This window comes from Aplidium turbinatum, chromosome 1 (assembly GCF_918807975.1).
Source record: "Aplidium turbinatum chromosome 1, kaAplTurb1.1, whole genome shotgun sequence".
NCBI classification, from domain to species: Eukaryota; Metazoa; Chordata; class Ascidiacea; order Aplousobranchia; family Polyclinidae; genus Aplidium; species Aplidium turbinatum.
Genome location: NC_137472.1, coordinates 28,909,394 through 28,981,482, shown reverse-complemented (window position 1 = coordinate 28,981,482; position 72,089 = coordinate 28,909,394). Strand labels below are relative to the sequence as shown.

At 37.5% G+C, this 72,089-nt stretch overlaps 5 protein-coding genes across 5 annotated transcripts in view; 3 read left to right on the top strand and 2 right to left on the bottom strand.

Annotated features, from left to right (window-relative positions):
* The window catches only part of LOC145772998 (lactoylglutathione lyase-like), a 7,972-nt gene extending 4,934 nt beyond the window's left edge, over positions 1-3,038 (top strand). Inside the window, exons 4-6 of the mRNA XM_082584772.1 lie at positions 244-384; positions 1,564-1,721; positions 2,351-3,038. Of these exons, the coding sequence (XP_082440898.1) occupies positions 244-384; positions 1,564-1,721; positions 2,351-2,451 (400 nt within the window). The 3' untranslated portion in view covers positions 2,452-3,038. The remainder of the gene's footprint in view (positions 1-243; positions 385-1,563; positions 1,722-2,350) is intronic.
* Positions 2,494-3,814, top strand: LOC145772982 (tRNA-specific adenosine-34 deaminase catalytic subunit ADAT2-like). The gene has a single exon (XM_082584771.1). It carries the CDS (start codon positions 3,091-3,093, stop codon positions 3,649-3,651), a length of 561 nt encoding a protein of 186 aa, XP_082440897.1. The 5' UTR covers positions 2,494-3,090; the 3' UTR covers positions 3,652-3,814.
* LOC145773014 (glutaminase-asparaginase-like) lies at positions 3,080-5,674 on the bottom strand. The gene is made up of 4 exons (XM_082584773.1): positions 5,491-5,674; positions 4,770-4,929; positions 4,354-4,468; positions 3,080-3,951 (listed from the first exon to the last, which is right to left on the bottom strand). The coding sequence occupies exons 1-4, from the start codon at positions 5,552-5,554 to the stop codon at positions 3,757-3,759; spliced, it is 534 nt and encodes a 177-aa protein (XP_082440899.1). The 5' UTR covers positions 5,555-5,674; the 3' UTR covers positions 3,080-3,756.
* A 145-nt stretch (positions 5,675-5,819) lies between these two features.
* On the bottom strand, positions 5,820-9,821 carry LOC145772966 (gastric triacylglycerol lipase-like). Its single transcript, XM_082584770.1, has one exon. It carries the CDS (start codon positions 9,818-9,820, stop codon positions 8,456-8,458), a length of 1,365 nt encoding a protein of 454 aa, XP_082440896.1. The 5' UTR covers position 9,821; the 3' UTR covers positions 5,820-8,455.
* Positions 9,822-29,255: 19,434 nt separating this feature from the next.
* On the top strand, positions 29,256-58,476 carry LOC145764498 (cation channel sperm-associated auxiliary subunit gamma 2-like). Its single transcript, XM_082576117.1, has 22 exons — positions 29,256-29,459; positions 31,199-31,273; positions 34,144-34,279; positions 34,923-35,055; positions 35,453-35,621; positions 35,867-35,953; positions 37,904-38,084; positions 39,212-39,397; positions 39,976-40,095; positions 40,515-40,946; positions 41,470-41,702; positions 42,608-42,843; positions 43,597-43,738; positions 44,258-44,372; positions 45,356-45,511; positions 45,852-46,017; positions 46,671-46,846; positions 47,733-47,863; positions 49,367-49,504; positions 56,612-56,699; positions 56,795-56,857; positions 57,184-58,476. Exons 1-22 carry the CDS (start codon positions 29,256-29,258, stop codon positions 57,378-57,380), a joined length of 3,564 nt encoding a protein of 1,187 aa, XP_082432243.1. The 3' UTR covers positions 57,381-58,476.
* The last annotated feature ends 13,613 nt before the right edge of the window (positions 58,477-72,089 follow it).

The following is a 72,089-nucleotide window of genomic DNA, read 5'->3' as shown; positions in this document are numbered from 1 at the left end:
CTTGAAAGGGGCTGCATGACTAGCCGAAAACGTTCGTTTGTTGTTTTTATAATGTTAAGTGTAGTGTTGTTGCTGAGGTATGTCTATTTATGGTTTAAAAACGTTGCCTCTCTACCCAAATTGCATTGATGATACCTTGCAGATTGCAGAAACCCTTCACAAAAAAACATTTTTAAAAATAAATGCCTGTCTTGTGTTGATTTAGACTAGAGCCTAAACTTTTCTTTGCTTGAACATTTTTAGACTTTTGACTCATTTTCATTCTGCATCCATGAAATTTTCGGTGTATTTTATGGGATTCGCTGACCCAAAAAATATTCCGAAGGACGATGAAGAACGCCATGCGTGGGCATTTCGTCAACCAGGCACTGTTGAATTAACTCAGTGAGTAAACATAAACTATTGTAAAGTTTGCGATAATTACTGGTATATAATATATTCAGTTTGAGTAGGGCCTACTAGAATTCCTTTATAACAAGTAAGTAAATAATATATTCATATTTGCGTAAAGTTGCTTCAACAAATTGAATGATGGTGGACAGTTGTACCTGCCATGTGTTTACTGTATATGTTAGTTACCAGGCAAAACTAAGGTTTGCTTATGTCAGGGGTCGGCAACCCCTGGCACGCGAGATGATTTTTCATGGCACCAAGTCAACATAGTTGAAATTGATGTGTACATGAGGGATCTAACGTCTCAATTTTGCAATAGATTTCAAGATTTTCAACATTTTGGTTCAGTATTTTCATTTCTCATCAAGCCCGAGAGCAGCGAAGACTTGAACTTATCTGCATTTGAATGGTTGGACATCGAAGACTTCCAGATGCAGCTGATCGATTTCAAAGCATCCTTATTGTGGACATCAAAATTCGTCGAATTGCGGAAATCGCTGGAAACGATTGAAAACAAACAAGAATTTTGACGTGCTGGGAAGTGGGAATCTTTGCCGGAGAAATTTAGCTGTCTCAAGATGTCAATAGCTTTGCCATCTGCATTTGGCTCCACTTATTTGTGTGAACAAATATTTTCGCACATGAATTTTATTCCCAGTCCACATCGCAGCCGACTTACGGAAGATCATTCGGAAGCATGTGTTCTACTTAAAGTGTCCAAATATAATCCCAATACTACAGAGCTAAGCAAGAAAATGCAAGGACAAGGATCTCATTAAAAAGTGACTCTTATGACTGCATTCGATGTTTTCAGATAAAGTTAATAAAACAAATTTGTTTCTTGTCTGTTAACTCAGTCAACTTTACTGTTTAATTTTAACATCAGATAGTTGCCAGCACAAAACCAAACATACAAAAATGTTTGACAAGCGAGTTGTTGATATTTTGATATTATTAATAAACTGGCACACTGCATACGAAACGTTGCCGACTCCTGGCTTATGTCTTCATTTAAAATTAAAAGCTTATTTATTATACATATACATAATAACAAGTCACTGACACAAGTAACTCATGATAGATTGATTATTTCAAATTGGAACCTTCAACGTTTATATAAAGATGTATTACTATTTTTGCTGATTGAATTGCGTTTCTAATTTAAAACAGTAACTGGGGTACAGAAAATGATGAGAACTTCAAATATCACAATGGAAACTCTGATCCACGAGGATGGGGTCACATCGGTATCAGTGTGGATAATGTCTATGAAGCTTGTAAACACTTCGATAAGCTTGGAGTGGAGTACGTTAAAACGCCTACAGGAGGCAAGTTTTTGTCGCATCTTCATTTAGAAATGCAATATATGCTTGCATTGCAGAATGTCTAAGTTTGTCGATTTTAGATATGGTTGTGGAGAATTTATGGTGCTGATGGTCAAATGCTTCAGTAAAACACAATAACCATTGAAGTGTCAGTTCCAGTTATTTTGGCACGTCGTATCCTTTCCAAACGGCACCTATACTTTGTTAGTTGTAATGAAGAATGATATCCTGCTATCAACGCCATATCAGCTTGTCTGAACCGTATCTTGATGCTTTTTTGTCAAATCACCGACAGTTAAAGATTTAGATTAAGTGGGGGGTAGACAGGAAGCCAATTATCATGTTCACTTTCAGGCATGTGTACGTGTCTTGCCAAAGACACAGCCACATGGTCTTGAGCAGTGTCGAACCGGCGCCCTTTCGAACGAGCATCGTATCAGGGCTCTCTCCACTCGGCTAAACAACTGACTATCTTAGTATGGTGCTGATGCATTAATGAAACGAAATGTTTAATAACAGTTAAATAAAGGAAAAAAAACTTAAGATGCCAAAAAGGTTTGAATGAGCTCGTTGAAACATATTGCATGGGACTGCTTTCTGGCGGAATTAAAATTTTCTTTCTGTCCTTTCAGGTAAAATGAAAGGTATTGCGTTCATAAAAGATCCCGACGGCTACTGGATAGAAATCCTGCCGAAAAATCCGAAGTTAATTACAACGGAAGTCACTGATTAAACTTTTTTTCCACAGTAGTTCCAACCATAAAGTTCTAATTGTAATTGAAAACTATTTGTCATTGAGCTTGCTTTATTAATTTAGCTTGCAATAATTGAAATAGGCTAGCTGAGCAGCTTTGATTGAAATAGAACTGTCACTTTTTTTCTTAAATTATGAGTTGAGTTCAAATTGGAGCTATTGGACGCTCAAAAGCAGAACCGCCAAGTTGTTGTGAAATGTTTTGCCTCATCATTTGACAAAAACTCTGATTTCATGATCCAATTGCAAAATGCATATCAGTCTGCCTTATTTGTGACTATTTTAAATTTTATTATATAAACATGTAATACTGTGCTAAAGTTGAGAAAAGCACTATATAAGTTGTTTTGCAATAAGTTGCTGCTGTTTATGCGAATGCATCTTGTGCTTTACATCGCTTGTTTCTCTCTACCTTGCTTTTTCTCCTTGACCTTTAAAACTTTTGTGCGTTATCGCCACGGTGGTTGCGTTGCTTATTATAGGACTGTCCATTGCACAATGTGCAATCGATTTAAAATATCATGTTCTTTCAATTTCATGTTTAATCACTTGTCTTGGTCTCATAGGTGTTTAAGGATTAAGTACTATGTGTCTTTTGTTTGAAACCTATCGTGAAAAATGACCTTTTCTAATCATGAAAAGTGGATGGAAAAGTCTTTTGAGTTCGCAGAGGAATCGTTGAAAAGAGGCGAGGTTCCGGTTGGCTGTATTCTAGTCCACAACAATGCCGAGATCATCGGAGTCGGTTATAATCAAGTGAACGAAACGAAAAACGCGACCAGGCACGCAGAAATGGTTGCTATTGACAACGCGATTCTGCATATCGAACGAAACAAAGACAAGTTCGCGGCCCTCTCATGCAACAAAGAACATTCGAATCTGCTGGCGAGCGTAATGCTGAACTGTGCATTATACGTCACTGTCGAGCCCTGCATTATGTGCGCCGGGGCCCTCAGAGTGTTGCATATATCTAAAGTGTACTTTGGGTGTAAGAACGAACGCTTCGGCGGCTGTGGATCAGTGCTTCAAATTAACAACAATTCAAAACTGGCCACTTCATTGGGTCCCGTCTTTGAATGTGTGGGCGGACAACAATCTGAAAGAGCAGTTCAGTTGCTGAAAGATTTCTACAAACAAGATAATCCAAATGCACCATCTCCTGCTTCAAGAAACTCATGATTGTGTTTTCATATTTCGATACGCAAGCGCAACACTATCGATTATTATATCTGCACTGTTTAAAGCAACGAATTAAAAAATTAAATTCAGCAATATAATCGTTTTCTAAGTCAGAGGTTCGAAATTTCCAGTGACATCATCTTTGCGGCATTCGTTTGCTTCGCACACAGCTCCATTCATGGCCACGTAGACGCCGTTCCTCCTGATCGTTTGGAGGCATCCGAGGGCGAATCCAACGTTGAATTCCGCATCAGAGTCTTTGAATGTTTCCGGTTTGAAGGAGCCAACCAGAACAATCTCCTTCACACATGAACAGTCATTATCACACAAACTATGAATCTAAATTGCGTCGCACTCAGTGTTCTGCAAACGGTGCTTAAAAATCGTGTATAGCTCGGGATGAGATGTTACTTCTATTCCCTGAAGTTGCCCATCACTAAGAAAACAATCTGCAGTATTGGCTCTCGACCGGTTGGTATAAACACTATAGTGTAAAATGTATAATGACCAAACAGATTGTTAAACAAACATTCGCTGTACCACCGCTGCTAAGTCAAACGTATATAGCCGTTTTTGACAGATTTAACGCATTACTTCAGACAGCTTATGTTAGGTAGGTTTGGTTACGGCATGTTGCTGTGCAGCAAGATTCCGATCCAATCGCTAGTTGGCCTATTTTTCAGAATACGCCGATGTTCTTACCTTTTCTAAATTGTTCTTAGCAAGATACTGAGCAGTCTCAATCAAACTATCGGTTCCGTGAGTGATCAATATCCGTTTGGCTGTAGAACTTAGACACAGCTCCACAAGTTTTTGTCTAAAAAAGCACGATATTAACCTATAAAGTAGGCTGGATTGAAGAGGTTTGTTATGCATTTGTAATACTTTTTTCCATTAGCTGACATAGGTATATATCATTAATTGCTTAATATTGCCTTCTGAAAGACCAGTCTAATGATGCATAAAAGAGCATTTGGTGTGAACATCTAAATCAACGCTATTCACCTTGAGATACTACACTCAAGCTGAGCGTAAACTTTGTGTCATATTTAGGTTTGTATCATTCGAAAATATAGGACTCATCTCAGTCATCTGCACTGATAAGGCTGGTTAGCTACCTGTGAAGCAACGTTATGTCTTGGGAATCTTCTTTACACAGCGTCACCAACTTGTAGTCGAAGCTTGGTTTGATTCTTTGAAGAATTCTGTGAGCAGCAGATTCTGTTATTTCGAATGCGTATCCCTTTGAACGACGCGGGTAATCTTTGTCAATGGTGCCTCAAGAAAATGATTGTATTTTTATCAACTGACCATTAAGGCGTAGTACCGTAGTCTAATTGCAAAGAAGGAGTAGTTTTAAATCGATTTGAAACTTCTAATCACAAGGGGGGGGGGGAACATGACGAAATTATTAGCAAAGACTACCTAAGTAGCCATGCAAAAACTAAAGATGAATCAATTTGTTGTTTCAGAACTTTTTAGCCATGGCAGTCAGCATTTAACTTTGGTTTCGAACAAAATGAAACTTTCTAAAATGCATCGGATCACGGTTTGTCTAAAATAAATTCTGAATCTAGCTAAGCTGACGTTAATATGACATCAGAATGTTAATATGATATAGGCCAACTGCACATCTCTGGTTTGAAGAGGTGAGAATAAGAACTAAAATCACTGCACATTCCAACAGTCATTTAAAGAATTCTTGTCAAACTGATGCAAATGTTCGTGCTCTGTCGTGAAACTTGTGCATGCTTGCGAGAATTTTGTTTTAATAACCCAACATTTCACTTGTAAGAGACATTTCTATGTCAAATTGAAAAAACAAACAAATAAACCTACCACCTGTCTGTACCACTAATATGTCTTGTGAATCATCATCGCACTTTGCATTTGTTTCGGACATAGTTTCCAGCAAGAAATGTTGTTATTGTCACGATCTAATGGTAAGCCTACTTAATACCTAAATGGCATGACCATGACTTGATAATGCGAAAGATCCATCATCTGTTAAAATGTGGCACTTCTGGTGGAAGATTTCAAAGAGATTGTGCACCTATTCAATAACGCAACGCATTGAGGAGATCTAACGTAAAAGAGCGCAGGAAACTCGGGTTAAAAGCACAAGAACTCCGGTTTGGATTTCGGTTTTTCTTGACTAACTCCAATAGTTGAAGCTGGACGGTTTATTGAACACTATTGCACTAGCATAAAAAAGCAACGTTAAAATACAATACTTATACCTGCGATTTTCAACCCTTTTACGCCTCAGGGCACCATTTGTTTTGAAAAGATGTTGCAGATCAAATACATGATAAATTCACACTTTGCAGATGTCATGGTATAATCAGCATAACCACCTGCTAGTTTGCACACAACTGTTCAATTTGAAACAACAAACATGTGACTTTCATTGTGTGATGCATAAAGCTTTGCAACGATGACAACGTGAAGGAAACGTGGACGCTGTCAGGCGGCGAAATTACTGCCGGTTTTAGCAACCAAAGTAAGGTTAAAGACTTTCTAACAGCTGAAGGTATATTGCGTTCCACTCATTGAAAACTACTGATCTGCACCATTGTAGGTTAGTTTGTTTGTGAACAAACATACGAACCCAGAGTTTAACATTGTTACGACCTGACACAAAAACGGTGTACGTTAGATGCCAACTACAACAAAAGTCGATGTGAGAAGTGTTTTGTTATCAGCTCAAAAGAAAATGCAAACGGTTCGTTAAATAGGCCAGCAAGCTAAAACGGCAAAAATCACATCCCGTTGTGAGAAACTGCATCACATGGGGTGTAAATAACCAGCAGAGTGGACAAAGACAGACTGATCAGAAAACAAACAAGTGGAATTGCGGACATATGCTTGCTTAGTCAGCAACGCTATTATGTTTTCCCATGCTTGGCAAATGGCAATAAAACACGACTTCCGCGAGCAACTTTAGCCCTTTTGCATTGATTCCATGTCTGCAGACGTTGAATCAATTCAAAAGAAGCGAATTTTGTTAGCTGGAAGTAGACGTCAAATGATAGCCATAAAGTAAATTAATATGTGCATATCTAACTAAGAGTAAGACTATGAGACAAACAAAGGCACCCACTCTCAAGCTTCGAGCAAAAAAGCAACCACCTAAATCCTAAGTATTGCCTTTGAAAACCAAATAATCTCGGCAAACGGGCCTAAGTACGTCGTTCCATGCCATTACAAGTCAATGCTTATTTTTGCTATGTCGAAGCTGACGATATATTGGCAGCCACATTAAAATACTGCTTCAATCAAGAACATTAACAACTTCATAGAATACGGAAAATGAAACATCATAATCAAGAAACACTGACGACGCATAAAACTATTCTTCGCCGCAATGGCTACATGTCGGCGTGAGACAACGTACGTCATCCATTGCTGCCAACTACCACAATGCAAGGTAACACAGGCAATGTCAGGTAACTTCAGTATTATATTGTACGTCATGATGTATGACGCAAAAACGTTAAACGAAAGAATTAAACTATTTTCAATGAAACAATCAAAAGAAGCGTTTCGTATTACATTTGCGAGTTCTACAGCACTTTTACCATAATTTACAGCTAAACAGAATTAAATTTTTGACCTAACTCTTTCACCACAGACCAATTTTGAACAACTCAGTAACTGCGTTTCTTAAAAAATCAACGCGTTATTATTTGAATTGCTTGATTTCACTGACTTGTACGCATAGTCACTTCATCTGCATCCTTCTGTAGAAAATCACTTATTTAAAAGCGTCAGAAAAGTATTAGCGCACCAGTAGGACAGTAGGCTACCATTTCAGTTACCAACAGAACCTAGGCTACCAACAAAAACATTTCTTATCAAAATGATCAAACAAACAAAAGAAGTATAATATATTTGTATTAAAACTTGTTAACCTCGTATATCAGACCAAGCAAGTTGTATAATGTATATGCTAAGTTTGACAGAAGATTTGGCGGGATGAAACAAAAGTCGCCACACCGTCATGCTTCTGAGATACATTCTGAATCTGAGATACTTCTGAGATACATTCTGAAGCATAAATGGCGCACAGTTGGTCATGCAACTTTCATGCGAACCTCTGATTTGATAAATGTAAAAAATACAATAATGAAAAAAGCTATCTTATAAATATATCAACGACTGCACCATCAGTGATCTTTAATCGAAAGTTTACTTTGTTTTACCAGAAACATTATTTATAAACTAACTAAGACCATAGACATACAAGATATAGCATTGTTATTTTAAATGAAAAATGTAACAAAATAAATTGAGCATTTTTTCTACGAACCTTACATCGGGAATCTAAATTAATTGGAGGAAAGCACAAGAAATGGAAACTAATTCTAAAATTGGCTAGCACAATTTGGGTATTTCCAAATATCCATTGTCAAGCATTTTACATTTGAAGAGCATTATAACTCCTTCGGTGTTAAGATTTAAATCTCTAACAAATTGCAACATCACCTGCTAACCACAATGCTTGACAATAGATATTTTAATCAAAAACAGATAGTTGCATAATTTGATATCACGAAGAACAGATGATGAAATAATAAGTATCAAAAGTGAAAAGCAATGCACAAAGAAAAAGTGCAACAAAATACGAATATATACAGTACACTTGCACATAATTTGGTTACTTGTGAACAGATTACATCAATTGTTAAACAAAACAATGATAGATTTAGAATAAATGGAGACTTAGATTCTCTGCTGAAGTTTTTTTTTTTTTTTCATGAGTGGGTGTATGTTCATTGGAAAGCAATGTGTCCAACTTTAATTATGCCAAGTTGTCCAAAATGTAACTGTAAACATCATTTGCAGCATTGACAGCCCATATGAAGTCCAGATGAGTGTATCCAGGAATCATAAACGACTTTTTAACATTAGGGAGAATGGACATCAAACTTTCACAATCACGCTGTACAACAAGAGTATCTTCAGTTCCACAAAAAGCATAGGTGGGTATTTCAAAAGTGGACAAATCATAGGAGGGGGGGTGAATGCTAGAATAATGCCAATAATTTGATATCCAATTTCCATAATCATAATAAAGCATCTTGTCCTTTTTATTCAAGTACATCTGGGCCCAATGCACCATATTTTGTGTAGAAGTGCCAGCTGGAGTATGTGACAGGTAAACAGGTACACGAGAACGATTCATGTTTGTAATATCAGTTCCACCAAGCAAAAACAAAACATTTTCACAAAGCTTTTCATCATCAGGACAAAACAGATGGGCAAATGTAGCTATCCAGCCTTTGTGTGGCAAAAATTCACCATCACCGAATAAATAATAAAGATACTGTATATCTTTTGAGACATGAGCCAAATAGTGCAGTGGTGACTTCATGTGAGGAACATGGGGAGCAGGAGCCATAGCAAAAAACTTGTTCACTTTTGATGAAATCATCTTTCCTAATCTTACACCAGCAGCAAAAAAGGCAGTTGTGCCCTGAGAATGACCGACATAGTTCAGCTTTGCATGTCCAGTCTGCTGCAAAATATAATCTATCATAGCTGGAATATCATAATTAGCCATCTCATCAAAGCTCCATTTCCAAAATTTGAGGTTATGAGGTGATAAAGTGGCATGATGCGTTGAATACGTATTTCCTCTGACATTTCCAAGCCAAACATCATAACCAGCTTTGTATAGAATGTATGCAAGGCTTTCATTTACTAAGTTGGTAAGATAGCAGTCAGAAGAAGCCAGCAAGCCATGCATTAATAAAACAGGAAGTCGTGATTTAGATGGCTGTGGAATTCGCTGCATCCCCAGAATAAAACCATCAGCTGTCCGCACAAAATGAATTTCACTAGGAAAACCCTTGGAAGTTATTAGCTGTGTAGCGTTCATTGTCTCTTCAGGATCCGGTGCATTCCACTGAAGCTTTGCTGGTCCGCTTTGGGAAAAAGCAACATGTTTAGCGATTGATGCTTGTGCTGCTACATCAAACCGATCAACTTGAACTTGATCAATAGCAACATTTTCCAAAATATATAGCTTTTTCACTGAAGCTCCAGTGGTTTCAATGGTGACTTCAGGTTGGCACATACTTCCCCAAATGATGGTAAGTGTGAATACAACAAAACACAAACATGTTGAAGTAACAAAATATTTAACACATGAAGATTGTGGCATTTTTTCTAACTATAAATATAAAACCGCAGATATAATAAGAGTTGTGTTAATAAATTGTGTGCAGTAAATGTCTGCAAAAAATGAATGTCGATTTCAGATTACAGTTCAAAATTAAGGTCAGTAAACAAGCAAAACTCCAACTTGAAATGAGATGTACATCAAGACTATTTCTGTTTGTGATCTCTTTTTGGTCAAGTTTTCTTCAATTTCAATAGACTAATCTCTTTGAAATTTACATTTGTACCTTAAGTGATTAGTTATTTTACTCAGTGGTTAGCTATATCTTAAGTTCAATAACAATGCTTCGTTCTCAGGATTAGCCCTCACTTCTTTCTATAGAAAACATCAAAGATAATTGAAACAAAAGTATTTCACTGAACTTGCCTAGCATTCATTTCATTTAGAATCCAGGACTTTAGGAAAGTTAGTTTTAATTTAAGGGAGCAAGTCTTTTAGGCGCTGACAGTTAGGCGCTGGTCTAATAGGCGCGCACACTGTGGCGTCTGGATATTTAGGTGCGGAGCACTGTGGCGCCCGGTCATTTAGGTGCTATTTCTAGTAAAGTCTGTAGATTGTATCAGCTTGGCAGCTTGCCAGAAAATTATATCATGGCTTCCGTGAGTGAAGCTGCTTAAGCCGGCAATGCTTTTCACACAAAATGTTATATTGAACAGAAAAATATATTGTTGTTTTTTGGTGCAAATGAAGTGCTCAGATCCAACATCAGCTTATGTGCAGGGCAATTAGAGCAGTAGACCACCTGATCTCCACAGGACACGTACTTCTGGAGTAGAAGTTGCCGGTTTAAAGGCGCAGCTTTGTGCAGTCTGTTACCTTTAATAATTACTTCTACTTGAGACGGATAGATCGTGTGGAGATGAGGTGCGGGAAAACGCTCTACTACTCTTGATATTAGCACATCTCTACAGGACATTTGCAATGCATCCTGAACACAAGTTGCAGCCAGATGGAACTTTACTTCTGTTATCTTTCACAATTACTTCTGTTTGGGATAGATTGGCCATGAGACGAGAACGCGTAAGACGCTCTACTACTGTTCACATGAATACATTTCTACAGGGCATATATATAGGCTACACCCTGGCTACAAGCATACTTCGCGCGTTTATTAAACCTAGTCGGGGTTTTGACAGAAAACTAAGTTACTCTTCACTCAAGCCTACCCCCGCTTGAATACAGGCTACGGTACACTTTTTACTGATGTTTACTGTAGTTATTATTTGACCTAACTAAAAGTGAACTCATATGTTTTGAAACTTGAATAATTTATTGATAAAGCTTTCGCCGACGCAAACCTGGACTAACAACAAATAAATGCTGAACAAGCGCATGAAAAAAACAACATATTTTTCTGTTCAATATAACATTTTATGTGAAAATCATTGCCGGTTTAAGCAGCTTCACTCACGGAAGCCATGACATATTTTTCTCTTCAATATAACATTTTGTGTGAAAAGCATTGCCGGTTCAAGCAGCTTCACCCATATATTTTTCTGTTTAATATAACGTTTTGTGTGAAAAAGCATTGCCGGTTTAAGCAGCTTCACTCACTGAAGCCATGACCAACAACGCACATGCATTAACAAAACAAAATATTTTCCTGTTGAATGTAATATTTTGTGTGAAAAGCATTGCCCTACGCCCCTCCCTGCCAAGCTGATACAATCTACAGACTTTACTAGAAATAGCACCTAAATGACCGGGCGCCACAGTGCTCCGCACCTAAATATCCAGACGCCACAGTGTGCGCGCCTATTAGACCAGCACCTAACTGTCAGCGCCTAAAAGACGTGGACCCTAATTTAAAGTATTAACGATCTGTTTAAGCCTGTTGCTGCGAGTTTGCTGTGGTAATAGCGATATGCACTAGTTTTCGGAACACAGTTCCAAGCCTTAAAACTCATATTTTTTTCCGGCAGCCATCGTGGCCTACCGAGAGCTCCTTATCGGCGGTCAAATCTGCGTTGCTTGGAGGCCAAAATACAAATAACGATAGCACAAGTAAATAGAATTTGCTACAATGCTAAAATGATTACTTAGCGTTGTTGAAGTCTGAGCGACGTCCTGCAATAGAATTGTTGCACCAAGCAATAACTGCTCTATCGGGATTGTAATCCGGTATTACAGGACCACCTAACGACACTAAATTGTTTCAACTGCATACCACCTTTCATAAAACCTGACCATTTATTCCGTTATGATGTCACCATTGAGGGTGTGAAGCCACTAACACACAGCGGCAACATTTCTCAACTATGAAGACATGTGTTTCTCCTCGGATGTCAACTTGAACCTAGTTCTCTTTTTTAACAACGATTTAATGTCCGACAACATTGAATCGACATAAAAACGACAATATTGCCAGCCTATGTAAACTAGCACTTCGGATTAACACTTTGTTAAAATAAACGTCGGGAAATACTAACAAGACTTATATACAGTTGGTGATCGCATCTGGATATATTCCATACAATAGCAAATGTTCCCACACAATACAACAGTGGTGATTAGATTATGACGATCAGTCTGCGTCACTGCATCTAATTCCATGATCATTCTATTGCAAACTTAAATATATAATTGGCTAGTAGAAACCGGCGAACAAACTTGGCTGACTGAGGAGGTAGCACCGGCGGTCATTCAAGCACTACTTAGTGGCAATGGCTGCCGGCTGCTTTAGGACTTTAAGTTCCCTAGTCTAGTCACAAATAGTGTTAAAATCAGTGTGTCGTTGTTTTATACGATTCTTTGATTTGAGGCTGTTGTCTTGAATGCTGTCTATTGAATTTATGTGTTGTCACGGTCCCACAAATTACCCATAAGCACCATAAGTCTCGCCAAATTACCCATAAGTCACGTCGAATTACCCATAAGCCTCATAAGACGCGTCAAATTACCCATAAGCCCCGTAAGTTGCGTTGAATTACCCATAAGCCCCATAAGTCGCGTCGAATTACCCATAAGCCCCATAAGTGGCATCAAATTACCTATAAGCAACGTGAAATCACTTACGCCTTCATGTCAGCATGTATATATGTAATCTGCAGGTCACTGCAGCAGACGAAGTGTCACATAAAATAAGGTGTTGCGACTGTGCCATATTTTAAACTGATCGTCCTGCTTTGGTACCATGCACGTTACAACGTCCGTGTTTTATCGCTGAACTACCTTTTATAGACCTCTGCTATGTTTGTCATATATTGTTTTTTTGTTGTAATGGTCAGAAATAAAAACAAACTGAAGTGATAATATTATGAGCGTTCTTGAAACATTATCGATATAAACCTGGGTTTTTTTTTCAGTCATTTATCGGTCATTGACCGATTTTTTAGCAAAATGTCTGAAAAAAATTTAGTGAATTTGGTCAAAATGTCAGAAAAAATATATTATATATGACCAAAAATGACTAAAAATGATCGAAATAAATAAGATTGACCGAATTTTTTCAAGTCATTTCGGACAAATGACCGAAACGTCTCAGCGAAAAAAAAAAACCAGAAAACTAAATTAAGCTAAGATCTCACAGGGTCTGCTACTATTCGGTGAGTCCCATTCGGTGAGTTCCTAACCTCTGACCCCAAACCCTAAAACGGCAATGATAATTAGGCTACGGTACCCAATAATTTAAAAAAAAAATTGAAAAAATCCCCCGTTGAGGGATCGAACTCACCGAAACGGGCCATTCCGATTTCACGAGCGCTGGCGTGGCGTAGTGGTTTAGATAGAGAGGTATGCACTTTGATGAAAAGGGTTCGATTCCCAACCTTGCCATTTTTTTTTTCTTTAATTATTAAGTTCAAAGAAAGAATTGAGTCTCTGGCTGAGTGCTAGAACGATTACTATGCTCAGTCACCTGGTTAATAGGGAAAATTGTCCTATGTCAAAGTGTTTTATCGGCCAAAACACTTCATCTGCTGCAGCGACCTGCAGATTACACATAAGCAAACGGGAAGGCAAGGAAGCCAATCTTCGTGTCCACCTTCAGGCAATCAGGCATGCCTTCAAGTGTCCTGCCAAAGACACAGGCTCTTGAGTGGTGTCGAACTATATTTTCGAACGCAGAGCCAGTGCTCTTCACCACTGGGCTATGCAGCCAACTACTAGGCTACTAGACGGCTATACAGACTTATGGGTAATTCGACGTTACTTATATATGAGTAATTCGACGCCACTTATGGTGCTTATGGGTAATTCGAGGCCACTTATGTTGCTTATGGGTAATTCGACGCGACTTATGGGTAATTCGTGTGACCCTGTAATCAGGCGTTATTGCAGCAAAATTTTGTTAAGTCAGTTTGTTTGATCTTTATCCTGCATTGCGGGAAAGCGGACTTGAGCGCTATGCATCGATGTACGCCTTCCGACGTATACCTGACCCACGCTGCAGCCGACGGCAATGTCTGTTTCCGGTTGTCTACTCTACTTATGACTTAAATTTGGTACTACCCATTACTCGAAATCAATCACTGGGTAGAGGCAATTATCGTAAAGTTTCTTGCCCAGAGAAACAACAGCAAGTGCGGGTGGCTGGAGTCGAACATGCAGGGTCTCGAATGCGAGCCCAACGCGCTAACCACTCGGCCACTGCTGCCGATAGATTAGTTGACGTAGTTCTTCCCTTTCAGCACGGTTGTGATTTTTGGACTCAGTCTACATATAAAAATGATCTCTTTGAAGCACAATGCACTGCGTTGTTCTCTCTAGCAATAACTGCAAATTCAAAGTCGACGAGGCTCAGTTGATGATTAAAGACAGAACTTATCCATCTGAGCTAAGGTGTTCTTTCAGGCCAGAGTGGAGAGGATTAAAACTACGACACACTGACTTCAACACCATGAGTCATAGCACATGACTAGGAAACTTTGCTCTGAAAGCTAGTGCATATCACTATTACCACAGCAAACTCAAAGCAGAAGGCTAAAACAGGTCGTTAATATCAACATTGGGAAGTATAAGCAACGATTATGCTGCTAAAAGCGAAACTCAATCTATTAATTTAAAATAACATTTTTTTAAAAAACATGGCTCAAACCCAACCATCATTCAGGCCTCCAAGCTCTGGATGGAGCAAAAGTTGTCAAATGCATTTCAAAACCCTGGCAACAATGGATACAACCTACCGGTAGTTTGTAACCTGAACAGTTCTTTCCCTCAGTTCGTAGACCCTGAAAAGATTGAGAGAAAAAATTTAAAAAAACCGAAGTTGCTGATTGCAGTTTCCGCAAACAAACAAAAACTCTTAGAAATCATTATCGGAAATTTTAAAATGTTTGCGGAAACTCTGATTAACCATGACCCTTTTAAAATGTTTGCGCGGAAACTGCAATCAGCAACTTCGGCAAACTTTTAGGATCATTACTGGAAATTTTTAAATGTTTGCGGAAACTGAGGAAAAACAATTCTATTTTTTCTCTCGATCCTTTCAGTTTGTTTGTTTCCAGAAACTCTGATCAGCGACTTCGACTTTTTTTTATTTTTTTTTCTTGATTATTTTCTAACCCTAATCCCTTTTAAAATGTTTGTGGAAACTGCGATCAGCGACTTCGGCAAACTCTTAGCATCATTACCAGAAATTTTTAAATGTTTGCAAAAAATGCGGAAAAACGAAAACTGCGATCAACGACTTCGGCTTTGTTCTATTTTTTTCTCTCGATTTTTTCAGTTTGTTTGCGGAAACTGCGATCAGCCACTTACCCTATTTTTAATTTTTTCTTCTCGATCTTTTCCTAACCCTAACCCTTTTAAAATGTTTGCTGAAACTGCAATCAGCAACTTCAGCAAACTCTTAGGATCATTACCGGAAACTTTAAAATGTTGCAAAAAAAACGGAAACTCCGATCAGCGGCTTCGGCTTTGTTGTATTTTTTTTTCTCGATCTTTTCAGGTGGAAAATTTTAAAACGTTTGCGGAAACTGCGATCAGCGACTTCAGCTTTTTTTAATTTTTTCTCTCGATCTTTTCAGTCTTCAAAATCATTTACCGGAAATTTGAATCAAATTGCATCCATCCAAAAGCCCAAAATATGAAATGAAGGCAAAAAAGCTGTGCAAAACTGTGGTAATAGGTTATCAGCAAAACAATGGTCTTGTTATAAAGTTTTCAACCATGTCTAATTGTTTGTATTTTGCAAAATGCAATCATTGCAATGTTATCATTATGTCATTGCTAAATTCCAGTGTTGCCACATGTTTATCAAATTTCATGTTTCTTGCAGAAGTGTACAGGAGCCGAAGCAGTTTTAGTTTTTTTTTCATTTTAGACCATCACAACGAAAATCGTCCGCTAAATCAAACATAACAGAGGTATAGAAAAAGGTAGGTGACAAACTCAAACGTTATGTGCTTAATACCGAAACAAGAGAGCCATTTTGAGACAAAAATAAAGAAAAAAAAGCGAGTAAAAATTTCAAAATTCATAAGAGTAAAAAATAAAATAAAAAGTAGACAGTTGCTATGATGCAATGGTTGATTATTCTTGATGTGTTAAAGTGCTGATGGTCTGGAGGGGAACACTCTTGATGCCTAGCTCATCATGTACAAGAGGAATGTAGGCAAAAACACAGAAAGAAATCCTACCACAGGCAAAGCCATTTGAAAACGCAACGCTCTAGGATTAGACTTGTAAGACTAATAAAACTAGAATATTTGGAGCCAGAGTGTCGGGTTGCCGTCGGAGTAGAACCGGGAGTCTGAAATTTTTTTCAAAATAATTTTTTGCTAGTTCATGCTTTTGGCACACAAATAGTAATGCTACATTTGGCGCAGTTGTTACTTTTGTGTATGCCTACTTAAGCCTATAAGAGAGACCAGGAAGCAATAGGACAAAAATAGCTTGTTCTGTAATAACTCAAATAATTTACGTACAACGTGTACCAAACCACAATTTTTGTAAAGATTCAACTTTTGTTCTCATCTTCAAAACATTTCAACAACAATTTTAATGTTTTCATGTTTATTGTTTAGTTTTAACTGCTGCACTTAAGTGCCCCACTGATGCCTAACCTGAAAGAGCGATTGGACCAAATAAAGCCGTTAAGAAGATAATTTGGGTCTGATACCAATGAAATCCTCGACAAGCTCCCGAATCAAAACCCTTCTCAGAATGGTCTGCTTGACCTGGCGTCTTACGTCATGGAATATTTCTAAAAATAAACACAGATTTCACCATCTTTCGAAACACCTGTGAAATATTTTATCATTTTAAGTCTTGAATTGCGAAATCTTGCGTTAGCCAAATTTACCTGGTACTGGAACTTGGAAGTGCTTCATAATGTTTATCACTGTTACGTCACAGAAGCTGGTTAAGTGCATTTGAAATATCGCAATCAATTCGTCATTTTTTAGAATTGCAGTTGGAAAAATTGGTCGCGTATTAAAACTGTTTTGGCCTGTGCTTACTAACTAGACGAAATTTCCGTCTTTATCTCAGTAATTTGTATTGTGGTGACAAGTTTTAGTGGCGTACCGTGTCGCGTCCCAATTTCGACAGCCAGTGGCTATTTTTTGCTAAAATACAATTCTTGAAAAGGGACGTTTTCAGAAGAGTATTTTTTTCGTTTCGGTGTCATTGCATACAAACGAACGGATCCGGGAAATTTATGTTACAACTTTCCCACGAAGATACTATGGTTCACCGCTGTGACCACTCCTCTGTCAACGTTATTAAGTGGGACACCTTAGAATTTAGAAATGCATTTGTTGCAACAAGAAACTAGCTTCAAAAAAAAAAAAAGACTTTGCATTGCTTTAATGCATGTATTTACGTATTAGCCTAGCTTACATGGCAGAAACATTAAAATAAATATTTTTAATGAATATATTCAAAAAAGTTACAAATCGTAGCCTACTAATAAAACAAAATTCACAATGGAGTTGTAATGTCCCATGACATTTGAAGAGATCGATTTGTCAGCACCATCATATTGTGTTATATGTTGCATAATGTAGGCTATAGGCTACGTTTGCAGGGCTTCTATATTTTTTATTTTTTTAACCCCTGATGACAGCAGAACCGCTGCTGACATAACTACAACTCCGATGACACTGAGGTAACGAAATGAGTTTTAAAGAATTTCTTTACTTGTGAACTCAAATTGCAGAATTTAGAACACCAATTTTTGAATTGGCGTTTTTTAGAATGACTAGATTTAGAATTTGGAAATAAAATGATGTGCGTAAAACTTGTTTGTGTGGAGGTAGGCTATATATAAAGCACTTTTAGATTAAAAGAAACGCAAATTTTAACAATATGTTTAAGGGTTAACTCATGGCAAGATTTCGTTACAGAAGTGAACTGCGGAGATGTTGTGTAGGTTACAGCAACTTGAAACTGACGCCATTTCTTGAAAAATTATTGTTGATGAAATCACCGATTTCACGTCATAATGTAACGTTTTGCTAAAATGGATAAAATTGAAAGCCATCAATCAGGGCCGGATTTAGCTGATGGGGGGCCCGGGGCATTTTTAGATCGGGGGCCCTCTTGCAAAAAAATTTTTTGCGCCTACGGCGCGAAAAACCACCTCTGCGTCTACAATAGCATCAATCCAGCACTACACAGCATTTTGCAGAAACTTCAAAAGCTGAAAGGAAGAAAAAATAACACAAAATCCCAGGGGGGCCCTTCAAAAGTCGGGGGGCCCGGGGCACCTGCCCCCTCTGCCCCCCCCCCTAAATCCGGGCCTGCCATCAATTGCTATTGAACAGAATCACTGGTGAAAGCTGCGGTGGGTTATTGGATGAAAAACGATTTATCAATTATTTTTGTTGACAATACGTGAGTTTTTTGAGAAACGCAAGTATTATAGGACAAAAACATTTTGCATGAAGTTGAAAACAATGGATATTCCTTGCGGGTCCAACAAGCCCGCAACCAGGGGGGGCATTGGGGGCATTTGCCCCCCCGAAATTTTTTGAAAATTTTTTAAACGTTCTGTGCAGTATGAAATGTACTTGTAGAGTGTAGACTATCGAAACCGAAAGTAGGCTACGTTGGTTGGAAGCCATGCTAACGATTTTGCTCGATAAATTAGGCTGGCATCCTCACTATCCGTTTCGTTAGCGTAGCCTATACATAATGTCAGCATCCATCATCACCATAAAAAGCGTTTAAAAACAACTAAATGATTCGAGATCAAAAGCAGCTGCGATAGCGTGGTGAATAATGCTACTCAGTTGGGCTCAGGCATTTGTAAATACGTCACATAGAAACATTTGTATCACAATTTCACAAAAAATTGCCTTGTTCTATGATTCAGCAGTTCGAAGGCTGAAGCGCATTTTGAAGTTAAACTGTTACAGTAACAAGCGGCATGGCAAATAAACAGAATTCTATATTGAGTTTTTTTTCCAAAACGAAGAAAAATTGATAACTCAGTCGAAAAATCGATAACTCAGATAGTCTCTAGATGCAATAACAATACCTAGGAAAGCTGGTCGCCAATCAATGAGAGCAAACTACGAGACAAATGATCCGGAAGATTTCTATCGTCAATCTGTATACATACGTATGTAGATGGCCTTCTACACTCTACAGGAATTGCAAGGAAGATTTCATGAGCATTTTAAAACAGCTGCCCAAATTCAACTCATTGTGCCTAGAAATGTCGCTTCAACAAGGTATAGTGACATTGACAATACAGTAGGCTACCATTTTACAAAGGAGACATTAACTGCGAAGCCATGATAGATGAGCTTACCAGGTGGAAAATTAAGTGGGAACGAATTCTTGAAAGTAAAAGGCCAGCAAGTGCGGTTGATGCGGTGTCAGCAATAAAATCCCAAAAAGAGTTTTATCCAAACATTTACAAACTCTTGATAATTTTGGCTACACTTCCAGTCACAACTGCTTCTGCAGAAAGAACATTTAGCTGTCTACGATGCTTGAAAAGTTACCTTAGAAAGCACTATGGGGCAGGACAGGCTTTCTGGACTAGCTCTCATGCAAATCCATCGTACTCAAATTCCAAGCGCGGAATTGGTGTTAAACGAACTTGCCAAATCAAGTAGAAAGTTAGACATTATGCTCTAAATTAAAATGTCATTTTGCATTTGCAAAGTCAACTTCTTTGGGCCTACAAACATAAAAACTTGTTGAGCCAACAAAATGTTTCAGGATTGTAATTTGTAATTACCGTGTTGAGTTTATTCATATGTATCTGTTTGTTTATGTAAATATATGTTATTGATTAATTTATGACTCCAGTCGTGCCAATGCAGTTCGTAGCCTACAGATGTTGTATTTTATTTGTAATCGACTGAACACGTTACTGTATTATCGTAATTTTCTTCCTTGGGCAGTCATAGCTAAATGAAAAAAGGATACAAAGGCTAGAACGTGATTGACATAAGTTATGACCACTGAACCGTAACATGGTAGTGCCACACACTCTGTCAATGGGCGTGGACATTAACATAAAAATGTCACAATGCATCATTTTAATGTTTGTTCTTTGATAAAAATTAAATGCCCCCCCCCGAAAATACTTGCTGGTTGCGGGCCTGGGTCCACATGTTAATTTATAGGCTACTGTTAATTTATAATTTGCAGGTAATTTGTTAATTTGCGGGTCCACACACGTTAATTTATACTGTCTCACAGGTCCTTGAACAAAATACTCCACTGGTGCTTGCTGTAGCCTACTCCATTTTACAATGTTTTTGCCTCTTAGACCAAAAGTGGAAAAAAACCTTTGCTGTTATTGCTTTATGGTAGTAGGCTATAGATGTTATAAGGATTAACTCAACCTAAAAACTACTTTCTACAAAGTTAATGATAAATCAAAACACAAAGGAAATCTGACCACTCTTGTTAACTTTTACAAGTGAAAAAAAAATCTTGTTGATATCATGCTCCTACTACAAAAAAATTGCCACCAAACTACGCTAAACGACATTGACCAGTAGCTTTTTTTAGATTCCACACACAAAATTGCAGTCATTTACATTCACCACTGTTTAAGAAAATGAGAGCTTAGTGACAGTGTCTCAATGGTAAAGCGGCTTTACCATTACTAAAGCGTTCCTTTGGTCACCGATCTCCTATTTCAAAGCAGTCATTTTGGTTTTCTTCATGATTTTCAAGCACCGAACACGAGAAAAATTATCTGATGTGTTTCCACCTTCCCCATAATGATATTTTCTAACATTAATTCACTAATCTTTGGCTGTTTGTTTTTGCTTATGAGACAGCGATGCAAGCAATATTTCCCAAATGCCACAACCAGTGCAATGTCTTTATATCAGGGTCAATGCAGCAGCGTTGACAAGCGATCCAGGGGAATTTAGGGCCCCGGAATCTTTCCAAGAAGCTTGAGATTGAAGGAATCACATCATATTTGTTGGATATAGTGAGTTCGTTTTAGAAGTGTCTCCATTTGGAGCCCGAAGATCCTTCGGTATCGGGAAGAAATTATTCTCTCAACTGCTTTGGGTCTATAAAATCGACATGCTCTGCATGTCCAAACACTGGAAAATGATTTATGATCCTGATTTTATGATCTCTGATTTTTTGCAGACACTCCTTCTTACAACAACATGATATCAAAATCAAATGCACAATGTTACATAGCCTAATGGGAATTTTTAATTACAATCGATGGTACGGTAATAGTAATAATAATAATAGCCTAATTGTCGAATAAAATGTGCTTGAATGAGCGAAAAAATTCTGGAATGCAAGATTAATTTTTATTGCATTTTGCAGATTTTCTTCCAGATGAAATTTGCACAAATTGCCACCTCACATTTTGATTAATTTTATTGCATTTGGATGATCTTTTTGTGAAACTTTGTGGTCGACTTTCCGCGTCGAGAAGTTGAAGGAAGCAATGAAAAAAAATCATATATAAGGCGGTTAAAATCTTATGCGTGTGACCCAACTGCTTAATTCCAAACCGATGACAATTTTCAGACGTAACTGCAAAGAATTGAACTCTTTGCAGAAAAATGCCACGTCTTAAATTTCGCGGCCAAACTTTTATCTGTTTAAAATTCGCTTAAATCTATTCTAAAATTTGGCAACATCTTTTTTGTGATTTTTCTTCTGGCGTCTGCGATTCAGGGCATGCTTACAGTGTTGTCAGATTGGGCGATTTATCTGCAATTGGGCTACTTTTAGTTGGGCTTGGCGCTAAAAAATGTTGGTTTGCGACTTTCGCTTTTTTGGGCTACTTTCAGACTTTAATTTGGCGCGAGACCGCGCTTTTTGGCTTTCTATTTGCATTTATTCGTCGGTATCGGTGTGAAATGTGGAAGGATAAATTATAACAAATCGTAACAATTGATGCATTGTTACGCTATCATTGCTGTAACGTGCTGACCAAAAGTAACCTTACGCCTGCTGCTTTTCTTGAGTGTCCTTGCGTCATATTGCCGTTGTGAAATCTGCGTTTGTTAGTAATTTGAAACACTAACAGTAATTGTGCGTTCTCTTGCAATCGGTAGTTTGATCCACATCTACGTAGTTTTACATTTTTTTAGCGCTGTAGCCTACATCTGCCGCATGCTGCATTGTTTGAAGCATTCTAATCACACTGAGTTTCCTTTGTTTAAATCAACTGTCTAGCACAGGGGTCACCAAGCTACGGCCCGCGGGCCAGAACCGGCCGCGAACTCATTTCATCTGGCCCGCCACGTGCTGCGGAAATTACAGCTGCACTACAACTGTTAAGGAAAAAAGTTACCAATCTTTTTGTAAAGGAGTGACGTGTTCTGTTTTTATCATTAGGCCACCACAAATGGGAACAGCCTAGGCCAAATTTGGAAAAATGTAATGTTTTTTCAAGAGAACGATGCCCTCTAGTGTATCACAGCAAGGGATAACTTTTCCAGCAACCTTTCTATTTTCATCACAACTTTTCTATTCCACCGCTGACTTTGTTATTTATTGTGCTCAACTCAAGTCAATGGAGATTTTAAATAGGCCTAGTCGTATATCTTTTCGCAATTTACATCCGGCCTGCAGATGTTAATTTCGCAGCAATCCGGCCCTCAGAGAAAAAAGTTTGGTGACAGCATTAAACTAAAATCAGTCTGGCTTTTGCTCAGTCATAGGGTGGTGTGTTAATTTCAGTCTTTTCTTGAAAGTCACAGTGTCAGTTCAGTTATGGTTGTAGTTTAATGATTTCGATTCAGTTCATTGGTATTCTGTTTGTTATCAAAGCATTATTTGGCTGCAAAGTTTTCGATCAGGAAGTTTGTTTTTACTTTGCAATAAACTCATACCAGCAGAAAACTAAGGTATCATTTTCACATCATCCCCACTAGCCTACTATGCTTGTACTCGGGATGTTGCTTTAAGGCAGTGGCTATTTGACCGGCGCCGGTCTTTGAATCTGAAACACTATTTGACCGTCATTACGTCATTGTCCAGTCACTTTTTTCTTTTTCTCTTTCAAAGCAAAAGATGAGAAGCGCGCATATAAGTTCTGAATCCAACCATTTTGTTCAACTCGTTATGTGGCGCGTGTGGTACGTCGCCGCTTCCTATTCTAGAGGGACTGAGTTCGATACTACCCAGAAGCGTTCTTTTTTTTTAACTAAATTTTGACCCAAAGTGCATTTTGTTGAGAGCAAAAATGTATTGCTTCGTTCGGCAAACACGGTCACATCAATCAATCATTTTATTTTTCGTCATTAACGCGTCCGGGACGAAAAAGATACTAACTACAAAAATCGATATAGACCTCCCAGCACGTTAATGAACGGGAAGACGTGGCAAAACCTTGAAAAGTTTAAAACGTGCCTGAATTGAAAAATTATGTAGGCTATATACCGTATCAGTAGTTAGCACGGCCACAATCGGAAAATTACCCAGAGAAAATTCTCAAATTCCAGCAAATTAAAAAAACTCTAACTTTATTACTCACATTTGAAAAGACATAAAAAATAATTAAAAACTGACTACAAAAATGCGCTTCGTGTCAAAATTTAGTTAAAAAAAAATAAATAAACAAGAAGAACGCTTCCGGGTAGTATCGAACTCAGTCCCTCTAGAGTCGGAGGCGGCGACGTATCGCATGCGCCACGTTACGAGTTGAGTGAGATGATTGGATTTAGAACTTATATGCGCTTCTCGTCTTTTGCTTTGAAAGAGAAAAAGAAAAAAGTGACTTGTATAGTGACGTCATGATCGGTCAAATAGTGTTTCAGATTCAAAGACCGGCGCCGGTCAAATAGCCACTGCCTTGCTTTAACAGTTCCAGCTAGATACTTCAAAAGAAGTTCAGATAATTCGACGTTCGCTACAGTGAACAAAGATGTTCCTTTTGCCATGCCCCTTAGGGGGCATGCCCGCAGAAGCCCCTAGAAAACTCGCGCCTTCGGCTGTCGACGTCGCGACGTCAAATTGGGCTACTTTCAGATTGCTTTGGCACATTTTTGGGATCTTTTTTTGAAAATTTTCTGGCAACACTGCATGCTTATGCATTGTTTTTTTGTTTAACTTCTCTTTTGTTAAATTTGCTTCAGCTTCTTGTTTTTTTTCCCTAAAAATTAGATGAAGAATCGTAGAAATCTTCGCTCTGAGAATTCTTGTTCAGCAGGTTGATCTTGGCATCCTTCCATAGGTTACCAAGAAGGCTTTTAACCACTGACACAAACTAGGCCAACTTTACCTTGTGAAGTTTCCTTTATGGCAGAGGCTATGTTTACCATATATTGTGAATATTGCCTCAGGCTATATTTCCCTGTTTACTCAATAGAAACGATGACTTTAATTATGTCCTCAGGAGTGTGTTGTATGCTCCACATCTTTTTGCGCAAACATAGCATCAAGTGCCAACCATTAAGTTGTCATTCTTCAACAAACATAATTATGAAGGTGGCAGCTTGAAGAAAGTGGCAAAACAAAAACCCCTATAATTCATGAAATAATTTGGCAAACCAGGGCGTGTTGTCATAGCATGATTTCCATGTGATAATCCAATAGTATATACATATACATACCGTATCCACCCGTTTTCAGTAAAAGGCATACGGTAATTCATACCAAACAGATAAGATATGTATATAAGTACAGTTATTCACATGATTGTTGAAACCACATGATATCATACCCTGGGGCTTGTTGTCACAGCTGTGACCACACACCTGGTATATATATATTTTTACTATAAAGAAACATAAAAATTTATTTATGCTTGTACAAAGAGGTGACATGCATATTTTTAAAAATATAACGCTTTTTTAAGACCTAAAAATAAGTGTTAAATAGTGATAGACAGAGACACATATATTTGAAAGTGACTCATATGATACTTAACATATTTTTATTGTTTTTGACAATGAGCATAAACTTTTTTCCAATGAGTTCTAAATAAATTTTTTTTGCAATTTGCATAGATTTGTATTGCATATAGCTTACAGTATGATATTAAAACTATTTTTTGTTGATTTCTGTCATATTTTAATCTTAAAACATGTACAGACAATTTGTGACAACACTCCGCCACAGATCATCCACCTGCAAAGCATGCGTTTATGAAAAACTGAAATAACCTGGAAAATCTTATGTATCATATTAGGCGTAGGTAGGCCGTAGGGGTGTTCGATTTCGATTAAAGTGATATTCGATATTCGTTTTTCGTATCGAACATATTCAAAAGTATAGCCGCCCTTTCGGCTGAACGCGGTTGAAAGTAACGCAAGTGGCGCGAAATCTGTCTTGTCGCATTTTGCAAGCAAAAAAAGACTTCGACGCATGCACATCGTCGATCACGTGACTATCACACGCTCTCGTGGGTCCAACGGCCAGTCCCGCACCAGGGATGCCAGGTTGGCATTTTTAACCCATTTATGCTTAGCGTCCTATATGTAGGACACCTACTCAAATTAAAATTTTTCTTCGCACATTTAGTTTTTAGATTTAGATGAAGTCAAAATACGTTTATGAGTGTTTTTGCAGCATATATCACAACTTTTTTCAAAAATTGCTTGTTTTATTGAGACTTGACATAATTTTCAATTTTCCCGATTTTGCTGATTCTGAAATTTTAAAGATGCATGTCGAATTATATCAATAAATCCGCATATGCAAATCAGGGTTGAGAAAAACCCGGGTTTTTTTAAAAAAGCCCAACCCGCCCGGGTTTTTTTAAAAAAACCTGAGTTTTTTTGGGGTTTATTGGTTTTTTTTAAAAAAGATGCAAAAAAAGGTAGATTCATGCTTATTTCACCTCAAAACTACTTTTTACGAATAAAGTGCCTTTCACTCACAGTAGCCTACATGCTTGCATAACTCAATAAAATAATACACTAGGGCTGTTGTTGCTTGAATGTTGCATCATCCATTAATTTCAAGATCAAGTTGGATGTTGCATCATCCACTGATTTCTATACCAAGTTGATGCTACCGTAGTAGAAATCACTTTATTGCATCATTTGCTTTAGATTTGAAGGCAAGGAGCATTTATGCCATCATGTTTAAATATTTTTTATCATTTATATATATATTATATATAAAAACAATAAAAACTGTTAATACTACAAAAAGTGCTCAATGCTAAGCAAAAAAGCAAAGCAGAGCGAATTAAATCAAATATAGTTATTACTATCTGAATCCTTAACAGCCTGTTTCACCTTTAACGGATCATCAGAAGTTCTTATTCAAATAGAATCTTCTATTTATATTTGAATAGAATCTTCTATTATAGAATCTTATATTCTATTTGAATAAGAACTTCTGATGATCCATTAAAGGTGAAACAGGCTGTTAGGGATTCAGATAGTAATAACTATATTCGATTAAATTATACAGTATTATATATAGTAATGGATGAGCAATTGAGCGATTGCATGGCCAATGGCCAGTTAGGCAAATGCTCTGAAACAGCCATGCGTTAGAATCCAGAATCTGTAATTGGTAAATAGCCTCCTAAATTGCATTTCACATCATATATACAGACTACAGTAGAGTAGTACTTTCACCAACTGGTTTAACTATAAGGCCTTCTTGCATAAATGAGTTTTAGTGTAGTATACACAAAGTGGCATTACTTGATTTTTGTGTACTGTACAATATCCACTGCGTTTTCAGTTTATTGTTGGAAATTTACTTCACAATCACATCCTTAAGTCCTAATTTAAAGTTTGTTTTAAGTGCCTTGTAGTGTTTTTCTTCATTTTTTTAATTTTCTAATAAAACCTGGACAAATATGATGCTCTGGGTTTTTTTATGGGTTTTTTGGGTTTTTTTAAGTGGGTTTTTTTAAAAAAACCCACCCGGGTTTTTTTGGGTCGGGTAAAATACTGACAACCCTGATGCAAATAAGCTTCCAAAAATATTTGTCATTGTCTTTATTCGTTGTGTATCAACATATTTTACAGCAAATGTTTAAATTTAATTGGCAGCAAATTTTCGAGAAAATTGATTCAAAAGATTGGTGTCTTATATATATAGGTCGCCAGGCACACGTGTTAGCAAAATGAAGCAAAAGCGACAATTAATTCTCATGCATCAAGTGGTATCAAACAGCGACTCCCTATGATTTCTACGCTGTATAACAAAGTAGTTGTGTTTGTTTTTAGAACAATAACATATATAATTATCATAATTTACTGAAGTTTTTGATAATTTTTTAGTTTTCTCTTGGCCTTTTTACATGGAGGGCATCTTGACGTAGGCGAATTCGGCCTCGAAGCGATTTCGATCCGCTAAATGACTTATTTCAGTGATGTGTTGCTTTGGTACTTTTCATCTTCATATTTTGTTAACTTTCATTTCAATAAAATGCTCGATGACAAGAGATTTCCCATTTATCACTTTGAGCGATAACGATTAGGCCTACGCATTACGCACAAGAAACTTGCAAAATTTGATAGCTGATTTGCCCAGCGTCCTATATGTAGGACGGTCTTTTTCTCGACCAGTACTAACATAATTAAGAAAAAATTAATTGTGAAATGTTTTTTAGGTCACGATTATGCAATACTTAAATTAAAAAAAAATTTTAAGTACTTTCACTTTCGGAACTAATGGGTTAATGCCAAATTTCTCTCAAGAAGGAAGATAGCTAGGTTGTGCAATAGCAGAAAGTGTAGGCTGAGCTTTCTCGCAGTTTTATCCATTTTTTACCGAATCCATAGGTGCCTAAGCCATGGGGGCAGGGCCGTAGCCAGACCACAGAGTAAGGGAGAGGCAACTTTTTTTAGGGGGGGGCGAAAAAATTTAAATTGGCAAAATCATTATAATTGTAGCTGTTGCTCAAGAATGTTGAGATTTTGTCATGGGAGGCGAATTTTTTTTCAGAGGGGGCATGGCCCCCCCTGGCTCCCGGCTGGCTACGGGCCTGCGTGGGGGCCAGGCCCCCACTCATATTTCTGTGTGGTGACAACTTTTTATGCTGTATTGATACATAAAACAATAGATGAACTAGCGATCGGCAGCAGGAAAACACTTTTTGAATGCAAACCGCAACAGCTTCGCGATAAATAATCACTAGAACGAGTTGTGATGCTACAATCCAACACCAGACAACAAAATCTGTCATTTTTACATTGATTTAATGTCTGCAGACGTTGAATCAATGTAAAAATGACTGATTTTGCTGCCTGGGACATAGCAAAAATTTACCATTTTGCGTCGATTCAATGTCATCAGATGTTGAATGCACCCAAAAACAACATAATTTGCTACGTAGACGGAGCATGCATTTAGCTTTATGCGCTTGCAAACATACTCGATGTCGCTTTCGAGTCGAAACCTCTGCGCTCTGCAGTGAAAATGAACTTGAAGTGTTTGGGATCCCGGCGACCTCGGCTCCAGCGGAGCGATCGTTTTCAAAAGCTGGCCTAACCGTCACGAAGCTGAGATCCCGACTGACGGGTGACCATGTCGATCAGCTTTTCATAAACACCAACGACCAACGTGGGCCTGGAACTGTAGACGTTATTTTGTGTTCCTTTTTTGCAAATTTTTATGACTTTTTTTTGCGTTTTCTAGCGAATTTTCATGTCGTTTCTTTCAATAAAATCACATTTTGCAGTGTGGTGAATAGTTGTGAAATTCGAAATTCGGAAATCGAAAATAAATTGAATTTCGAAAATAAATTGAATTTCGAATATTCAAATAATCGAAATTGAACACCCCTAATTAGGCGCATTGCAAAAGAGGCATATAAGCCTAGAATTTGAATTTTGAAACCTTAGCATTTCCATGTACAGTACTAACAATTTAGTTTACTTTTTTGAAAGTTCAGCTTATTTGCATCAGTTTATCTTGTTACCAACAAAAACGTTGTGTGTAAGCACAATTAGTTTTGGTGGCCATGCCTAATTATATTCATGCCTCAATTCTCTTTATGTATATATGTATGAATATAATTTCAGAAGACAATAAGTGATGTAACTTGCTAGATGTGACAACTTTGATAATATCAAACACAGGAACATTGGGAATTTACAGCTGTGTGTTTAACATGGACTATTTAGCTGCCATCATTGTTTTGATCAGTGCTTCACTAGGCAGCCATGGTAACAACTATCAATGGAAGATTACATTAATGGAACAAACGTCTGCTGAGGTTTTTAAAGAATCAGTTTTATTGAAACCTCTTCCACTTGTAAATACCTCCTTAATTTTGAATGGATCATCTGTTTTGCCATTTCATGGTTTTAAAGAGGTAGGCTATGCTGATAATAGCTACTGATCAAACTGTCAATGAAGCTTTCTATTTATAAGTATAATACAGTTGAAATTAATCACATTCTAAAATGCATAAACCATTTTATCACATCATCATAATCCATCGTCGGTTTGTTCCCCACTAGTGGGGGTGGCCGATTGTTTCCGCGCAGCAATTGTTTTAATCCCTTTTCTCCATTTCACCCTGTCCCTTGCATCTTCCTCCTTCAGTCCGACTTTTTTAAATTCATCTTTCACTTGTTGTTTCCACGTTCTTCTTGGACGACCGCGTTTCCTCTTCCCATCCACCTTTAGATCTAATGCCTTTCTAAGAAAACTTCCTTCCTCCCTCCTTATCACATGTCCATACCATCTTACTCCATTTTCCCTTGCCAGTTGGTCTATGGTCTCTCTCATCTCTAGCATATCCAACAATTCTTCAGTCCTTTTTTCCCTTCTCGTTTTCACCCCACACTTCTCGTTTTCACCCCACATAAAGTTGTAAATACTAAACTATAGCATAATTTGCTTTGGATAATCGCATATTTTAGTTAAACGCATAAAAAGCTTAGCAAATTGTCTGCGGTTATCCGGTTTTGTCTGTAGCTGTCTGTAGCTTAGAGAAAAATCTTGTTTTGTAAAGTAGGCTACATTAGAAAATTTTGGTATGAGATGAGGTCAAATGAATTACGTCCCTTAAGTTACTTTAAATGTGAAACTTGCCATATGAACTTCATAGTTTGTTATTTTCCTCCTGAGACAGTGGTTTTTAAACTGGGGGGCGCAACCGCGCAAACTGCAAAGGTGATAGGTTGTTGTACTAGTATGCTACTGTTTTATAGAAGTTGTGAACAGAAATGCTGGTAACACTTCACCAATCACCATGTGTCACGATTATTGACTAATGATGTTTTTTAGTTTTGGCTTTTGTTTCCTGCGCTTATTCTTAGGGTTGTTTTATTAATCCATTGTTCACTAGCAATTGTTGTTTGTGACGTTATCTTTGTGTAAAATTGGACTTTCTACACTTGCAAGATGTGATCCACTGAATCTTTTGATTTGCGTATGATAGAAAATAAACTTCGTTTGTTTTAAAATCCAAAACATGTAAAATGTATGTATCTTGATTTTATAACTTAAATGAGAAAAGGGTCTATAAAGGTTTACAAGTGATGTCAAGGGAGGCTCGGCCCAAAATGTTTAAGAACCCCTACCCTTAAGGAAAAGATGCAAATATAAAGCAATTCAAGAATAGAATTTACTTTATCGGTCAATCATGATTGAGTAATATTTTGCAGTTGTTTTTTTGTTTAATTTTTTTGCATGGGGTTAGGCATTTGATCCCCAGCAATCAAGGATTTTTTACTGACGTGAACATTTGTTCAGTTAATATTTTAAAAACTGTATTTTTTCGTTCATATGTTTTAGTGTTAAAATTGCTGGTGAACTTGTTAAATTTGCATTGAAATATAATTATGGAAATTTACACAACAAAATTGTGTAGACTAATATTGCAAGTAGCATGAATCATTAATTGGCATTCAAACTTAAATATTGGTAAAAAAATATGCCAGATATATAGCCTATATATATATTATATTTATAAAATGGATCAGATTTAGCCTTAGTTTGTTGGTTACGGTTAAAGCTGAACTTGTAAACTATTAATTTCTAGAATTCCATGATCAATTATTTATTACCTCAAAACTTATATAACAACAATATGTCATTTTTCAGAAAATTAAAGCCGGTGTGAAATATGAAGCGAGTTTGTATATATTTGAGGGAATAATTATTGACGAAAATGGCCAGGTGAGATTGAATTATTATCAGTGGGATAAAAATATGTTGTAGTTTATTTTTACTGAGCACATTTATGCTCACACCAGGTTCTCTTGACTACTTTGTAGATTGTCACAAAATACTCATACTTTCGAAATTACAAGTTTAAGTTTTTTTAAAACAAATGGCAAACAAAAATTTCCAGCATGTCTGTATCGATATGCAAGAGAAACTTAACAAAGACTAACTTCCTAATACGGTGTACATATTGAAAACTTCTGAAGTTGTTAATAAAGTCCACATACGTTTGGACTTCTTGTTTAGATGCATAAAGCATGTTCATGTTTTTTTCTTATTAATGTGTCTTGATTATACCAGAACGGAAATTCCTGACCAAGTAAACTGCAATACATTGCATCCTAACCAGCAGAGGTGGGCAGTAGCGCGCTACTTTTTAGTTGGAGTAGCGGCTGCAATAGCGGCGCTATTTTTTTCCAAAGTAGCGGGAGAGGCGCTACTTTTTTCAGTCGCACTCCCGCTACCCGCTACTTTTTAATTTAAAGTGAAAAAATACTCGTTTTTTCGGCAAGACTGGCGTGGTCAAGCAGCTATATAATCGGTTTGGTTGCAAAGTTTCGGTCTTTTCTAGCTGACGTCAACTTGTGATGAAGCCTATCTGCCAGGCTTTAGACATTCTCCAGGGCGAGTCCAAGGCGTATTACAGAATCTTGCTTCCAACCATTACAATTTGTGTGAAGAAGTTGTCCGAGATCAGTGATCTTGTGACCAGTGAGGAGTTGAGAGTGAAAGTCCTTGAAGGGTGGAGAAACGATTCAACAAGTGCTTCAACGACATGAAATGCGTTATTGCATCATGTCTTCATCCCTCCTTCAAGACGTCGTGGCTACAATTTCTGCACTACGCTTCCACTGATGATGCTGACGCACTGCGAGAAAAAGTCAAGACAGACGTAATTCGACTGTTGCGGGAAACATCAAGCCAGGTTGATACTGAGAAGAGTGACATCAACACCATCAGTCACGACTCCCAGGATGAATTTTTTGGTGTGTTGGCGCCATCTCGTGAACCGTAGGTGCAGAAGGAAACAGCAATTGTGGACGCTTTTTTCGGACAGGAGCAAGTCCTTAAGCTTTTCGAATACCGAATTGAAACATCTGTTAATTAAATACAACACCCCCATTCCTACCAGTGCTGCGGTGGAGAGACTTTTCTCTGTTGGAAAAGATGTGCTTAAGCGAAAGCCGGCAGGACTTAGTGACTCTCATTTTGAAATGCTCGTGTTTTTGAAAGATACGTAACAATAAATTTCCTTTAAAATGTGTTTTATATAACGACGTTAAAATGACAGTGTAAACGAAGGATAACATTCGTTTTCAAGGTCATTTTTGCGTCACTAGGGACTTGACTGTTTCCTAGATTCATTTTAGACAAAAGTAGCGGAAGAAGTAGCGGTAGCGCGCGCTACTTTGGTCCGAGTAGCGGTAGCGGGTAGCGCGCTACTTTTGTAACTTTGTAGCGGGTAGCGGTAGCGCTCGCTATTTTGGCCCAAGTAGCGGTAGCGGGTAGCGCGCTACTTTAAAAGTAGCGAGTGGCCACCTCTGCTAACCAGCACACCAATATACGAGGAAGGGTGGTAATAGCTTGTAGATTTACTTTTGTCTTAACTTAAACACACAGGAAACACTTTGTGACGTCAAAATGACCTTGAAAAGGAATGATATTATTCGTCAACACTGCCATTTCAAATTCGTTTTAGAAAACACGTTCTTGGTGAAATTTATTGTTACGTACGCATCTTTCAATAGCACGAACATTTCAACATGCGAGTTGTTGAGCCCTGCCCGCTTTGGCTTCAGCTCGTCTTTTCCAACGGAGAAAAATCTCTCCACCGCAGCACTGAAAGGAATGGAGGTGTTGTAATTAATAAAGCAACCTTTTAAATTACCACTAGGAGAGCTCAAAGACTTGCTTATGTCTGACAAAAAGGTCTGCACAATTAACTTGTCTTTTCGTACCAACGTTTTATGCGATGTCACCAGCACACCAAAAAAATCATCCTCAGAGTAGTGACTGGTAAATGAATCTCTCTTGTCGGTAATGGTATCAACGTGGCTTGATGTTGCCTGCAATGATCCATGATTTCTGCTTTAATTCTTTCACGCATTGTTTCCACAAAAAATCTCCAAAAACGAGTCATTTTTTTCACTAAATTGGAAAGTAGAGTGAGTGCGACTGAAAGAAACGTAGCGTCTCTTTGTTACATTGAAAACAGTAGCACCGTTACTGCAGTCGCTACTCCAACAACAGTGTAGCGGCGCTACGACTACCAAAAAAGTAGCACGCTACTGCCAGTGCCCACCTCTAGTGGTGAAGTATATGAATAGTTAGCGGTGGCATATCTCAAGTTACGGAGTGGTGAAGCTCGCTTCTTACAGTTTATGTTATCTATCACTTTCATTTAACCTTTTTTATGCGGTCGTCGGACTTTTCTGCTCAACCCTGCACCAACCTGAAGTGGCGTCTTTGTTCCTGCAAGAATGGCGTACAGACCACATTTAGTTTATCGACGATTGTACTGTCATCCGTTCACCAAACAGCGCAAAGGTCTGCTTGTTTTTGGCGATCAGACCAAAGACTGGTTGTTTTTGTCCTGGTAAAGATCTTAATATACAAAATAATAAAAGTTTATATATACCCTCTGCCCCAAAGACTCGTATGAAGATGATTATTCTTACAAAAAATAATTGTCTGTAAAAGTAGTACAATTGAAGAACCCAATAACCTTATTTTCAGACTTGGTGAAGTTTTTCAAGACTGAACTACTCCTCTCGGAATTTTCCTTTTGCTTCTATGACATTTTGAAGCAACAATATTTTTAGATTGCCAACGCGGTTATGAGGTCCGTTTTGCTTAGTGGCTTCCATCCATTGTTACACGTGAATTACCCTGGGGACCAGCATTTAATAGACAGCGGAAGCACTTTGTTAGACATACAAGGAGCTGTGAAGCGGAAAGGTACCATGCATAGCAACTTTATTCAATGTGATGTGATTTGAAAACTAGTACACACAGATTCATGTATTAATTTTCGCTTTGTTTTCCTTTAAAATTATTTATTTATGTCCGATCTTCCAGTGTATGCATTACTGGGTAGACCCTAATTAGGCTACAGGGAATTGCACCAGTGGTGGCCCGTAGCTTGTTTTAATGGATACCCTGCAATAGGCTGCAAAAAGTGTTTTACATTCACCAACTTCACGAGGGTAGGCTGCAACCTATTAAAACGAGTCGCCACTGAATTTCACTATGTTATTTTTATGCCCCATTTGTCATATACAGTACAGAAAAAGCACGTGGCGATTGCAATGACACGAATCGATTACGAGTCCATTGCACATGTTTTCATGAATGTAATCGACTACAATTTTGATTACGCACTTTGACAATGAATTAAATTACAACAACATGCACATTTTTCTGTATGCCTATGTATGTATTTAACTACGGTTTCAACTACGTGAAAACGTCTATTCGACCTCATGTGTTATGCGGAGTTGTAACCTCAATACTGAGTTTCAATGATCTTTAACGACTGGATCACTAAATGTATGGATATTGCATCTGTGCAGATGTTGTATTAAATAATTGAATGCTTCAGATACGAATCAGTCAGGCATTGAAGTTCCAGACATATCATGGATCTTTCCATTTCCAATCAATAGTGTCTCTGAGAAAGTTTATGTCGAAATGGATGAAATTAACACCGGAAGTATAACAGTTGCTTTCTTAAAGTATGTGCTTACTTTATCTGTAACTGGTAGTACTTTTGTAAGTTAATTGATTTAGAGTAAGTCCTGCAAGTAGAGAAAAAATTATAATGCGTGCACAACAATTTGCCTTCAGAATTTGCTTTATTTGTTCATTTTACGAATTTTTCAGTCTTTATGTTGGATTTTAAAAAATGTTTCCGTTTCTACTTGTGCGAGCTAAAGATACTATAATTATAGCGAAATCGATTATTTGATAAGTTACAAATTTACTGTTTTTAAATTAGATTCTACTTATTCAAACAAATTTAAACAAAGTAGCTGTTAAACAAGGTAGCCTAAACAACATATCTTGCACATTAAAAAAAAACAATGTTGTGAAAAGTCATTTTAGTTTTGAACGTTTGTCCACTTTTTGCAGAAAAGCGTACCTTGTTGTTGAATCGGCCTACTTGAACGATGGAACGCTCACTCTTTTCCCTGTCGGAGATCCCTTCATTGTATCTCTACACACAGATGACGACCTTGTTTTGATCAAAGATTTTCTCGTTCTTTCCCATGACGAGTTTGAAAGTGCTGCTGTAAAGCAGGTTGTTATATTTGCACTGCCAGGAGGTCTATTGTCGAAATCAGAGTTAAGGTCAAAAATATCTTGCGAAGTCTGTAAACTTTGTAAAGCAACAGTTTGCTCCACTTCAATGTGGCATAGCAAACCGGCCGATCGTCCATAGTCACTTAGATGATGAAACACAAAGAAAACGTGACACTCCAACTTTCAGGGTTTGTTAAACCAACTTAAACATCCAAAACGTTTGGGTCTTTATTTGTTTTTCAGCTCCCACCAGTCACGTCCACACTAACGTGTTCGCAAGTTGTTCGAACTGCCATTCAGCTCTCTGGCAAACTTCTGAGGCTAACCGAGGTAGGTAACAAACGCTTGATGCTCTGCTGTGTATTAGTCGCTATTATTATTGTAAGTTGCTTCAATGTGTTGCAGAATACTTTGTGCGATGTTTTAATATTATAGGCTACTAAGCCTATACAATTTTGTATTTTGATATACAATTTTATTACAATTATATACAATATACAATTCAATATACAATTTTGATAGAAAAGTTGCTTTTTTAAACCATAAGCAAACAAAACCAAGCAACAAAGCGGCGTTTTGCATTATGTTAAAGAAGACAAAAATTGCGAACGTTTTCAGTTATACAACTAGCCCTCGTCATGTCTTAATAAAAAATTGACTTACATTGATCGTTAGAGATTAGATCACAATTACGAATAGATTTGAAAAAAACAACTCATTTTTATTGATCGAGAAAGAAATGCCAGAAGACAGATTATGCATCAAGATAGATAAAAGCGCTGCAGGGGTAATTCAATTAAAGACTGTAAACAAGTCTGGAGCTTTGTCCTTTCTGGATTTACAAATTGCTATAAGAGTTATAAATTTGATATTTAGGTCTGACAAAAGGCAACCAACACTAATCTCTTTAAAGAACTTACGTTGTACTGGTGCAAACTAAACTGAAGTATTACAAGATTTGTAAGGTGATAAGAGAGAGAGAGAGATGTTTTTTATTTGTCTTTCCAGTACGAAAAAAAATTGCATAATTAGTTAATCACACAAATACAACACGTATACTGCATATTAAAAAAAGGACTCTTAGGACTGGCAGCACCGAATAGCCTTGTGGTTTCCTAGTCTAGGTGCTGCCTATCATCCAGTACGGTAACATACAACCGTTATAAAAGTACAATCGAGTAAAGTCACAAAAGTAATTGCTAATTTTAATCTGAAGCTACTTTAATCTTAGGAAATTAAACAGTTCGCGACATTGTGTGCTTTAGACTAGAGCAGGGGTCACCAAACTACGGCCCGCGGGCCGGAACCGGCCCGCGAACTGATTTCATCCGGCCCGCCACGTGCTGCGGAAATAACAGCTGCACTAGTATAGCTGTAAAGGAAAAAAGTTACCAAACTTTTTGTAAAGGACTCACGTTGCTGTTGAGCTACACGCAACCTGCTAATGATTTTTCCACATTGTTTCTTCTTCTGACATCACAAACTTTGTTGTTTAAAACACCAATGTTTCATCAGTGCGATATCTCTGTTTAGGCAAATCATACCAGCCAGACTAGACATCACAGCAGGGGATAACTTTTCCAGCAACCTTTCGATTTTCATCACAACTTTGCTATTCCACCGCTGACTTTGTTATTTATTGTGCTCAAGTCAGTGGAGATTCTAAATAGTTGTATATCTTTTCGCAATTTGCATCCGGCCCGTAGCTGTTAGTCTCGCAGCAATTCGGCCCTCAGAGAAAAAAGTTTGGTGACCCCTGGACTAGAGTAAACAGCATATTGAATTGTTATGGCTTTACACAGCCTACTCCTTTTTTTGGATGTAGGGGTGAAACAAATGTTACACACATATTAACCACAAAACAAATGTTACAGATTCTGATTGGAAACAAGAGGTCTATTCATAAGGGTCCAGTGAAAATTTTTTGTAGTGTCGTTTAGAAGAGTTTATATGCTAGTTCTTTATTGTTTGGTTAATTTGAGAATAAGGAAAATAACTGAAACGTAATTTGCCGATGCTTGACATTTGTCACATGAGAACAGGGAAGCAGCTGAGTCGATGACTGATGTAGTCTTTCGCTGCTTCGTGTCTGTTGTGGTATCTAGATTGTTGTAGTGCTATTTTATTCGCATTGTTTATTGTACTGTGCTATTCTGGCAACAGATGAAATGAAAGCTTTCTCTCTCTCATTTTACATGATCTACTTGAGATAGTACGAACACACAAACAGTACTGAACGCACATGAATGCAAAGCAACTTCAACTCATCTTTGTTATCAGAAAGGAATTTTTGAAATATCTCCCAGCGGTTCTGGTGGTGTCATCTCACGAACAGTCACCCACAAAGGAACCTCCCTGTGCCCTGTTTACGTCAGTTCCTTGCGCATCATGCATCGTACCGTGGTTTTGATCTCAGACGAGAAGGAACTGTTCGTGGTGAAAGATCGTATCCCTGATTCCGGTTCGTTAAACCTAATTTATTTTTTCAATAATAAATTTATTTTTTGACTTGTAGGAACAAATTAAATGTTATCCAAACTTTTTTCATGGACCAGCAACAACTAATAATCGATTTTCGCTTTTCACACTAATTCAAAGATTGCTGCTTTTTGAATCAGCATAAAAAAGAACTAATTGTTTTGTTGCATAAAAGTAGCAACGTTAAATAAACAATAATATGCATTTTTTTATGAAAAATAAGATCATCAGAAATAGACAGATAGTTGGCTTTCTGGCACTTTTGCATCATCAAATCTGGCCCTCTTGGAAAGAGTTTGGACAACCTTGAACGAAATCTTTGAAAATAATTTTAAAGCACCGTAAAACAACTCAAGTTTGCCGGGGTGGACAACTTTGCCTTAAATTTGTGAGGTAAAATCTTACCACAATATTATGGTCTTCAAGTTTTACTGAATTTGTCTAACTCTACTGGATAATACTGTGAATTATATTATTATCCATTAGACAAATCCAATGACGCATGAAGACAAAGACCTTAATTATTGTGGTCAGACTTTATCCCACAAATTTATGGCAAAGTTGTGCTGTTTTACAAGTACGGTAATTTTAAAGTTTCAAACTGTTTTACTTTGAATTTATTATGCTTATTACATATTTTTATTACTTTCATGGAATACCTTTTTAGAAAGTATCATACCAGCTTGCATTCAATAGAATATAGGACATAGGCTATATTTTATTTGAAGTTTGCCTAACGATCATGTAGTAAACTTAGTCTTTCTAATCAAAATTCTATCATTAAAACTTGTTTTTGCATGCTAATTTGCATTTATTGAATGCTGGCATTTGATTGATTGATTGATTGCACGTAATCTCAACAATCTTATCGCATAATAAATTTATTAAAGAATGGATTTCGCTATAATAAAAGCATCTTCAGCTGGTACATGTAAAAGGAAAAAATTATTTTTAGAATCCAAAAAAAAACGTGCAAAAAGCCTACGTAAAAACGATTAAATGAAACACATTCTGATGGCAAATTGTTGTATTTGTATAAAATTTTATTCTTAACGTACGTTACTTTTTACATGCAATGAAATCAACTTGCTGAGCAGTTTTTGTCTTCAGCTTCCGATGCTTCACTAGAGTTGGTCATCCTTCAGGATCTTCAAAACATAACAGTGTGTCAGTTCCTGTCCCTTCCACCTCATCATTGTAGAGTTGTGTGCCATATTTTTGCAAGCCAGTGCTGCAGTGTGTATGCCATTGTTGAAGATCTTAATTCCTTCACATATTTCATCATGGAGTATTCAGGTCATTGCACAGTAGAATTTACCTATGCAAGTGTTACTTTAACATTGATAGATTAGGGTATTAGTTGCGGTACGCATTGGCTTTGCTGAGGATTTTGTGCCTGGTTAAATGCTCAAGATGGTAAACATACATTATAGAAGTGTAGGTGCGCTATTTATCTCTTAGCTGGTGTTAAACGTGCCCACCTAGACGAGTACTCACTTATTATGTCAGTGTGGCGCCAACTGATAGACCTCGGACCACATATCACCTGACCACCCTTTATCCAACAAACGAAGCAGTAGCTCAGCGTATCTTTGGGCTACAACACCATAAGCCAGCTTCGTTTCATTGGCCAATCAATGTTTCTGGTTAATACCTATTCTGAAACATGACGAAACGGTAATCCCTTGATTCCAGAGTCTTCCTGAGATCCCGGTTCATTTGAAATCACAAATGAACTCGAAGTAGGAGCAGAGATTGAGAGCGAATGTATATTTTATACAAGAAACTCTCGTCTCCAGGCATTGTTGAGAGTTCGTGAAATACACAATATTTTTTGTCATTGACTCCCTCAAGTTTTGTTTGTGCGCTTTCAGATTTTCGAACAGCTGGAAACTGGAGTTTGTTAGCAAGGTTTCCTACAAGGACTTCAAATGGCTCCTTCCTTATTATAGGCGAAAATTATGCACTAATTGAACAAGGCGGAGGAAATCCAAGTAGGCCTACGTTATATTTTTCATCGATTTGGTGATAGATTTTGTTTTGACTGCTCAAAACGATAAGCCACGATATTGTAGCGCATTTACATGAAGCATGACCATGACTAATAGGTTGAAAGTTTTTGCTAATCTTTGCATTATTAGTTTCTGTAAACTTATCAATTAATTTTTATAGCGCATTGTTATATAATTGTTTCATCACCGTCATGTTTGTGAGCATTTGTCTTTTGTAAATAATTTTAATCCTTTTTTGTTGAGAAATCATTGAAAATATTTGCATCATGCAACCGGGTTTGGGAATCTCATAGTTTGAATTTTGTCTTGAAGCAGGATAGGTTGCTATGTTTATTTTATGCTTACTGCTGTATTGCAGGTTGATTTTGTTGCGATTTTGTAGAGCTCGTGTTTTTTTTCAGCCAATCCCATTCCCATCATTCTATCGGGAATGAGTGGAATGCAGATTTCTAATGGTCACCTCTACATATGGGGAAATATGTTGTTGACCTTTGACAAGCGAAGCGCAACTGTGTTCGCTTGTCTCACACAGCGACCTCCGAACGCGAGTATAACATTCGATGGACACGTGATTAAGCAGTTTGCTTTCGAAAGAGGAAGGCACGAGTTTTCTCTTCTTTTGTCGAACGGAGATATATGGCATGGTGTATCCAAGAGCACTTTTGACATTACTCGAATTGTTAAAAACAACAGAAGCATTCAAAATGTCACCGGCAACTCGTTGTCTAATGTGTTTGGGTTATATTACGACTCACACAAGTCTCTGTACGGTTTGGCGATCTTGGGAGCATCGCTGAACAGATTCTTGGTTGATGTTAATCTCAAGCAGTCTGGTGAGTGAAGTTTTAAAATACACAGTTTGATCATTTGCACTTAGCGCATGCTGTTAAAGGCGGTTACTTGCTTACTTTTGCATAGTCCGATATTAAAATTGTGTAATTAAAAAAGAAGAAAAAGATTTCATTCTGTATGTTCACTTCAGAATGTTTTTAAAGTCCGGACACAATGACGATATCAAATCTAAGTGATAAAAAAATAATACAACATATTAGAATTCTTAATTTGTGATTTGACAGATATCATTCGTGTTGGTATATTTTTATCATTGTTTATTGCAGAGGTTGGTGCGGCATAAGAAAAAATTAATATGGACCCAGTGATCATTGCAATATATTCAGACTCTAGGTCTAGGAGATAAACTATGTGCAGTTTTTCTGAACTAAAAAGTGATTTAGAGCTAGTGGTGTAGAGCGTCAGTGTCTGTTGCTCTTTTGCTATTGAATCCGGGACTATTAAAACAGAAAAAAATGAAACAATAAAATAATCTTCATTACTACTAATGCCTAATCGTTCCAGACCGCCCTGCCATATGGATGACTGTGACGTGTGGACGTGCATATGCATATGCTTCGAGGAGAATATATGTGTTCAAACCTCCTAGAATTTGGCCAGGCAATAACAGGTTCCTTAATGGGACTATCCGCGATTACCGCAACTTCACCCATTTTGACTACCTGTCCATTCCAACATACGACGAAGAGCAAATGGTCACTTACAGATCAGCGGCTTGCATGGTGTTTATCAATGAGGTAACCCTGAAGTACAAGCACTCATTTTTTGAAGCATTTGTTCTCTATTACAGTGGTAACATTTCATTTTTGCTTATGTCCACTTTTTCTGCTATGATTTTGTCCCACTTGTTGAAGTGAGTAATAATAAAAAATTTTCAGATTTTTTCTGCTTTTAACTGTAGCCTGAGCTATTTTTTATAATTTTCATTGATTCGTTGCGTAGAAGCTCATCTAATGACTGTTTTAACTTGCATCTTGATATAGACACAATTCAGGTTAGCATACCATAAATGAGTGTTGTAAAACTTATACGGAAGTGCACAAAATCACACATACATCATGTGTCAGCCTAAACCAACCACGGAAAGTGCGAGTTATCTCATGTCTTTGCTTTGAACTTGAAGAAATATTTCATACAAACTTCACTTCTACATCCGGGTACTTTGTTAGTTCAACTACATCACGTGTTCGTTGCTCTACTTGACCATTCAACAACTCAACAGTCCCGTGAGAGAAACAACGTCATCACCAGCTCAAGTATAGACTGGATGGTGCTCACGTCACTGCCAGTGGTTGACCTCGGTTCGATACTAGCCTGGATCATACTAAAAATATAACCACGGCAGCGTGTGGGTTTCTTTTTACATCGAGCAGTGATAATGAGTTAGACTTGACTACATCGCAGATATATTTAAAAAAATCTTTTAACATAAATCGACAGTCACGAAACAAAACAATTTTTTCATTTTAACAATGACAATAACAAATAAATTGGTATTTCCAGACAGCAAAATTCGTCATTTTTACATTGTTTCAACGTCTGGAGACGTTGAATCCCTGTGAAAATGACAGGTTTTTCTGCTTGGGTTGTTATCGCCAATGTCTAAGATCAAGTCACAACAACGAGCTCGTGTTCTTTGCAGAAAATTGGTAACTCGCTCTGGTGGTTAAACCACGCGGAAATGAAAGGAACATCGTGGTACTTTGAAAACGACGATCTTGAAGAATATTTGGAATATCTTTCCGTGAATAATTTGCACTTGAAAAGCAATTGGACGTCATATATATCTCAGCGTGATTATGCTCTCCAAAGAAATTACAATCCTCTGAATTGTGAGATTCCTTCAATTGTATATTTAGATAAAGATGAAACCATCAGGTGAGAGGAAAGGACTCGACTTTAAAGTTCCCCGTTGAAGGTTGTTTACATCGCTCCACTTCACATGTGTATACTGTTCACGTATTTGGCTAAAAAGCTCTGGAGCTTAGAAGCCAAGCAGTTTTAATACTAATTAAATATAAGATATTTTTATATGTAATTATATTGAATATAATCGCATGATCTGAAAAAGAACACTCGTAGGCTATTTCTGCATCCAGCTAAGAAGAAGGCTTGTCTATTGCTTCCCAGCTGCAAAATCGATCATGCACTTGTGAGGCATTTTGTAAGATCCAAGTCATGAAAGTTAATCTATTGAAAACATGGTTTGGAAACATGACGATGTGTTTACCTGCCAATGTCTATCTTGTTCGATTTTAAAGTGGTTCGATATCGGTGATTCAATTGCTAAAATATTGCAGCTTATTTGCGTTTCACTGCTAGAGGTATGGAGATTTTAACAATACACAACTGGGTTGAGCAGAGCGAACTTGAATTTTCAACGTTCATGCTCCCTTGTTCAGTGCTCTTGTTGGGAGGTGTATTTTACCTTATATTTGATAAACTTTGTTATCTTGTTTCATGCATTCAAATAGTTGGAAAATATTTTCACGCTGGCCTGATTTCAAACCGTTGTCACTTGCAATTAGTCCTCCAAATATTTCTACAGCAACTTTTTAGGCTGCTATCAAAATGCCGCTTAACTTCATTGAGATTGCAAACAAATTAACTTCTTTCATGTCCATGTTTCAGCTTCAACATCAGCCTTTCTCCTAGTCGCTGGAGCCCATTACTTGCAATCCCACAACTGACTATATTTGTCAGCGTATCTGCAAACAACTTTATCGATCACAAAGTTACACAGCACATCCATCCGTTGCAAGCCTTGTTTGAAGTAATACAATTTGGGTAGAAAGGTTACTTTTTTCACAATAAACACTTAAACAGGCATCACTGAGCAACAACACAACGTTTAACATTATAAAAACACAACCAAAGTAGCAAACGTTTTCGGCCTTGTATCTAGCCCTTATCAAACCTTTATCATGTAAATGCTTGATAAGGGCTATATGCATAGCCGAAAAAGTTATTTATTATTATTCGAAGTGATTAACCTTATTTAAGTTAGTTTTTTCTACCATATGGTTGAGAAACAAATGATCACCTCGAAAAGTTTGTTTAAACAAGATAAAAAACCGCGAGTATTCCCGATGTCTAATGTGTACGATGTGGCTCTCTAACCAGCTGTCAGCACCTAGCTAGCTGCGTGCCCACTGTGGCCTCAGTGAGTATTGTGTGTTGCTCTCTATAACAAGAGGTTCGACGCTAGCCTTGAAGACAACATATACAGTACACAAGCGTATGCCACAGGGAGTAGATAACTTGCTTCAAAAACGTTGGTCTATAAAAACAGGTCAAATTCACTGGACTGGCGTTGGAGCAGCATCCTCCCGGCATGATGTTACAGACTGTATCAGCTACTATCTGGCCATGGCGGCCTCAAGAGGACGAATACACTGTTCCTGAAGGTATGAAAAGTGTGGAACTGTTTTCTATAGATTGTGATTCTTGGACGCTTAATCACATTTTTTTACTAAAGTCAAAGAAGCACATTTGTACCAGAAGAATCCAGTTTTGCACCTGATGATTGTGCGGTGCGTTGGACTACCTCAGGTTTATAAATAATGATATTGTGTGTTTTTATATAGCGCTGTATCCATCGCAGATATACGTTGTTCCTCAGCGTTATACCAAGCAGACAGTGTCAGTGCAGCCGTATAAAGGCGCAACTGAGTACATTATTACTCGAATCTCTTCTACTGATGAGTGCCAAACAGAAATAACATTGAGTACCACTGTGCTGTTTTTTTCTTTTTGATAAATTAAACCTTCCACTACCGTATTTTGTTCATCAGTTGTACATAAAATTATAAACATAAATGTGTTAAATATGACACGTGACTCGACTTTGTGTGCTTATGGTGCAACAAGACAAGCTCTCTTCGAACAGATATATTTGAAGAATTGGATTTCACGTACGAAGAGTCTTGAGAAATTGATTATACAATTAAACGTAGCCGCTTGGCATCTTTTTTCTCAGTGGCCTTGTGGTTAGAGTGTACGCGTCTGAATTAGTAGGCATAGGTTCGACACTCTGTCGAGTCACACCCAAGATGTTTTGAAAAAGGCATTGAAAATTTTTTCTGCTTAGCGCTCTGCAAACGAATGGGTTCACCGTAATCATATACTTGGTTCCACTGACAGTGATACTGTCTGCTTTGTCAAGCGTTGGGAAACCAGTAACGCACATCTGCGATGCGTTAGGCCTATATAAAAATGCATTAGTGTTAACTGAATTTACTCAGTTTACGCCTTATCCACTAGGCCATCTCAGTGATCAAAAGGAATTTGGAAAAAGTCGTGCGATAAATCATGTATGCTCTCTTTACCACTGTAATGTAATTACAACCACAAGTATTAATGGTCTTGTGACCTCGTTTATTTTTTTTAGCCATCGACGTTTTGTTTAAAGTCGGATGCCCTCCTGCGATGTCGCTGCAGTTTGATGAGGCGAAGTCCGCTGAGATGCTTGCTTCTCGGGGACGAGTAGAAAACTTTGACTGCCTCCCAATCACCGATGATGATATTCCGTGTTTTACCTTGTCAGGTAGAGACGTTTAAATATTAAACGGTTGTTACTCATCTTTCCTTGCATTATCTTAGTGTGAAACTGTAGTCCTTGGACATCTTGAAAAGCGGATAGTGCAGCAGCTCAAAACGTTTTAAACGTCTTCTCACTATGTTGTTACTTTTTTGAAGGCTGTTTCTTTCGAACTGCTTTCTTTCAAAATTCACATTTTTGCATCCGATAATAATAAAGAGAAGACATGTGAAAGAGTTGGTGCATCCAAACGTACCAACGCATCGTTATGGCAAAATTACAATGTTAACTGCGGCGTTAAACGTGATAAAACTTTTTTCTCACAAGACACGATTCTACTTTTTAGAACTCGCAACAACATTTTTCATCCGGGATCACGTGACTGGGACTAAGACCCCATTTACAGGCAATTTCACTCTTAAAGTTGTTGGCGGGGGTGTTGGACATGCAGGAAATATTGCCAATTTTACAAATGAAGAAGTAGCTATGTACAACTACCGCCCTGGCGAGAGGTACCCGAGATCATGTGCTCTTATATGATGCAACATTGATCTCACCCAGCTAGCGAAATTAGTTCTTGTTTACATCGATTTAACGTCTCCAGACGTCGAAGCGATCAACAGAACCAATTTTTCTAACTGGAAAATGCAGCTGGCTAGAAGCTGGAAATGTAGGATACCCGGAGCTTGTATGAATTGCTCACATTTTCTTGGCTGAAGTAAATAGAGCATCGTGTTGTGCAAATCTGAGCTTACATCCTTGCAGAAGTTTTATATTTACCATCACCCCTGGCCTGATGTTCTCAAGCTGAGATGTACCAAGACAGCCATCTAGCCAAGTTATTGTAGTGGGTCTGTTTAGAAGTTTACAGAAAGTAACAACTGCATACGAGCGGTTCAGTTGGTTATATTTCAAAACTTGAACAGAAAAAATAAAAAATGAATAGAAAGTAAAGTATATACATACATGCACAATTGCACATGTTGAGGGTATTTTTTCTAGTTAAGCATTCTTTAAAGTCTAGAACAGTCTAGAAAATTCCAATTTACGTTACGACAATTATCAGCGCAAGATTGCCGGTCTAAGATCAGATCAATAGGCAGATTATGAAGCAACGGTAACACAAAGTGAGTCATCGCTTCAAGGAAAAACACTATTTCGACAGCGATGGCCTCCAAAGCTTGATTTGGACTGCGGTCTCTGAGTCCGATGCCTTGAATATGAAAGATGAAGCTACAGGAGAGCTGGTATTCGACAGCAGGAATCCGGCCAGCATCATGCTGCAATGCAGGATAGAGTCTCCTTGTGGTAGCATACCCATAGGCACACCCAATCCTTCAGGTATTAAAGTGTTGGGCAAATGGCAGATGTGTATTTTGCCGGAATGGCCCGTTTCGGTGAGTCCGATCCCTGTTTGGTGATTTTTTCATTTTTTTTTTAATTATCGGGTACCGTAACCTCATTATCATTGCCGTTAGGGTTAGGGGTTAGGCTTAGAGGTTAGGAACTCACCGAATCGGACTCACCGAATAGTAGCAGACCCGTATTTTGCAGTATGTGTTTGAATATATTTTATTAATTATAAGATTGAATTTCAGTGACAGAAATGCGTTAGTACGAAAGTTAAGCAGCTTCTCTTCAAGTCAATTATACTAGTGTTGCTAAATAGCCTTTATTTTTGCAGATATATTGTCCGTTGTGTTATTTCGCTTTGCAAAATAGAAACATAGCTTGATTCTGGTTAGAACGAGTGTTTGATTGGAGGTTTCTGTTGAAAATGAAAATATGGGATAGTGAAATGGTTACGATACTAATACCAAAGAAAACGTGTCACAGGAAAAATCGCCATATTCTATCTTTACAACACTGTTCCCATCCCAAACATTTTTTATGGTGCTACTGGTCAGCTAAATGCGAAAACTTCTGACCCAAATCTTCATCTACGCATCCAGCTCATATCAATAGATCATGCCACGAACAGACATAGCCTACTGAGTAAAAACTATTCAGTTGTTTTCAGCAAATTGATTAAAATTTTATTTTTTTGGAAGCAAATAGACATTAGTTGTTTGTTTAAATTTTAAGGTGTTTCCACAGCACGTTTCATTTTTTAAAGAATCCTATTTATTTTATTTTGTAAGACAGTCGCTGAAACGAAAAGCATATTTTTGATTGCATGTGCACGTGTCTCGGTGTGCAGGTCACACATTCAAGCTTTGAATTCCAGAATATTTTCTATTGATTGAGATTTCAAACAAAGGAGTGGATAGCTCAACCAACTGCGACTTCACGATGAGATTCGTAATCCACCTGATTGGTCTCGAACTTAACCCGTACTCCCACTTTTTCATCATGCTGGTATGTGCCCAACATTGTGTTTGCTCTTGTCCATGGGGTTCTTGTTTGACAGTTTGTTTTCAGTGCAATGTTTGCATACTTTATAAAGAACCCAGAACTTATCTTATAAATCTCCCTGCTTTATATCAAAGTAATAAACTTGGCATATATTTTAATGAAATCACTCAGACTGTAACGCTTCTTTTTTGTAATATACTTGTCACAAATGTATCTGGATTGTTAAGACAACGTCCTACATGTCAGAGGCATATTTTATTAGTCAATATATCAAATCATATATTAACTGCATAGCTCAAAATAAAATTCCATGCAGAAAAGGGTAGGCAATCAGCAATGGCTTGGAATTAGATTTTATTTGTACAAGTAGCAACTTAATAAGGCCTGTCTTTTCAATGCAAAGCTGCATTTATAACCACACGATTATCAAGTTATTTTTTTTTGATAATTGTGGTAACACAAGGAAAAATAACTTGAAAATCATGTTGTTATAAATGCTGCTTTGCCTCAGAATCGTGGTAGCACAATCTTTTTCATTGAGCATTTACGTCCTTCTTTCATTCCTCACAGTTCATTTTGTCTCTGGCTTGCGTTTTGAACTTTTTACAGCAACAACCCATTGAGTAAGACAAATGCAATTATGACATCGCAGTGATAAACAATGCTAAAAATGAGTGGTTTTACCAATAGAAAAGCTTTTGGGTAACGATTTCAAAAATTCTTTGTCGAATATCTCAAAAACTAGAGCCAATTCGAAAAAATTAAGTGCCTTTTCGAATCAGGGGCTTTGAAATACTCTAAAATGACTTTCACACGTTGCACCAATTTTTTCTTTTGTTAGCCTGTAAAGGCTTATGGGCTGCGGACAATTCAAAGGAACAAACACAGTGTATCCCCCGAGTAGCGGTTGAGCATCGTAAAAAAAACTGCCTCAAATGACTAATGCTGTGCTTGATGAGAATCATAAGGTCAGAGTATTGTGAACACGTGAAAAGAAATATTCATCATACTGTAATTCTAGAACATTTGATAACCGCTAACATTTTGTGATACCTTCATGTTATAATATTAATTGGACCCAGTCAAGTCAAGTTTTGTTTGCATTAAGCATACCTTAATTGTCGTTTAAAACAAAATAGTCATATAGGAAGTGTTTTTACATCAAGTGGAACCAATGTAAGTGGCGCGGTGCAATTTCCTCCAACTTAAATTTTTAGCTGTATATAAGGACGATTTTATACGAATGGCAAATAACAGAGAAGTTTGGAAGACCATGATCGCCAACGTCTGTATCAGATCAGGCACAATCATCATAAGGACCACCCTCATGTCGCCGTTTGTCTAGCCTACCGCCCTACCTCCAGTAAAAAAGTGGAGCAAAACAGATTGCGCCACTGCGTTTGTTTCAAATGTGAACAGCGCAGTAGCTGATATAAACCTGTTTAAAAACGTCGTTGTATAGCTCCAGAGAGTCTTGAATGCTCAAATGTCTTGTCCAACTTTCAGATCACGTTGTCCATACTTGTCTTGTGCGTGTTCATCTACTACCACATGACCGATGGTGATGGAAGGGATGTCTTGAAAAAGTTATTTCCCTCCAACCAACTCATTGATAAGAAATTTGGCAAGGATAACTCGGCCCAGGTCAGTACTTTTAGAGATGCTTGAAACTACACGTGGTGTCTAAGTTAGAGGTTTCCAAGCCCCAATTTTTTGTGGCTGTTGCTGTTTCGTATGGCGCTATTATGTTTACAAGTGCAAGTCTTTAGCCAATCCATGAGGACGTTGTTGCGTTGCTGGGCTGTGAAGTATCCTCGTTGAAGCTGAGCTGCTAGACACTCCTTTATAAGATTGGTCTGTGGACCGATTTGGGGCGTTGCATTTTTTGTGGTTGTAGACCGCTGTACGAAAGCATCAAACCCTCACCTGAATTCCTTCTGGCGATCATTGAATGTAAATTTCAGGCTGACTTTATCACTGCTAGTGATGGAATAAATTCATGCTGTTCAACTCCCTCACCTCGAGGTGATAGCGGCTCCGGCTCGACTCGGAGCCGGAGGTGTGTGTGGCTGTACTCAAGTTCATGATCTTAAACATTGATAAATTAAGAATGGACCCTTTCAAAGGACTCTAGACATTGTCAAAAAGCACCTTCAAGAGCACTTGTCGTGGTTACCGCTTCACTGCGTGGTGAGAGTGGTGTACCAACAACCGCTCTGATGGAAGATTGACTATATGAAGTAAATATTACCAAGACAGAAGCTTCAGTTAAAATGTTGCCTCTCGTGCATCACTGATCACTTAACTACCTTACTGCATGTTGAGGATAATTATAATCGAATAGAGATTCGAATTTGGCCAAGCAAAGTCGTGAAGTCGTGTCAATTTTAAAACGCAAGAAGTATTAGCGATCGTTGCATTTGAAAAATCCATCTTTTATTGCGTAATTTGCTGACTAAAACAGTGCTTCCCAACCGGTGGGTCGCGAAGCATCTCTAAATGTTACTGAATGTTAAAATCTTCTAAAAAATGCCGACATTACTATGGATCTCACAAGCCGCAGTTTGGTCTTGGCAGTAGCCTACTGCGCCTTCGCCATCACTACTCTTATCTTCACTTCATTTGTTGACTTTCCATTTTCATGAATTGTGCACCCTGTTTTCTATTAAATCGGGAAATTATTGCATTATAATTACGTAACAATTATCCAACAATGCAGCAAATATGTTACAATTAGATGTGTTGTGTCGCATTGACTATTTCAGTACTTACGCCAGTAGTAAAGATGCATGTACTTCTAGACTACCTGTACTGGACACAGGTTTTTATTGAATACGCTAGTGGCCCCATGCGACGAAAACCGTAATTACCGAACAAACAACACCGCAGTACTGTTTTAGGTGTGAGTTATGTGGAATATAGCAAAGAGTTAGCTGCAAATGTTTGTTTATTAATTCTAGTACATTAAGCAGCACAGAAAGTTGTAATGCAACGTGAATTTAAGGAGAGGTGTGACATTGATGCAACACAAACAACAAGGTAGGCTACGCGGAACAATGTCCAAGAAAGTTATCACTGAATTATTTTCATCGCATTCTTGGCTGAAACTTTGTGCTGGTAGGCTATAGCTTTAATTAATTTCTCAATGTTTGAGGTACGATTCCACTGACGACGACGCCAAAATATCGGTTGTCCATTAATTATTATTATTTATTTGCGTCAGACAAAGCTGTCCATATCCAAAATAACGAGATAATACACACACTGCAAAGGTCACAGAGAGCCACTTTGGATGTCGTCAGTTTAAGAGTTCACTAAATATCTACTATTACAAATTTACATAGGCTACAATGAGCGTTGGAAGAGTTGAAAGTATTCAGAACGATAAAAACAATCAGATGACATCAGGTCTGATATAAAGCGATTTGAGGAGTGTATGCAACGGTTGATAAACGAAAACATGTTTTTCCTCAATAAAGCATCAAACGTTGTTATATTATTCATTACTTGATATTCACGGGCACTGACATAACGAGGCAAATTGTGCAATATTCTGAAAGAATCATTGTAAGCAACACGTAATCGTTTTATTCTAGAAGATCTAAACTTGTTCCACAACTGGGATGCGTAAAACGACATGCAGTAAGAGCGAAATAAATTGTTTTTTAGGTGGGTGAGCATTTAGCAAAATAAAATTTTGCATTGTTTGCAGCACAGTCCTGAGAGCGTACTTGCCTTGAAATATCATTTTCATCTGAGAGAGAACTCTCAATAAATACACCCAGATATTTTACAGAGTCTGTGAACACAATTTCAGATTTACCTAGATATAGCAGAGGAGCACGTGAAAGATAATAGACATAGACTACCAATATTGAACCATTTCAATAGCACATTTGTAAGCAGTTAAGCGAAAATATAAAGTCACATCTCCGGTTGTTAGTATCCACCACGCAACTTCGTAATTTTACGGCACGACGTTGATCTACCGCTTTGTGATAGATCACGAACATAATTGGACATAAAACAATTAGAAAACTTGCAGATCATATTGTTGATGATATCATGGCCCATGGTGCACTTTGAAATATCTTGATAATTTTGCCAAAGATCAGTCAATGAAACTGTGACAAGTCCCACAAAAAAATGTTTTTTTTTCTTCAATTGCTAAGAATTTTTGCTCCAGGAAAGGTTCAGAGCGAATTGAATTGAAGATACAGCAGCAATGTTGACACAAAGAAAACGATATATCATTAGGTGGAATAAATCCACCTCGATTAATTTTATTCGTATCATCAAGAACATCATCAAAGCTAGTTGTGTGACAAGACAGTAATTGACATTTTAGGTCAGCAAGCAGGTTTGTAACTTCACTAAAACGAGTTATTGTGCGATTTGCAATATTAACATTGTTCTTTCTTTTTTTACTGCTCAAAAAGGACTCGTATGACAAATCAACAAAAATCTGCAACCCCATGCTTAAAGATGGAATTTCAGCAGTCATGTCAACAATACAAAGAAATAAAATGTCATCTTTCAACAACGCAGTAATTTCAGATGGCATGGCTTGTTCTGTCTGTATTCGCTCATATATGTCTTCAATTGATCTCACCTGGTCTTTTTCTAAAAATAATTTGCTCATTTTCTCTACATTTTCAGTATCTTGTTTGTGTCTGGCACTGGCAAAAGTAGTTTTGGATCGTTTGGGTGGTGGCTTACTGGACATGTAAGTTGGGCAGTTGGGAAATAGTGTTGGCAATGCATCATTCCTTAGTTTTCTGTAAAAGTGACAATACAAAAGCTATGCATCTCTTTTAAGATTAGAGTTTCATGATAAACAACACATACCGCCGCATAGGCGCCGACTTTTATTTTTGCACGGGGTGGCGGATAGCACAATATGGCAACCTAAAAACTTTCAAACTGCATGTTTTTGTTTGATTTTTACTAAGCGTGTTTCGTAGATGAAATTGTCTTTTCACACCTGATTTGTAGCTCGATAATTTACAAAGCAACTTTAAAACAAAGCACAGAAGGTATGTCGTGAATTTTATTGTTACGTTGCTGCTCTGACACTTAACATTTGGACAGAACTGACAGAATCTATCGTATGCATCTATCGTATTCTAGCCACGGGAATTCGTTCTCCCATGATTTTTGATAGCTTCTCCCTTCAACAGCGATTATCCTGCTCGTGCTGCCTTTTGGCACGGGCACACTTTCGTTTCGTTCAGGCGTTTGGTCACTTTCATGCTGGCTGAAATCCTGACTAGACGCAACAAAAAATTACTCAATGGAGGGCTGCAACTTTGAACGCTTTTTCGGTGGCATCTTTAAGCTGAATAAAACTGGAATGTCGGCAAAAACTTTTACTGGACGACTTTTCGTAATTTTTTCTGTGATGTAACAAGCAACTCCTATGTCAGACCAATAAATTCCCGCCTCAGACTTTTATAGGACGACTTTTCGTAATATTTTCTATGATGTAACAAGCAACTCCTATGTCAGACCAATAAATTCCCGCCTCACAGTTTGTCACGCATTGACACGTAATATTACTGCATGAAGTATATCACAGTACAGTACACTCCAACTGAAATCGGAAAATAATTCAAAATGCAAAATCTTGAGTAATTGAAAAAGGTTGCTTTTATTATTGGGAATTGGCAGGGGGTGTAGCTTTCCCCGAATAGAATCATGTAAACGTGTAAATTTGCAGAACGTTAAAACTGCTACTTTACTAAGTGCACTTTTTAAATAAAACTCAAAAAGTTTCAAAAATTGCGTTTTTTTAATGAAACTTGGAAATAGATATTCATTTAGGGGGTGGAGCTATCAATCATCGAGATAATTTTATTTCCAAGTATTTTATAGCTGGCATAATTTATAGCGATATTATGAGCAGTTTAAAAATTTTCAAAAAAGATTTTTGAGGGAGGCAAGGGAAAGATCGTATTTTATTGATTAATAAATCCCATTGTAAACCTAACAAATGTAACATGACTTATGACAAGTAACAAATAAAACGATCGCAACAACAACAAGGAAAAAACTCGTAGTCACGTGTTGCGTAATCTTCACGTAGCTTGCTTGATGTTACGCGAGTATCATGCTTGTGACAAAAACAATCATTTTCTTCGCAATACTGTATTGGTTCACCTCTTGCTTTACGTTGACTTGAAGTGAAAACTAATGACCAAAAAAAGATTTAAACGTCCGTTCAAATTACATTTATTTGCAGTAAGTAATGTAACCTAAACGGGGTGGCTGCCACCCCGCCACAGCCGTTACGGGGTGGCGTGGCCACCCCGTAACCCCGTAAGTCGGCGCCAGTGCATACCGGTACTCTACGAGTCAAAACATTCAATGGAAGGTCTCAATTTCATAATCAATAAGCGTAGGGCTGCATATAATTGGTAGGCCCAACATGATTAACACTACTTTTAACAGCCTACTAGGCCTATATGGAGAAAATAAGATATGAAGTAGCACAGCAACATAAATCTTAAAAGACAATTAACTAGAATTTATTTATTTGTTCGAATTTATTTGTGTTTTGAATAATTATGTTTTGTTTTTTTCCTCTCTCTTATCAACAAAACCAATAAGGGAACGTTCAAATATTACGTAACGCTTTTTTTCCGAATTTTTGACCCCCCCCCTCCCCCATGTAACGCCAACGTAACGCTTTTTTCAATCCCCCCCTCCCCCATGTAACGCTTTTTCACTACGAATTTAGCACAAAAAACTACCATTCCGTACTGTAAAGCGTTACGTAACGTTTTGCTTGAACCCCCTCCCCCCCGATGTGACGCTAACGTAACGCTTTGCATAAACCCCCCCCTCCCCCTCGAAGGCGTTACGTAATATTTGAACGTTCCCTAAACAGAACTGAACTAAGCTTTGGGTCTTGTGTACTTTAAGCCGTCCATGTTCAATACAGACATCTTAAAGTACAAAAAGACCATTAGCTTTTTTCTGTATCCATACAATCTGAGGCTCACTTTCTTTTGAGATCCGAAGTTCCTTTCTTCTTAATTCGACTTGCATTAGAATCTTCCGATAAACTTACAAAGCAATCATCAGTAAAATGCAAAGAACACACCTTAGAACTTTTGCTTGAAACAAAATCTTTTCGAGAAAGTTTGCAGATCCATTTTTCTAACAGTTCATCATTTTGAAAAGGAAAACTGTGCATTGACACACCTTTTGGTGTTTTATGCCTGGCTATCATAGCCACTTTTACAGCCATAAGCAGAGCAACGTCCCATACTTCGAAATTTTTACCAAGCTACACAACCTGCAACAATTCATCAGGTGTCTTTATTTGTAAATTGAATGACTAAATTAGTCTAACATGTAACTGCTGTGATAAGAGAGATGAATTGGAAACATCACTTTCTAACTGATTTCAACTCTGTATGCTTTAGTTTTACGGAAATTACAAAATACCATAGCTAACTGTTTACAGCAGCCCACTACTATTATGTAGCCTAGGCTATTTCCAAAACTTGACTTCTTGCATACCTTAGTGCTGTGCTGTTAGGCTATCAATGTTACTCAATGCAAGCCTTCTTGTATTCACTGTCAACAATCAAAAACGTGGTATTTCTTGATAATGTTTTATGCTTTGTAAAGTTGTACTTAGGCTACTTTTGTACTGAGCAGTAGCCAACCATAGGTTCCATTCTCACTGTAAGCTTTCCCATATCTACTGCTGTGCTAACATCACATTCAGGCACACCAAACATTAAAAAAATTAGCCTACCTTTCTGCAAAGCACACAATTTCCTTCAAAGTTTAAAACTGAACTATATATTTTTTTCATAAGAAATCTTAAACGAACTAAATTCTCTGTCTTCGTTCTGTCTGGCTTTTGAAAAACTGATTTGAAAAAGCGCAATTCCTTTGGGTCCACTGTGGTATGGTCACGTGATGAATACGTCACCTGTGTCCAGTACAGGTAGTATAGAAGTACATGTAAAGATGCCATAATAAAGATGTCATATCTCATTGTGGGTCGCACGATAAAACTTGCATTAAAAGTGGGTCGCGAACTGAAAAAGGTTGGGAAGCACTGTACTAGAAGATTTTGTGTTTTTGTGATTCTCGAAACGTCTTTGACTTATTAACTAAAAGAATGAGTTCTTGTGATGTAATATTACCATTGTTTCTGGAAGCAACTGGTTAAAGCAAAGCTGTTATAAATAGCCGCGTGATTTGAGTATGATAGGTATAGTTGTGTATTATGGGGATTAGAAGTTGAGAAGCCGTAATGAAAAGTATATTGAAGACGATTGTAAAGTTCTAGACGATATTGAATAGATTGTAAAAGGGGAAGTTATTGCCGATTGTAAAGTCACTTTTGCAAGTGGCGTATTATATCCATTTTGAAGTCGACGAAGAAGCTTGCTGTATTTCTGGAAGTAATCTACAATCTCAAAAGTAGAACCATTCGACAATCAATTGACTGTTTAACGTTTGGTATCTCAATAAACCAAGTTATCAATTTTTCCAAAGTCTCTTTACGTCTACTAAGAGATAGGAAGAATTGTGAAAGTGAAAAACAATTCTTCAAAGCAGGATTCTGAAAGCGACAGCTTTTCTGTGCTTCAACTTTTCCTTCAGTCGACGACCGACAGTGTGCTGATAAATCACCAGAGCTGTCTGCTCTGGTTAATTACTATGAACTACTGTTTCGGCCTTAACATTGTACAGTATTACGTTGTTGAGTAGTTTCTCTCGTTATAGATTTACCAAATGATGAGATCGAAGCGAAACAGTGGCAGTTTTGGAGCCGCGAAAATGCCTTCTCATCTGCAAGCCGGGTCAAAACGAGGTTAGGCATCTGCTGTTATTTTATCAAAGTGAGCATTGGCGTTGAAATACGGGTTCGTTGTCTCATGCAACAATTATTCAATATTTTTCTTTCAGCTTTCGCGTTATCACAAAGTATTCATTTGGATTCAAGTGGAAAAAGTCGCTCGTGGCTCGGTGGTGAGTCTCAATGTGGCTACAAACGTTATAATGGAGTAGTATTATGAAAAAGACCGTCATAACTGCGTAATTTAACAAAAAATTGTTGTCTAGTTTTCTTGTAGATTTTGACCATTTCTATTTTGTTAACTATGGTTTTATCTTTTTGGTATTAGCCTACCTGTTACAATGAAATTCCTGTGCATTTACCGTATTACGTGGTTCAGTGATAGAACAGGCTGTTTAAAAAAGGTCTGCAGACGTTAAATCAATGAAAAAATGACAGGATTTGATGTCTGGGTTCGTCCATTCAGACGATGACGTCTCATCGAACGCTTATTTTTCAGATGCAGCTCCTCGCTATTCTTTTGACGGCAATTTATCTTCTGCTTTTCTCTCTGGCAACACGAGCGAGTCTCACGAACGGCTGGTGTCGAGAAACACGCTCAAAGTTGACACTGCCAGCCCCATTGCAAAGGCGCTCGCGGGGAGAAGTGAAGTTGGCGATTCGGTTAAAGGCGAAAAGGAAAAACAAAATCTATAGACTGAAAAGTGATACCACAAGATCAAGCACAGGTTATTCTCAACTTTTACTTCTGGCTTTGTTCCCGCTTCAAATGGGTCAACATGGCTTGGTTCTCATCAACTGTCGAACCAAGATATTTGAATTCTGAAACTTGTTTAACCGTTTTTCTTTGCAATTGTATTTCTGTCTCATTTTCTTCGTTATTATCTTCTGTTGACTTCTGGAGTTTAAAATATTCTGTCTTTTGATTGCTTATTTTCATGCCTCTATCTTCCATCGCTACTCTCGAAGTCTCCAGCCTCTCTTCCGCTTCCTCTCTCGTTTTTCGCACGTCTTCCGCACACAACACAACGTCATCTGCAAACACAATATCCCCCACTGCTTCTCTCTGGATGTTTCCTTTTAAGCAATCCATAGTAACAGAAATGAGGGACGGGTTCAGTGCAGATCCTTGATGCAACCGTTACTTCAAATTTCTACGTGACTCCTGTGTTTCAATTTTATGAGATATGTAGTTAGTCGCTCGTTTACTGTAGTTGCAACCAAGGCTACTAAAATAATATTTTATTTGACTTTTCATAATCAGTGTTCACTGTTCTATTGTTAGTGACATGATGTAGTAAAGTAAGGTTACGATACCATACGACCTCTTTTAAAGCACAGAACCTTTTTAATGAAACGTTTTTTGTCCTTTGAGGACGTTTAAAAGAGTCCAAAATGTTAACCTTTTTGCGTTTTCAACAAATCAAATGAGATACACGTGCAGGACTGCAGGTTGAAGAAATGTCTATCGATTGTAAAAGTAGAACCTGTTGACGAAACTTTAAAATGTTAAAATCAGTTTCTCACACTGTAGTTTTGCTCTTTCATCCAATGTCTGCTTAAGATTAGCCTAGGTCGCCAAATCAAAACACATTTTTTATGCTCAGCTCCTATTTACCATAGTTAAGCCATCCTGTAAACTTTACAATAACATTTCACCGAATGCCACATGTTGTTTGAAACTTTTTTGTTCAAATTTTGGTTGGAATTGTCTTGGAGATTTTAACACCTACATGAAGCAAAGGGTAAATTTTCCTGTTGCCAAAGTTGATTTTACGAAGCTGATTTTGCAGCTGCACAATAATAAAATTAAAATAAAAAACAATAACAAAGTCTGAGTTTTTTTATTGGCAGTCGAGTGTAGCCAGAAATAACAGCGATAGACACGAATTTCGCCCACCAGGCTGGGCACTTTTCTCTTTTTTTTCGCAAAATAAAAAAAAACATTGATTTCACCAGTATCGCACCACTAATTCATGCCAGGGAGTTCTCTACCGCTGGCTGCTTTTGCCAGTCAATTGAATTTTGCCTTTTGGAAAGAAAACAACCAAATCAGATTCTGAGTTGGTGTAGTAGGCCCCTAGATCATATGATAAAGTAAATCTGGGAGTAAACGTGTTTCATAAACGTTTTAAGCTGTTAAATTCAGATAATGTAGAAATTGACATTGTCCGATTTCTATGGATATTTTTTGCTTGGAGCTTTAGTGACCAGTGATAGAAATACTGAGTTTAAAGTTTTTAAAATTATTGTCAAACCTCATAGACTAGCCCAGATCCGAGTCGTGTTGAAGTTGAGAGCCCCACTCCTGGCTAAGCTATAATGGCGGGCCTTAAGAATAGGGTGCGATTGTTCTACTTCGTTCAAAGATAGAGTTAATTTAATTTGTTTTTAGATAATTTACTTTTTCTATTGCTTTTAGATAACTACAACTAGGTACGATACCGGTTGTTCGTGTCAACGATTCAACGTCTACACACGTTAAATCCATGTGAAAATGACCGATTTTGCTGTCTGGTTTATGACATAGTGATCAATTGAAAAAAAAATATCCTCTTTGCGGCGCAAAAGGTCTACAATTAGAAAACAAGTGCAGTGTTATCAGAAATTGTGAAACCATTTGATTTTTTTTAGTAAGTTATACTTTAGTTTCACCAACACTTTTTTTACTAGGTGTTTGCGACCCTACACGGTAGCCTACTCTATATATCAATGAATGCAGCGTGTTTACTGTTTAGAGGAATCTGTTAATGTACTTTCTGCAAAACTTTAAATCATGTTTGAAAATGATAGGGTTCATACCGCAAGACATAAATAACTTACAACAATTTTTTAATCGCTGAACTGTAGAAACTGCTTTAACTTCAACTTTTTACAACTTTGGTGGCCTTAATAAGGGCTGTTTGCTTATTTGACTAATGCTTTGTGAGGTATCCTTTATTCTAAATAGCTGCTCTGCAACGTCGTAGGATGCTGTGCACAAGCTTGCAAAGCCCTTTTAGGTTACAAGATGGTGCCAAGCACTGATGACTTTTTCTATGGTGACGCTGATGCTTAGTCAATTTCATGCCATGAATTTTGGTTGGGGTTGATGTCAGTAGACTGTGTTGGCCAATCCATGTAGCGTATTCCATGGTCTTGCATCCACTATTTAAGCCAATTCTAGCTTGATGACAGTGAGCATTATCACCTTGAAATATCTATCCTTGTTTCCAAATAACTCCGAGAGCTTGAGAGCAATTTGGTTTCCAGCACGACTTCATATTTCATGGCATTCATCATATACCCTCACAGACATGCTATGTGATGTCATACGGATACAGCCACGCACATACCATCACACTAGTTAGATGTTTATTAGTGAGCAAAATGCATCGAGGGTTGAGTTTTTATGAGGTCTTATTTGTAGCGTGCAAGATTGTTTCCAGCGTGATCTTGCATTGTAAAGGTACTTTCATCACTTAACATTCTGTACCAACCTTTAGGACACCAATCTAAATGTTTTTTGCTTCAGCAATACTGGCCCTTTTTTGCTTTTTAGTCAGCTTTAGGTTTCTAGCTTTATAGACCTCAATCTATTTTCTAATGATCTTGTTCGATTGTTTCTCCGATTAGAGAAAAGCGCTAGTTCTACACTGGTACTTTGATGCCATTTTCTGTAGGCCTGTAGACCGGAGCTTAAAATTCCACCATTAGTCAAACGAAAGTCTTACCAAGCATCAATCTTGCGTTGGGGGACTGCCTTTTTCTTTCTCCGGCATCTACTGAAACCAAACTTTTTACTAGAAAAGAACTGCCAGATTTTGCAAAAACGGGTGGGCTATCAGCCTATCACAAATCACCATCATCATTAAGTTCCTTCTTCTCTTCGAGGGTTGGAGGCAATGAAACGCCAAGTTTTTCTGTTGTGAGGTTTTTCTATTGCAGTTTCGTAATCAAGTCTTGACCAGTTATTGATATCATTAATCCCAATTCTTTTTGGTGTGTTTCTATTTTGTTTCCATTCATTTTCTCTTTTAGTACGGTAGTTGTTTTTGAATGGAATTATTGCCAGTGAACGTCAGTAATAACCACACAGACACCCTTGTAGGCCTATTATAAAACTTTTTTAATTGAAAATTTGAACTTAATGTAGTAGCTCCTTATTACATAGTGAAAACAAAGGTGCTCACTTTTGGACGTTCTCAGTTCACAGACATCACAACGAAACTGGATAAAAAGTAAATTAATATTCTGCTAAATGCACTGCTCAAATAGCCTATACACTAAAAAAATTTAAGCTGTTTCATAATTTCTGACAGCATGGTAGGTAGCTACAAAACATGCATTGAATAATCCATGCCAATGGTTCTTATCCTTTTTAATATCGTTACTCTGAGAAGAACATAATAGATTTCAATTACCGTACCAACTTTTAAAAAAATAACAAATTACAGCTTGCAATCAATAAAAAAACACACACAAATGATGTCATAATTTTTATTCAAATGCCCATTGAAAGTTTAATTAATGGGAAGGATGATACCGCTTTTTTGCTATCAAGCTGTCAAATCTGGGCAGAGTGGAGGATAGACAGGCTCTCATGTCATTGTCAATCGCAAGCTTGTTTTGATATTTCGTTTTCATAGATGCCATTTCTGAAAATCTTACTTCATAGCAATATGTTGCAGGAAATTGGGTAAAAAAACTTACCGCTTTGTCGGAAAGGATTAGACATTCATTTTCAAGGCCAAACCAAAAGTTTCCAATGTCTTTCTTTGCAAATTCTGTTTTTTAGATTTGTATCTTCACGCAGTCAAAGAAACTCTATTTTCGCAGCCATATCGTCATCACGGATACAGCTTTCTTCAATGGTTTGCTTATCCACAAGTCCTTGTGTCGTCTTTCAATTCTGGGAAAGTATTTTTCGATATCGGTAACTATCCAATTCAAGTGGCTAATACGCTGAGTAAAGCTGCATTTCATGTTTGGATCAGATTGCAAAAGCGTTGTCAAATTTCAAAACATGCATGAGCAGTTTTTGTACCATCCTTTCATACAGTTGCATCTTGCTTTTGATTTTTTCCACTTTGTCGTGAGCTGTGCAACCACTAACGACCATCTTCGCATCAAATTTTGGGAGTTTATTTCGTTTTATGCGTTTTAATTGCGTTTTAATCTATAGGGTTGAAAATACTGCATTTTATTGGAATGCAATCAAAAAACGATAATCTAAATTACCCCCAAAAAATGTCAAATTACCCCTTTGGGGGTAATTACCCATATGTTATTAACCACTGGTAGCCTATATGCGTTGGGGAAGTAGGTCTAGATTTTGTCACGCTTTTTTACAGGAATGTGGTTTGATGTTAACCTTCCACGTCTTTTTGCAAAAAAAGCGTAAATTTTTAAGAATGTGTTATTTGTTTTTGATTGATCCAAACATGTTTTAAGCTGCAGTGAGAGTTTTAACTGTTATTAATATAAACTGATATACTCGCTTGCCACAAGGTTAATAAATTGAAATCAGCTGCATAGTCGAGTGGTGAAAGTTTAATAGAGCAGTTGGTTAGGGCGCCGGTTTGACACCACTCAAGAGTATGTGGCTTTGCCATGACATTGAAAGGCATGCGAGTGCGCAGTAGCGCCCTTCAACTAGGCCGTAGCCCTTAATTTCAGCGGTGTACGGTGACCATGTGTTTTGAGTGTTCGCTTTTTTTCAGCAAGCTATTAACACGCACACTATAGGTTTGCTCTACAGAGAAATTCCTACCTCCCTTCTTTGGGCGATGGCCTGCTGAACTTTAAATATATGTAATCACAGCGGCTCTATACAAACATTTTCAATTGTCCTAATATCTTCCGATCTCTATTGGTTTTTAATGAAGTTTACAGTTGCATAATTCATGTCTCGACATAAAGCGTTATAAATAAATATTTTTTCATTTAAATATTACACAAGCAAATATGCAAAAGAACAATTTAATTAACCAAAAACTGCCAGATATCCCTAAATATGAAGCAGCACACCGAAAAGCCATAGCCTTCTGCTAGTCAAATGTAACTTGCTCAAAATTAGGCTACGAAGAGGTAAAAGAAAATACCGGGAACAAATGTTCAATAAACAGAACATTTATTCTTACCAGTGAAGTGCGAATAGTGTGCAATAATACGGTGGTAGACTTAGCTATTGCATAAGTAGGTCTACACTTCCTAAAACAATTTCGGTTACCCACGCTACTTGTATTGTTTTGTGGCAGGACAAACCCAACCAAAGGTAGGCTACATTTATCGACGAACGATGTAGCCTACCTTATGAACATTGAACAAGTCATGGAAACTAGTTTTTATCGAAGTTGAAGTCACACAACCGAGCGTATTACAAGTTAACAAATCAGATAAATGTTCTTTGGGGGGGTAGGTTTCTCATACATAAGGTCTAGGCTAGGACTATAGTGATATAACCTCAGTAGGCCTACCATCATACCACGTGACCTTCCATCAAAAGTATTTTTTCTATAAACCGTTGCAGTAGCCTACGGTTGAAAAGATTGCAAACCTACCAAACATATGGGCTGAAAGTCTGCTATTATGCCGAGCAGGACAAAACAATGGCTTATATTCTTCTCTGGTCATGGCACATGCATTAGGCTAGGGCCTAACACATTCGCGTAAAATGCTCACAGAGGATCGATTGTCAAAAACAACGCTTAGTTTTTGCTTAGGTAAAAAATCAAATATTCAAACTCTCACTGCATTCGGCAGTTATAAATTATAGAAAGCTACTGTACAATCCAATTGAAGTAAATTGATTCTTTTAAAATTTTATCTAACTCGTTTAAAATCATCAAAGCAATTTACTGTTGTTTTCAGTAGACACACATCGACTGTTGCTGCTATGAGCAATCAAGCATTGTGTTGTCTCCACGTTTATTCAAAGTTGGCATCAGATTTATCTCTACTCTACGCCTGGCTTTCATTTGTTTTGGTGCAATTTAAAATCAATCAATGAAATTTTCATGTAAATTAAAGTAGGCATACCGCGCATAAAATTACTGAATGGTTTATTTTGGGATGCAAAGCATTTCTGTCTATTGTCTCTTGGAGAAAACATTGGAAAATGTTCCAAGAGTGAATCAAACGTTGTACCTTTTGTGTCGTTCGTTTAAGTAGAGCAGCTCATGCGGTGAGAAGTGGCTACCAAGCGATCGACATGAAAAGAGCTTGGGAGACTTTGACCTGTTAGCAAAGCTTCCAAGGTGATATAGGTCATATTATTTGTCTTATTTTTTTAGTTTTGTCATATAAATTGTTAATGTCAAATTTTCCACCAAAAATGTGTTAGCCCATTCTTGACTTGGTTCACAATTTTCTGCAATGCAGCAATTAAAGATTCAAACTCTATCCAACCACACATTATTTTGCACTCCTAACATGGCTTAACTTAGTAAAGTGTTAGGAGCATGCAGACTTTGTCATTATTTTTAAAGTAAATTTTTGCTGCAGTCTCTTCAGTAGCATACGGCAGGTTTCTAAACGTTTGTAAAAAAAAAAACAAATAAACGTTTGTAGCGTCTTTAACAGAATACAAAATAGGCTAAGTAGTAAACACAACAAAAATATTTATTTTTGTTAATGCTAATAGGCCTAATCAAACGCTGATGTGATGTGTGGACCTTCAGCTTGGAACACAGTTGTGATACGGTATCACAACTGTGATACCGTATCCAGGGGGGCACCCTCCTGGATACGGTATCCGCAACCAGGGGGGGCATTTGCCCCCCGAAATTTTTTGAAAATTTTTTAAGCGTTCTATGCAGTATGAAATGTACTATACGTTGTACACGTACAGCCATAGGCTACTGGTAGAGTGTAGACTATCGAAACCGAAAGTAGGTTACACTGGTTGGAAGCTATATGCTAACGATTTTGTTCGATAAATTAGGCTGGCATCCTCATTATCTGTTTCGTTAGCGTGTACATAATGTCAGCATCCATCATCACCATAAAAAGCGTTTAAAAACAACTAAATAATTCGAGATCAAAAGCAGCTGCAATAGCGTGGTGAATAAGCTACTCAGTTGGGCTTAGGTATTTGTAAATCTGATTTTAAATGAATTCTTGAAAGTGAAATGCCAGCAAGTGCGATTGATGCGGTGTCGGCAATAAAATCCCAAAAAGAGTTTTATCCAAACATTTACAAGCTCTTGATAATTTTGGCTACACTTCCAGTCACAACTGCTTCTGCAGAAAGAACATTTAGCTGTCTACGACGCTTGAAAAGCTACCTTAGAAGCACTATGGGGCAGGACAGGCTTTCTGGACTAGCTCTCATGCAAATCCATCGTACTCAAATTCCAAGCGCGGAATTGGTGTTAAACGAACTTGCCAAATCAAGTAGAAAGTTAGACATTATGCTCTAAATTAAAATGTCGTTTTGCATTTGCAAAGTCAACTTCTTTGGGCCTACAAACATAAAAACTTGTTGAGCCAACAAAATGTTTCAGGATTGTAATTACCGTGTTGAGTTTATTCATATGTATCTGTTTGTTTATGTTGATGTAAATATATGTTATTGATTAATTTATGACTCCAGTCGTGCCAATGCAGTTCGTAGTCTACAGATGTTGTATTTTAGGCTATTTGTAATCGACTGAACACATTACTGTAATATCGTAATTTTCTTCCTTGGGTAGTCATAGCTAAATGAGAAAAGGTTACAAAAGCTAGTTTCCTTTAATGCTGTACTAAACAAAAACGTGATTGACATAAGTTATGACCGCTGAACCGTAACATGGTAGTGCCACACACTCTATCAATGGGCGTGAACATTAACATAAAAATGTCACTCACAATGCATCATTTTAATGTTTGTTCTTTGATAAAAACTAAATGCCCCTCCCAAAAATATATGCTGGTTGCGGGCCTGGTGATACCAAACAACGATTGAAACAGCAATGAATAAGTTAAACAATGAAGAGTTTCACCAAGTTACGTTATCTGGTGAAAAAATAAACTCTGCAATATAGGTAATAAAATGATTTGATACATGTAGCCTTCCAAAATCCCTTCATTTTCTTTTGACATGCAAGTTATTAGGCTACTAAAGTAATGGGCTACTTTCTGTCGGCTTTATTTCTTTTTATTAAGAGCTAAAGCAAAATAAAGTTTTGGCTGCTCTCGATAAAGGAAGATCACCATTAAAATCGTGAATTAATATCCACCACAAGATTAAGTGTTTCCTGTCTAAACAGACTTGTTGTTATGAATGATGCTACATAAGCTTAATAAAATCCCGTTTGGCAGGCGACCCACTTGCGTTGTGGTGCAGGCCAAACTTAAAGTTTTGTATTAGCCTAAATACGCAAAAAACCAGACAGTCGGAAACTGCCAAGTTAAAACGAAATATGCAGAATGAATTACTCAACCAATGTCAGGCTATATTTACGAGTAATTTTTTGGATCCAACAAAGATAAAGAGCAAAGTCTAATTACTAATAAAAGCAACGAAAACGTCCACAAACCATTGAGCTTAGGATTTAATATTGAATAATATAATGGAGTATTTAACCATCTTAATCTGAATTAATATTTAGCTTAGAGTTGCCATACGTGAGGATTTTCCCTGACATGTCAGGGAATTAAGTGTTCAAATTTTCGGCAGGGTGAAATGTTAAAACGAGCTTAAATGTCCGGAATTTTGACATTCGAACTCCCAAGCTCGTTCATTGACGCATTTCAAGTATTTCTTTTCCTTTATCACCTTTTTTACTGAAACCTCTTGACAATTGGTTTCTTCTTTCAACGTTTGATTGCAGGGGAGAATACATATTTCAGCTCATCCATTCCACCACCTACCAGGACAATAAACAATAACTTAAACTGGATCTCGAACCTCAATCGTCGTAGGCTACTGTGCAGTCTGACCATAGAAAGAGCTCAAGACCTTGCTCTCCTGGGCCACATTAAAACGGGCTTTTGCCTGAGGATTGGTTTCTTTTATGTCTGGTTTTCTTTCTCCATCTTATTATTATTATGATGGCTGCTCATCCACATCAATATTGGAACTAGCAAATTCAATCCACAACACTTTTCATTAGGCTGTCATTCATTACTACATGTGTGCTTCTCTTTGTTTTATTTTATTTTTTGATTTTGTGGCCGCGCTAACTACAGACATATAGCCTAACCTACCACATGATTTACTTTTCAGGCACATTTTAAACCTTTCAAGATTTTACCACCTTTTCCCGTTCATTAACGTAAAACAAGTTTAAAAGTCAAAATTTGCAGTGGAGCTACCACATCGAGTGGCGATTTCAATAATGCGCAAGTTATCGTTACTTCGAGGAAACGTTTATAAAATCCTATATTTCTATTGTGCCTTACATAGATTTAATTAAGTACCCTCAGGTGTTTATACAATGACGACATGTTCAAATTGCTTTCAATAGCCTATGAATGATGCCATTTTCTTACTTAGGTTCATACACCTTTTTCATACAAACACACGACGTTTGTTGTCACCCCAACATTTCATGTCACGTGAGCTATTTAGCTGTGTAGGCCTACAGAAGCTTTTTGAAGGGCGAGAATGTTGTTACATATGAGTTTGCTTTTGGAAAGTTTTTTTTAAGAGCTTAATTCCGGCAGTTTTTCATACTTGTAGTAGAGGCTTTTTAACAACGGTATTGAATACTGATGTAAGATCGGTCACTGAGTTTTAACAGAGTGAGGTTTTCGATTGTTCAAGTGCTGTTGTCTGCAAATTATTCCATCCACTAGTGGTCGCTGAATGGAGAGCAGTCCTTGAAATGTGTTGCTCAAGCGCACACCCCGAAATCGAACCAGCGTCGTTTTACCTTGCGGTTTCTTCGTTCATAATTCGAGAGCTTAACTAGCTGAGCTAACGGGTGAAAAAAATAGTGAATTTCTAACTTCAAAATTTTTCGTAAAGTTTCTAACACATTGCATTCTGCAAAAACTATATGCTGCATTTGCATCATTTTAAGTTATTTTTTTGTTTTAAGTTTTTTTTTTGAGCTGATGAATCTCAGGAAATATCAGGACTTCTGTTAAACGTAGTTGAGTAATCCTGATTTAGACATTGGCACTCAGGAACCTTAAGGACTCTATTCTTTCACCGATATTTGTCTTTTTTGATAGACAACATATGATCAGGAAGCCTAACCGTGATCAACCGAGTTATTTAATTAATAAAAACGTTTAAAGAAATTGCGCAAGTGTCAGAAAAAATGAAGAAGTGTTTGCAGATTTGGAATCATGACCTCTGGAAATACAGAAAACTCCTTATTTGAAGGATAAGCTACCTGTGTTATTTATGAATCAAATTTGCAAATATGTTACACAAACCTACTTGCACTTGTTTTTCGTCTGTGTCAAATGTCAATAGTTGAACCTCCATAGTTGAACGCAAGTTATCTTTTGACTTGATGATGACACCAACAGCGAGTTTTGTGACTGGACTTGTCAGAACAACTGGCTGGAGGTTTTTGGTTGAAACCTTGGCTGACTTTTAACCATGTCTGTCTGAGGGCGGGACCTACAAAATAATTTGTCATTTTCGGTGTATTTTCTTCTTGCTTACAGAGTGCATTGGATGCGTTCCCAATCAAGCAAATGACCTTCTGTTTATTATTTTAATATTGTAGCCTGAAGTTAGATCATAAGTTTAGTCTGTCGATTTCAGAAATGTTAATGTTTCTAAAAAAAACAATAGAAAATTTGTTGCGATCAAATATAATTGCATTTTAATACGGCGCAAGTAGTCTTGCCATTTAATATTGTTTAGCCACATTTACCAAGCAATTGCGATCAACTTATGTGACATTGACAGTCAATAAAATCGTGAAAGTCTTTTTCCATTTATTATAGAAAAGCTTATATAATACTCAAGCAATGCAGATAGCTTTCATGCAGTCAAATATCTTAATCGCTGTCAACGCTACACCACTGTATTGCTAAAGCTTTCAACTACCACTGCTTCTCAACAAAGAACCTGCATTTTAGTTTTTATATATTTTATCTTGCATTTTATTTTTTATAAGAACCTGCATTTTAGTTTTTATATGGCCACGAAAACTGGTGAAATATCTTTTACGAAGCATTGTCATCATCATGTTCATTGTCACCAAGTTAAGAAACAACAATGATGAATCTATTCACAAATGATGTATACTGGCAGGGCCGCAACACAAAAAGATTTTCAATCATAGTCTCCCCCAGCAACAAACGTAAACTTTGCATCAGATCGTTGTTGCATTATAATTATTATTTGCATACCGGTGTCAGTATTACCGACTGTAGCACCAAACACAGTGGTGAATGTATGTAGAAGCAAATGAAGCAGATGCCTCGACCTTCCTCTTTTGGAGGCCCCATTAGTCAGTTTACGCGCTTCCAATGTTATATGCATTCAGACCATTTGCATAACAAAATAATTTTTCTTTCGGAACAATTTTGAATGGATAGCTTAATCAAGCCAAAAACAATGCTAAAAAATTAAAGATATCATGACAAATATGCCAACAAATCGCTAATCTTTTCTAATTTAGCTAAAAAAACAAAATTTGGCAACTTCGTCCTTATATCATCTAAAAATAGCGAGGAGCACATTTCAGTAAAAGCTAATGAAGAATGAAGAAGTCAGCATAATCCGACATTGGAGGGCCCAGTTCTTTGCACGCTTACTATTTTTGACATCAATAGATTTTAGATCTACACCTTTTTTTGAAGCGTAAGAAAATAATGTGGGATGGCGCAACGGATAAGGCGTTGGCTTTCCAATTATGCAAACCTGGTTCGACTCCCGGCTTCAGCTGGTTGTTGAAAAACACCGCTCACCTCTACCCAGGGTGTAATAAATTGGGTGGGCGTAGTTGCTGAAGTAAAGGCGGCCGAGAGAAAGGAACTGGCCACCCTACTTTCCTTAGTGCCGAAGGCTTAGTACAATGAGAACCTTATCTTCTCATACCCGACACTTGAATCAAGTATGGGACCCCCCTTTACCCTTTTCAAGAAAATAATGTTCTCACATATTTCACAAAAATCTATAAACTGATTGATAACATCAAATCTAAATGAGTATAAATTGATAAACGGGTCTCAAAAAAAGCTTAACATAGATTTTTTAAATTTTCTTTGCACGAAGACAGACCTATCAACTAGCGACACTTGAAAATAAACATTTTTCTTAACAGTGGCATGCGTAGGATTTTCTCAGGTGAGGCCATGTAATACGTCATCTTGTTCAGTGGCGTACCCAGGATTTGTCTAATGGGAGAGGGAGCGTTCGATATAACTTAACATTTTTCTATCAAGGGTAGCCTAATGCAACTTTACAGCATTACGCTGACCAAGGTTTAAGGTAGCCGAGGATATTTGTTGGTGAAATATAAACTCTCACGGTCTTAACCACTTATGTCATTGTACTTTTGGAATGAATTATTAGATATGTGAATATAAAAGGCATGGTGGTAGGCCTAAATGAATAAGCAACCTAAAAACTGTAATAAGTTAGTTCAATTAACAGTCAATGTCTTCAGATTAACCTTTCTGTAAAAGTTTAAATATCGAATTCGATTTATTACGTTATTTTTAAACAAAAATTGTCGCAGTTTGAACATATATAACAAAAAAGAAAAACCTACCCTATAGGGCCGTGTGAGCATCATCTCACCCCTCTCCGAAATTTAGTAGTGGGTCTCTAATTTTTAGTAAAGGTCTTTAAAATTTTTTTCAAACCATAACTTGTAAATTCGTATCAAAAACATCAGACTGACTCCACAATCTGTTGGGACTCCGTCTTTGACTACATAACAAGGCAAATGGCTTCAGTGTTTAATTAAAATAACTAAAAGATTTTCATCATCATCATTTTCAACCTGTGGCAGTCCACTGTTAAGCAAAGGCCTTCCCTTTTTTTACCAATCAAGTCGATCGTGTGTTTCTTTATATCAGTTGGTTGTTCCACATTCCACAAAAACTAAAAACTAGGGAAAAGAATGACGTAGTGTTTGTCTTGAAAAAATAAAAGTAAGAAGCTGGGTTGGATGCAGCACAGCCCACTTAAACAAGGGAGTTACAATAATTTTGGCGATGTAGAGTTTCCTTCCGTATGCAAGCCCCTCCCCCTCCCCTAAAAAGTTTTTTAATTATAAAAATCATTTCGAGTGCAAAAGTATACGCTGGATAAACCCTGTCAAAGCTTCTAGATGCCATTATTGAACATCTTTGTCGTTTCACAAGCATTTAATTTTGGACAAGTCTTATGCTATCAATCGTTGAAAGACATTTTCCAAGAAAGCGAGAGCGTGGTATTATTTCTTCTGCAAACTCCAACTTCAAATAATAATCATTCCTAAATGATGATCAACAATACAAAACCGATGGATGCAACCTAAGTTTTTATAGCAGTATTGTCACATTTTTTATGGAAAATTACCGAAAAACGTTGCACCAACTAAATATAAATATGAAATATAGACTGGCCTCTAAACAGAGATGTGGTCCTTCAACCTTGGTTTTGGAAACCGTAAATTTGGTCTTGCTTGATAGCTATTGAAAATCGAGCTTCTGCAGCAATATTTACACCATTTTTTCATTTCAAACAGCCAAAAAAAAGCATTAAACATACTGAAATGAGTGAGCCCATAAACAGCCGTGCCCCTCGGAGGCACTTGGGGCGGTTAATACGGTCCTGCTATCGAAGACCACTTTTGAACAATAACATGTTTGCACTACACAACGCTAAAAAATCAACATTTTTTGAAGGCGGAAAGGCATGACCCAATGCCGCTCCCCTGTGTACATCACTATGCGTAGCCTTGTAATATTTTCATTAAAATTAGCCTACCCTTCGTGGCCTAAATTTCACTAACCGATAACTATTCTTCAAGAAATTTTTAATTTTTTTTGGAGGTTTTATATCATGTACATCATGATTATCATGGTTACATCATGTATCAATCTTTAAATTTCTTTTCTTTTTTTTTTTGCTTTAAAGGTATGTTGGTTTTGGTTGGTTTTGAATCTTTATCCTCAGACTGACAAAGTCTTGGTTGGTTATTTCTGGTAGTTTCGCATACTTGTAGAGGCTCTTGCCGCAGGGCCGGTTACCAAGATCCGATTGTTGAAGTCTTGTTGCCAGGGAATTATTCCATTCACTGAGCTCCGCTGAATGGAGAGCAGTCCTTAAAATGCGTTGCTCAAGCGCACACCCAGAGAGTCGAACCAGCTCCGCGTGATCTTGAGCCAGGCGCGTAACCACTGAGCTAACGGGGCGGATCGAATAACCAGTGGCATGCATTATTTAAACGTATGATTCACTTCAATATGCAAATTAAACGGCAAATATATAATAGGCATTGCCAAAGTGGGCCCCAGATAAAATTTCACCGCGCAACT

Bases quoted from the DNA above. Each gene is read 5' to 3' on its own strand.
- LOC145773014 (XM_082584773.1), bottom strand. From the start codon at position 5,554: ATGTCCGAAACAAATGCAAAGTGCGATGATGATTCACAAGACATATTA. The intron at 4,469-4,769 runs GTAGCTAACCAG...GTGCTTTTTTAG, and splicing joins GACATAACGTTGCTTCACAG to ACAAAAACTTGTGGAGCTGT. The intron at 3,952-4,353 runs GTAAGAACATCG...TCATGTGTGAAG, and splicing joins CTAAGAACAATTTAGAAAAG to GAGATTGTTCTGGTTGGCTC.
- LOC145772982 (XM_082584771.1), top strand. From the start codon at position 3,091: ATGACCTTTTCTAATCATGAAAAGTGGATGGAAAAGTCTTTTGAGTTC.
- LOC145772966 (XM_082584770.1), bottom strand. From the start codon at position 9,820: ATGCCACAATCTTCATGTGTTAAATATTTTGTTACTTCAACATGTTTG.
- LOC145764498 (XM_082576117.1), top strand. From the start codon at position 29,256: ATGGACTATTTAGCTGCCATCATTGTTTTGATCAGTGCTTCACTAGGC. The intron at 35,954-37,903 runs GTAGGTAACAAA...CTTTGTTATCAG, and splicing joins AACTTCTGAGGCTAACCGAG to AAAGGAATTTTTGAAATATC. The intron at 56,700-56,794 runs GTTAGGCATCTG...TTTTTCTTTCAG, and splicing joins GCAAGCCGGGTCAAAACGAG to CTTTCGCGTTATCACAAAGT.